The sequence below is a fragment of the Terrapene carolina genome, unplaced genomic scaffold (assembly GCF_002925995.2).
Source record: "Terrapene carolina triunguis isolate 2854851 unplaced genomic scaffold, T_m_triunguis-2.0 Scaffold58, whole genome shotgun sequence".
Classification (NCBI taxonomy): domain Eukaryota; kingdom Metazoa; phylum Chordata; order Testudines; family Emydidae; genus Terrapene; species Terrapene triunguis.
The window spans coordinates 46,467,851-46,539,939 of record NW_020664409.1 but is presented as its reverse complement, the minus strand read 5'-3'; the positions used below and the strand labels follow the sequence as shown (position 1 = coordinate 46,539,939).

General features: G+C 40.9%; 1 protein-coding gene across 1 annotated transcript; it reads left to right on the top strand.

The window, feature by feature from the left end:
• The first annotated feature begins 17,086 nt into the window (after nucleotides 1-17,086).
• Nucleotides 17,087-58,213, top strand: ALKAL1 (ALK and LTK ligand 1). Its single transcript, XM_024206168.1, has 5 exons — nucleotides 17,087-17,432; nucleotides 50,064-50,117; nucleotides 52,920-53,000; nucleotides 54,657-54,733; nucleotides 58,138-58,213. The coding sequence occupies exons 1-4, from the start codon at nucleotides 17,087-17,089 to the stop codon at nucleotides 54,719-54,721; spliced, it is 546 nt and encodes a 181-aa protein (XP_024061936.1). The 3' UTR covers nucleotides 54,722-54,733; nucleotides 58,138-58,213.
• The last annotated feature ends 13,876 nt before the right edge of the window (nucleotides 58,214-72,089 follow it).

Sequence of the window (72,089 nt, the reverse complement as noted above, 5' to 3'; positions counted from 1 at the left end):
TCCACTTATCTGCATTGTGCCTTCCCATATCATCCCCTACGTTGCATCAGTTTCCCGGTACCTCCCCTTCACCCCTGCAAACCCACATGCTTGGAATAAATAAAGAGTATTTCATTCTTAAAACATTGACTTTTATTGCACAAACATAGAGACTGAAAGAACAGGAAAATAATTTAACTTTGGGCAAACGGTGTGATAAAACTGGGAGGGGAGAAACCAAGTCAGCTTGTCTGTGAAAGCACAGAAGTCTTGCCCATCAAAAGTCTTCAAATGGCTGCCTTTTGTCCTAATAATGGCCTTTGTTGGTGGGGAGGAGTTAAACGTTCTCTCTCAATTTTGACCAGAAATTCAATCCTGGACCTGAAAAGCCTTCCCAGTGAATGTTGTGTTAAAAATTACACATTTCTGCAAAAAGTTCTGGTTTTGACAAATTGGCATTTCCTGACCCCAAATAATAATAATAATAATTAATAATTTATTAACAAATTCCCAAACAACTCTACTGAAGAGAGGAAATCTAAGAGTGAAAACAAAATCTATCAAAATAAGGAGTCTGGATAATTGAGGTAATGGAACAGTAAATAGAGAGACAACAGGCTTCAGAGATTTTTAGTTTGCTTGTTTGTTTAAGATAAGGGAGGTGGCATGGCCAAGTGGATAGGGCACTGGCGTGGGGATCAAGAGACCTTACTTTTCTGTGTAACCTTGGGTAAATCATAAAATCTCTCTGTGCCTCTGTTTACCTTCCCACTTTTTGGCTGTATTTCCTGCTTATACTGAAAGCTCTTCAGAGCAGGAAATGATGTGTGTTTGTTAGAGCTGGCTAGAAAAAGAATTTTCCTTCCTGTGAAATTTTTTTGTTTTTGAGAAATGTTTTGTCTCGAATCAGGAAGTCAAAAACTTGTCGTTTTTTGTGGGAATGAAAATCCAAAAAAAATCTGTTTTGGCAGAATTTAGATGGAACTTTTCAGTTTGCTGAGCTGCCTGGTTTCCCAGTCAGCTCCACAGTTCCCCAGCTGCTCAGCTGGCTGAAAGGCCAGTTAATAAGCCAGACAGCAGGCAATCAAGGGCACAAGGTTTAAAGGTCTCTTGAAGTACATTTTGAAGAGACAATTTAAAAATGAGTGGTGGAGGTATTGTGTTGGTGGTACTAGTGACTTCTGTACTCTTTTTTTCTCTCTCCCTCTTTTACAGAAATAATTCAAAGTTTGTGTTCCATTAATAGATTATCAACCCTCAAAATTCTAACACATTGAATAATCAAAATTTTATTTTATGTTTAAAATAAAATCCTTATGAAGGTTTTGATGGAATCCTTGAGGTTGGCCATGTGGCACTTAGGGAATGCCTACACTTCAAGCCAGGAGTATAAATTCCACTGATTGAGACAGCACACTAAAATTAGAATGTAGCCACAGTGGTGGGAGGAGCTAACTTCCCCTAGCCCATACATAGGGTTCCAGTCAGGGCTGTATTGTGGGCTGCTGTAGCTACAATCTATTTTTAGCATGCTAGTTCCATCAGAGCTAGCACAGGTATGTCTCCTCAAGCTGGGAATGACATGCCCAGCTTGAAGTGTAGCCATATCCATATGATACAATTATTACTTTTGTGCTTTACAGAAAGACTGAAGAGGACACTACGATAATCTTATCTCACTTGGTTGATTTTTTTTTTAAGTTAAATTACTCTCCAACTGTCTAGAAAGGCTTAGGCTCAAATTAGTTAAACCTGATCAAGTTAGATTTAATAAAACGCCATATGGTGCAGGCAATCTGAGGCTCTTAATGAATGTTCTTTGCTTGACACTGTCAAAGGCTAGCCCTACTCTTATTTTTTCTCTTAAAATAGATAAATTCTTTTGTCTGGGATGAGAACATCTAGTTATCCCAGACCCATGAGCTTTGGTAATGGATTTTTCACTGGTTCTTATAGCACTTCTAAAGCAGCCTTAGTGGTTCATGGAATCTCCCTCCTTTTAGCTGGTGTGAGGGGTCCTATTACAGTTTTGTCCCCTGTTTCTTAAATCTCTGAGTAAAGCTGCTGGTCTGTACAATTATCAATAGTCAATAATCAAACATTGTAATCAAAGAATGTATGTTAGTCAAACTAAGAGAGTAAAAAAAAGCAGGGTCACAATGTATGTGCACATTACTTTCTGATCTATGACCAACCCTTCTATCTTTTAGAGCTCTCCTAGAATGCCATGGCTCTGATCTGGGTTTAAGGTTGACGTGACATTGCTGTGTGCTTGGCATTAGAACAGGTGCAGAGTGGCTTCCAAATAGTGCACAGAAATGTGCACTTGCTCAGCAATGTGAGCAAATTTCCTTGTCCATGATGAAAAGAGCATTGTTGAGGAGGATACCTGGTCATGAAACAGGAGAGGCATAAAAAGAGCATTGGTGTTGTAAATGCAGCCTGTGAGTGCAATAATGGGACCAGTCCTCCTTCCATCCAGTCAGTAGGAATTTTACCATTGACTTTAGCGAGAGGAGGATAGGGCCTGGCATGCAAAGCAGCCATTTTTAGAGATTTCCGGTTACTCCTCTTGCCAGCCAGGCTTACTCAAGTTTGCTTAGGAACTGCATTTTAAGGAAGAAAGGAAAAGCAAGGGCAGTCATGAACATAGACACTGCCTCTGTGCCCTGGAGCACCCATGGAAAAAAAATAGTGGGTGCTCAGCAGGGCGGGGCCTCGGGGCAGAGTGGGGATGGAGGACCCCTAGGAAAAACTAAAAGTCAGTGCCTGTGGTCATGAGTCCCAGTTGTGATTAGAAATGCTTCTGAAGGTTCACATGAAACATTGTCTCACAGCCCAGCACTTCAAACACATACTCAGCACAGTGATCTTATCAGCACAGCTCTCCCCTCAAATTACTTCACTGTATTACATTGCAGGTAACAAATCACCATTCTTATTGCTGCTCTCTGAAACCTTCATCCACAACCCATAGCATAAAAGTACACAGCTAAGCCTGAAACACTCCCTACAATGGAAATACCCCTGGGAAGTAATCTGTATGGAGGAAAATTCTGCAACGATGCCCTTGAGCAGCAGTTATTGACCCTCTGGACCATATAATCATAGGACTGGAAGGGACCTCAAGAGGTCATTTAGTCCAGTCCCCTGCACTCAAGGCAGGACTAAGTATTATCTAGACCATCCCTGACAGGTGTTTATCTAACCTACTCTTAAAAATCTCCAATGATGGAGATTCCACAACCTCCCTAGACAATTTATTCCAGTGCTCAACCACCCTGACAGTTAGGAAGTTTTTCCTAATGTCCAACCTTAACCTCCCTTGCTGCAATTTAAGCCCATTGCTTCTTGTCCTATTCTCAGAGGCTAAGAAAAACAATTTTTCTCCCTCCTCCTTATAACAACCTTTTATGTAATTGAAAACTGTTATCATGTTCAGTCTTCTCTTTTCCAGACTAAACAAACTGAATTTTTTCAATCTTCCCTCATAGGTCATGTTTTCTAGATAGTTAATCATTTTTGTCGCTCTTCTCTGGATTCTCTTCAAATTGTCCACATCCTTCCTGAAATGTCGTGCCCAGAACTGGACACAATTCTCCAGTTAAGGCCTAATCAGCGCAGAGTAGAGCAGAAGAATTACTTCTCGTGTCTTGCTTACAACACTCCTGCTAATACATCCCAGAATGATGTTTGCTTTTCTTGCAACAGCGTTACACTGTTGACTCATACTTAGCTTGTGGTCCACTATGACTCCCATATCCCTTTCCACTGTACTCCTTCTTAAGCAGTCATTTCCCATTTTGTATACGTGCAACTGATTGTTCCTTCTTAAGTGGAGTACTTTGCATTTGTCCTTATTGAATTTCATCCTATTTACTTCAGACCATTTCTCCAGTTTGTCCAGATCATTTTGCATTTTAATCCTATCCTCCAAAACACTTGCAACCCTCCCAGCTTGGTATCATCCGCAAACTTTATGAGTGTACTCTCTATGCCGTTATCTAAATCATTGATGAAGATATTGAACAGAACTGGACCCAGAATTGATTCCTGCGGGACCCCACTCGTTATGTCCTTCCAGCATGACTGTGAATCACTGACAACTACTCTCTGGGAACGGTTTTCCAACCAGTTTTGCACCCACCTTATAGTAGCTCCAACTAGGTTGCATTTCCCCAGTTTGTTTATCAGAAGGTCATGCGAGATAGTATCAAAAGCTTTACTAAAGTTAAGATCTACCACATTGACTGTTGGGATGTGAGCAATCTAGGTTCAGATCCCTACTCTGAACCAGGCAGAGCAGGGAGATAAACCTCAGTCTCCGACAGCTCAGGTGAGCACCCTAACACTGGGCCATTGGCTATTCTGGGTGAGTGGTGTCTTTCTCTTGTGTGATTTTTACACACACACACAAATTCAAAAGGTCTCAGTTTTATTCTGAAGTGGAATAAAAGCAAATTTTGAAACCTCAAAATTTTTCTTCTTTTCTGGCCAGCCCTACTTTTCAGCTCTGAAACATGGTAGAGTGACTCATGAGAAAACTCCCCTACTGCAGTCAGCCAAGTTTTTTCCTATTCATGACAAGAAAGCAAAATGATGAACATACTCAGAGAGTAGAAAATCTCCTCAGTTTAAGGTTCAGTTCTGGTCTATGACTCCTGGCTGTGGAACCTGAAAACACTCTTTCCACCTGTTTTCCAAGCACCCTTACCTGACACCTGTGCTGAGCTCAAGTTACCCACCTGTCACCAGGGACAAGATAGCATCCTGAGTCCTGTCATAGCCTCCAATCTGATGTTTGCTCCCCTTCATCACATAAAAACCACTCTTACTAATTAACATCACCAATGTCCACCTCCTAACTAATTTCAACAACTTCTCTGTCCTAACTCCTCTTCCCTTTCTGTGACCTTTGAGAAGTTAGTTAGTCCTTTCTACTTCACTGTCTCCTTGCTTTGGGCTTCCAAAATTTACTACTCTCTTGGTTATCTTCTTACCTTTCTGACTGCACCTTCATTGTCTCTTTCAGAGACTTCACAGCCTCTTCCATCTGCCTTTCTGTGCTAGTCCCTCAGAACTCTCCTAGGTCCTCTTCTGATCTCACTTAAACAAGTATTTATGTCTCACTGGAATGCTTAAAGATAAGCACGAGCTTAAGTAATTTGCTGAATCAGGGCCTGTAAGAGGCCAGGCTTTCCAGCAATCTGATGGGCAATGAACTTATGCTTTATGATTTCCTATGAAGACATATTTCATGCTGACATTAGCAACATTTCAGCTGATTGTTTCATGTGTTAGGTTACCAAAGAACTTGTAAAGTGCATTATTAAGATTTTTTCAAGTAAACAGAAAGGGAACGATGAGAAAATATGACAGTTTGTTGACTTTTTTGGAATAATTTCTAAAACATTATTTATTATATCTCACTGGATTAAAGAATATTTTCTGAAACAAGGAATGAGCCCAAACTAAACTAAGCAATATCACATTTCTTTTTATAGTGTTAGTGAAATGCTTCTTCTTTTTAACAACACCAAATCTAATGTTTCAAGTATAGAAATAATATAATAGGGACTGAGACCTTCAGAAGAAATAGAGTTTTCAGAGTGGTAGCCGTGTTAGTCTGTATCAACAAAAAGAACAAGGAGTACTTGTGGCACCTTGTTAGTCTCTAAGGTGCCACAAGTACTCCTAGAATAAATACAGTTATTAATGCCAAAATTATCTACTTAACATTAGCAGGACACAAAACCTACCATTCTAGAGGTTTTTCTAATAATAAATAAAAGAATAATCCTTTTGGATAAAAAGGTTACAATTTCATTAAAATATTCTTTTACAACAATAGAAACAGTTTTAACCTTGACAGACATTATGCAAATAATTGCTCACCAATGGGAGTAAGGAGTTCACTATCTAACCCATAATAAGAGGACACCAAACCAGGTGCTGTACAAAACCAAATGATTCTACACCACTCTCAGCCTCCTACATGCTCATATACACACAATGATCCATTCATTTTCCTAGAGTGACATCTCAGTGGACATGGTATGGATCCCATCCTGCAAACCTTATTTAAGCAAGTAGCCCTTAACAACACAAATATTCCCTTTGATTTCAGTGGATCTATTCTCCCAGAATCCTTATTTAACCACTGCATCAGCATGCTCCAGTGCTGGAAGCTTAGAGGTAAAATCCTGGCCCTATTGAAGTCAATAGCAAAACTCTCCTGATTTCAGTAGGGCAAGGTTTTCATCCTAGGTCCTGATTTCCATGTGACAGGGTCATAAATACCTAGCCCTGTTCCACAGCCAGTGTACATTAACAGTCATTGAGTCTTGAAAAATAATAAAAGATCATAATATCTGATATGCCCCAAATATGTGGAAATAGTAGGAAGGGCAGCCAGCACATCCCTCAGTCTGCGCCGCTTCCCGCAGCCCCCATTGGCCTGGAGAGGCGAACTGAGGCCAGTGGGAGCTGCAATCGGCCGAACCTGTGGACTTGGCAGGTAAACAAACCAGCCCAGCCCGCCAGGGGCTTTCCCTGAACAAGCAGCGGACTGGCTTTGAGAACCACTGGTCTAGATGTTTGCAAATTGATTGCTTAATTATTTGCTCCGTTATTTTTCTGGGTACAGAAGTTAAGCTGCCTGGACTGTAATTCCCTGGGTTGTCCTTATTTCTCTTTACATAAATTGGCACTATATATGCCCTTTTCCAGTCTTCTGGGATCTCTCCAGTCTTCCATGATAATCGCTAATGATATCTCCTCAGTCAGCTCCTTGAATATTCTAGGATGCATTTCATCAGGCCCTGGTGACTTGAAGACATCTAATTTGTCTACGTAATTTTTAACTTGTTCTTTCCCTAAAAACTTCTGCCATTTCCACATTTTCTGTTATTATTCCCCCTTCCCCTAACCCCCTACCCCCATTGAGTAATGAGCCTACCCTGTCCTTGGTTTTCCTCTTGCTTCTCATGTATTTGTAGAATGTTTTCTTGTTACCCTTTATGTCTCTAGCTAGTTTCATCTCGTTTTGTGACTTCGCCTTTCTAATTTTGTCCCTACATGATTGTGTTAGTTGTTTATACAGTATTCATCCTTTGTAATTTGACCTAATTTCCACTTTTTGTAGGATTCTTTTTTGATTTTTAGATCATTGAAGATCTCCTGGTTAAGCCAGGGTGGTCTCTTCCCATACTTCCTATCTTTCCTACGCAGTGGGATAGTTTGCTCTTGTGCCCTTAATAATGTCTCTTTGAAGAAGTGCCAACTGTCTTCAGTTGTTTTTCCCCTTAGACTTGCTTCCCATGGGATCTTACCTACCAACTCCCTGAGTTTGCTAAAGTCTGCCTTCTTGAAATCCATTGTCTTTATTTTGCTGTTCTTCCTCCGACCATTCCTTAGAATCATGAACTCTATCATTTCATGATCACTTTCACCCAAGCTGCCTTCCACTTTCAAATTCTCAAACAGTTCCTCCCTATTTGTCAAAATCAAATCTAGAACAGCTTCTCCCTTAGTAGCTTTCTTCACCTTCTGAAATAAAAAATGGTCTCCAATACATTCCAAGAAATTGTTGGATAATCTGTGCCTTGCTGTGTTATTTTCCCAACAGATGTCTGAGTAGTTGAAGTCCCCCATCACCACCAACTCCTGTGCTTTGGATGATTTTATTAGTTGTTTAAAAAAAGCCTCATCCACCTCTTCTTCCTGGCTAGGTAGTCTGTAGTAGACCCCACCATGACATCACCCTTGTTTTTTACCCTTTTATCCTTACCCAGAGACTTTCAACAAGTCTGTCTCCTTTTTCCATCTCGACCTCAGTCCAAGTGTATACACTGGTAATATATAAGGCATAACCTCCTTCCTTTTCCCCCTGCCTGAGCAAGCTGTACCCTTCTATATCAATATTCCAGTGATGCATATTATCCCACCAGGTCTCTGTAATGCCAACTATGTCATAGTTGTGTTTATTTACTAGCATTTCACGTTCTTCCTGCTTATTTCCCATACTTATTGCATTAGTATACAGACATCTAAGATATTGATTTGATCTTGGGGAACCAAGAGAAGGCTGGGACTATTCATGGGGAAGGCCTGGTGTGTCTATGCTGGGTTTGGAGTCTTTCACTCCGGGTCCGTGTAGCTCCTTTGGAGACCTTAGCTGCCCACAGAACCCTCTTAAAAAGGAATTCACAACCAGACTCCACCCAAATGCAGTACAGTCGGGCTTCATGTTATATTTTGTATTGATTCCCTCAGGCTTGAGGGGGAATGACATACATTCTTTTCAGTTCCACTCTGCCCTTTATGCACCTGGCCAGTCTTCTCCCCATGTGCAGGTCTATGTTTTCAGTGTAGAGCTCTCCATGAGGTACCAGAAAAAGGAAGACGTTGATGCAGAGATAGTTGTATGACCCATTATTCCATGTGGATGGTACTCTTCAAGTGTGCATCCCAAGGGTTTTATTGGGCCCCAATTAGATATGCACTTGTTAATTTTTGTACATGGCAAATACCTGTAGAGAAAGGAGATGAACAGGTGTGGAATGAGAAATGTACAACTCAGCATAAATTAACCTCCATTTCAGTTAAACTGAGAAAAAGCCTACAACAGAAGAGCTTATAACTCATTCACAGTGATCACTTCCTGATTTTCTCTTACAATTTTTCTTCTTTTCTCCCCTTAAAAATACCCATGGAACTAACAAAAATGATAGTGTAACATTATAGTTGCAGGACCATTAAAAGTTAGGGAATTAAAAATGTTAAGGTTGCCCCAACAATAACTTGGGCACAACTCAGATACCACAGTGAAGAGCATGATATGACTGATAGATTGCACATATTCAGCATTTTCTCATGTTAAATGTACATCTTAAAATATTGCTGTCTGTTATTAAAATATATGGGATGTACAACATTGAAGCCTTTACTCTTGGAATTTCCCAGTGTTTGATCTTGCAACTGTAGAGAGAGAGAGTGTGTGTGTGTGTGTTTCTAAATTAAAAGGAACTATAAGGGATGAGAGATTTTTCTGTGTGTGGGTGGATACATGGATGGATGGAAGGGATAGGTAAGGGAGGACTGAGCAATGGCAGAAAGGACTTAAAGGGAGGAAATAGGGGCACCTAGAGGAGAGGCAGAGAGACCATTGCAGAGGATACCATGACAGAAGGCAGGAAGCAGAGGATGGGAAAAGAGGAAAAAGGGCCAGAAAGGTAACAAAACTAGGAAAAATTAGTGTTTTCATTATATTTAAGCTTTTGAAGATAGGTGTGTCGATGCATCCAATATCATAATACATGAAAGGGGAAATTAACTGAAAGTGAAATACTTTTTTTTAAAATTGATAAGAAAAACCCACACTACTAAATAATGCATAATTTGCCTCTGAAACTCTTCACAATAAAATACACTTGGGGCCAAGAGATTATGTGATTCCAAAAAGGATATGAAAATTTAATGGGCAGCAGGTTTAAAAAAAATAAAAGGAAGTTAATGGGCAGCAGGGTTAAAACAAATAAAAGGAAGTTAATGGGCAGCAAGTTTAAAGCAAATAAAAGGAAGTTCTTCTTCATACAGTGCAGTCAACTTGTGGAACTCCTTGCCTGAGGAGGTTGTGAAGGCTAGGACTATAACAGCATTTAAAAGAGAACTGGATAAATTCATGGAGGTTAAGTCTGTTAATGGCTTTTAGCAAGGGTGGGTAAGGAGCCTCTGTTTGTCAGAGTGTGGAAATGGATGGCAGGAAAGAGATCACTTGATCATTATCTGTTGGGTTCACTCCCTCTGGGGCACCTGGCATTGGCCACTGTTGGTAGACAGGATACTGGGCTAGATGCACCTTTGGTCTGATCCAGTACGGCCATTCTTATGTTGTTATGTTGTTATGTTCTTAATTTATATGGATAATAAGAACATCCACATTTCATAGTGTCATGGATTATAGAACCAAAAGGGATCACTGTGATAATCTAATCTGACCTCCAGTATAACACAGGCCATAGAACTTCCTTGAATTAATTCCTGTTTGAACTGAATCACATCTTTTAGTGGAAGACATCCAGTCTTGATTTATAGATTTCCAGTGCTGGAGAAACCACAACAGACTTGGTAAATTATTCCAATGGTTAATTATCCTCCCTGTTAAAAATTTGCATTGTATTTCTAATCTACATTTTTCTAACTTCATCTTCAGTGATTGGGTCTTGTTATACTTTGTCTGCTAGACTGAAGAGCACTCTATTATCACATTTCTGTTCCTTTGTAGATACTTATAGATTGTGATCAGGTCACCTCATAACCTTCTCTTTGATAAACTAAATAGATTGAGCTCCTTGACCCTTCCACTATAAGGCATGTTTTCTAATCCTTGAAACATTCTTGTGTGTCTTCTCTAACCCCTCTTCAATTTATTAAAATCCTTCTTGAATTGTGGACATCAGAACTGGACACAGTATTCCAGTAGTGGTCAAACCAGTGCCAAATGAAGTGGTACTATTACCTTTGTACTCCGACTTGTATTGTTTATACTTCCAAAGATAACTTCAGCCCTTTTGGCCACAGCCAGTTATGTAATTCTTCAAGTATGTGTCAGTGTGTAGCCCACTGCAGATGAGCATGTGCCTCGTGTGTGAGACTATAGTTTTTTTGGAGGGTTGTTAATAGCAGTGTATGTCATGACTGTTCATAGGCCCTGTGACTCCTCATGCTCCTGTATAAAGGACAAAGGGTGGGGTGGCCACAACCTTCTCTCAGTTCCCTCTTACTGCCCATGGCCATGAGACAGAATCTGGAGACTGTCTGATCCACTAGTTCTTAGTTCAGGTTAATCTTCAAAATCTTCAGAACCACTTCTGATCTCCTGTTTCCCTCACCATGATCTGATTCCAACCATCTGGACCAAACTTTTCTAGTCAGACCATTCCCCCCACCTCCCAACCCATACCAGGGTTCTTCAGAATGGCAGACTCAAACCTGCACACTTCCAATTCTGTCCATCCTGTGATAGACTAATTCTACTAAAGGGCAGGCAGAGTAGATTTCTCTTTTGCCTGGGTCAATCACCTTCTGAGCTGATGCTTGGTATTCTTATCCAGTCTTGATATGAGAGGCAGAGACTCCACCCTCTGGAACAGTCCAGGCAGATCTCATCGGACCCTGTGGAAACAAGCTCCAGAATCCTACTGGTGGACAAGCCAGCATCTTCAAGCATACTATCAAGCAGGGGGGTGACATCTAAGACCACCATGGAGAAGACAGCACTGAGGAAAGATCTGGTATAGATATTGGCACTGGCACTAAAGTCAGCTTAAACGTTGAAGCCTACAGCAACACCTCCAGCATCAAAGTAGAGCACCAAAAGGAGTTTCTCCAAGCACCAAGGCAGAAGTTCAAGAAAGAGCTCAGTGTCCTCCCATGAGGACAGTCACAGCAAAGCCTCTGGAGAGAAATCCTACAAACTTTGCATGACATTAATGCAACAGACTCTGACAATGTTCCTCTCTGCATCGATCCCATTGGGGCATGAGACTCAGACTGAACAAGGTCCTTCATTGGTGCTGAAAAATCTACCAACATCAGTACTGACTCCGATACTGGGAGCACTTTAAACACAGGTGCTGCCTGTTTAGAAATACGTTCTCCCCATCATTGAACAAAGAACCTTCTCCTCTAAGGTCTGCAATCAGTGACACGAAGAGATATACAGACTTCTCCTATAGGACCCAGCTGCCACTGGTTAGTCAAGAGTCACATTTGTTTAGCCAACAACCAGCAAACCTTCCATATGCACAAGGTATGCTACCGGGGCCCTACTGAGGATCTCTCCAAGCTCAAGACTGGTGTGAAGCTCTTCATTCGCAGGATGTTTACTTCCATATCACTATCCACCTGTGTCACAAGAAGTATCTAAGATTCACAGTGGGGCCTATTATTAATACAGGGTTCTACCCTTCTGATTCTCCATGGCACCAAGAGTGTTCACCAAGTGCCTGGAAGTAGTGGCAACACATTTATGAAAACAGGAAATCCACATTTACCCATACTGGCTGATCAGCAGCAGGTCCCTGCAGGAGCTTGAGACAACCTTAAATTGTGTCCTGTCTCTGTTCTCTCAACTAGGATTTCTTGTGAACTACAGTAAATTGTCTCTCATACCATCACACACAGTAGAGTTAATAGGAGCTTTAGTCAGCTCCAGAGCAGCAAGTGGTTACCTGACAACAGAAAGGTTATGATCTCTTCAGTCTGTCATAAACAATTCACAGATGAAATAGACTATGACAGTCCCTATGTGTCTGGAGCTCTTAGGCTACATGTCGGTGTGCACCTTGCCAAACTTCACCTTTGGTCCTTACAACTTTGGCCTCCACATCCAGATGGCTCATGAACACGGTCCTGCCTCAAGTCTGGGGAGTGGTTATTTGGTGGCTAGACCCCTTGAATGTGTGGAAAGGGGGAAATGTTTTCAGTCACTTCCCTGATGATGGCTTTTATCATGGATGCTTCTGGAACAGGCTGGGGCACCCACCTCAACCACCTGCAAATGTACTGAGTAACATAAAACTGATGATTATAAGTTAAAATTCCCATTGACTTCAATAGGAGCAGGATTTCACCTTCTGGGTTTTCTTGTGTAGCCGGGTTGATATGAAAGACATACTAACAGATTCACTTTGACTCAGTCAGGCACCTATCCTTTGAATCTTCACTTTATCTGCTTTCAGTTATATGGATAATTTGAGGGTAAACTTGGGTAGTTTGTGTATTTTAGTACCTAGAAACCTCATCACTAAAGCAACACTTGCAAGCAGGTCACCCACTTGCAATTGAGCTATGTTGATTGAGGATAAGGTGAAAATTCAAAAGAGTGTCTCACTGAGCCGAAATGATTTTGTCAGTATGACTTTAATTTCAGCCCAGCTGAACACACACTTGTTACTGAGGGATGTCAGAGAAGAAAAAAAAAGTACCACTAATCAATGCAGTAACTAAACCAGTGGTTTATAGTTCGGATAGCAAGTAAATATCTCAAACAATTTATGGCTATTGTGGTCATGTTCTTTACATATGTCCTAAATAAGGGGCCGTGTCAACTCTAAATCCTTTAGAATTAAGAATTACTCTCTTTGCTGTCTTCCAAGTACTTTTGCTATAAAAATCACACTGGGATTCTTTCCAAGAATACTGATGTGGGGGCTCTTCATGGCCACTGCTAGATAGCCCTGCTGGAGTCCTGGCCTGAGAATAGGTTTTCAACCTATCAAAATTGCCTGGGATTAGTAAAGCAGTCTTCTCCCTCTAGTTGCTGCCCATGTCTCCTTCTTTGAAATACTTTCTGAAGAATGCACATTCCCAAACAACATAAACAGAGGTAAGGCTTTGCGCAATAATAGAAAATAAATCTTAAAAAAAAAAATCATAGTTTCTGAGGTTCTTGGTTTTGTTTTTAACAAAATAGGAAAAGTTACTTAAAAGTAGAGATTCAGGAAGCATGTTACCCTAATTAGTTCTTGTAATTATTTTAGGGCTTGATCCAACTCCCATTGCAGTCAATGAGAATCTTTGCAGTGACTTTAATGGAAGCTAGATCAGCCCTATTATCTGTTATGCTTACTCTCTTACTCACTTGGTTTCTTGTTTATTCTCTTGAAAACAGGAGGAATACATTTAAAAAAATGTAAAAGATGGGATAGTGCATTGGGCTTTCACCTTTGGCAACCTGAGTTGTTCTTTTTATATTTATTTATTTAATTGAAAGTGTTTATTGTTTTTTAGGTGGGAATACCAGTATATTGTTAATCCAAAAAAGTTAGGGCACAGGTCATTGGAAAGAGAGAATAAAGGTAGAGAAAGGTAGCAGGAATAAAAGAGAAAGGAAGAAGTTGGGTGGTCCAGAAGGTATTCAACGAATGGCAATCAAATAAAATGAAAGTGTGATACAGAGCTTTGCAGTATATAACCATAGATTATTGACCATACGTGTCAAGGAATAGGTTATCGCTACCTACAACCAAATTTGCTGGGTTTATACTAATTCCTAGCAGACATCCGCTTCCCCGAACCACCACAGAATTTGGATGGCAAGAATAGTAGTTTTTGCTCAAGAGATGCTCAGGCGTCCAGATCAGGATCCCCAAGATGTTACTGATCAAGATTCAGCTGCATTTGCAGAGCTGACTAGGAAGCTTGCAAAATGCCTGCTCATTACTAGGGTTTTGAGACCTGAGATTGGGAAGATTACTTTAGGATTGTAGTGATTGCCATACCAGGTCACTCCATGTAGCACAGCATGCTGTCTGACAAGGACCAGTCCCCAATACTTCTAAGGATGATACAAAAACCCTGAGATAGCCAATTATGGGATAATCTGACCAAGGGAAAGTTTCTTCCTAGCTCCCCTATTAGTTAAAGTTTGGTTTATATGTCTAAGCATGAAGATTTATAGCTCCTCCAAAACTCTTGCTTAAAAAAAAAAAACCCCTTACTCTTACAACTTTGGTTACTCCATATAAATGTCCAATTCTTTTTTTAATCCTGCTAAACTTTGTCCTGAGGCGACTTGTGGCAAAGGGCTTCATAGGCTAATTCTGTGCTGTTGTGAAGTATTTCCGCTTATCATTTTTAAATGCGCTGCTTTTCAATTTACTGCAGTACCTTATGTGCCTGACTGTTCTTCCAGTGCAGAGGTCCAATTTTCAATGATTTCAAAGCTTCCTTTCCATCTTTATGAATCTTCAAGGCAAATGTACATACATTTTGGAATTAATGATTTTGCTAAGGCAGTGATAACTATTTTGCCATTTTATTTTTTGTCTCCCATGTTCTGAAATTATTTTTTAAAGAAATGTATTAACTTTTAATGTGCTTTACTTTATTGGTTCATTAAAAACTCTCTCTCCCTACCTGTCCTCAAACCATGACAAACCTGGGTATGTGCAATTTATACACACTGTTCCTTTCTGATAGCTTCTTTTTCCTCTCCATTCAACAGTATGAGAAATTAATTTTACTTTCTCCCAATGTGTTAATAGCTGTACAAGGGAATTCCAGACTACGTTCAAAAGTATTCTCCTCTCTTGTACGTGTAGGTTTATTAGCAAGCATTTCCTAATCTTCAGAGAAATCTAATTTCACAAATAGATCCGAGCCACTTCAATTGATGGCTTTCAATTGCTATCCACCGGGGGACGAAAACGGAGGAGGAAGTTTGTCAGAAACACTTTCGCTGAGGCGAAGAATGATTACCAAAGATGTCTTCATTGACTGCCACCCACCTACAGTCGATAGTACTCAAATGAATACGCCCGAAAGTGAACTATATAAGACAGGCGAATGGCTGCTAAAGGCGCATCCTGCTGTTTTGGGTTTAGAACCGATCGCTCCCCATTCACTCTCTAACCAAAGAAGTAAGTCTTCACTGGGAGGAAGAGGAAGGAAAGTCTCTTAGCTCAGAAATACCAGAGTTGAGCAAAAGTTGACTCTACTTCAAGGTAAGCGCTCCCTCTTGTCCTCTGTTTAGAGAGAGAGACATTTTGCCAGGCTGCTGCAATTCTCTTTGTAGTCAAGATATGGTGGCTGGGGTTTAGCGATTTCTTTAATTATTCCATGGGTAGTGTCACCATTTAGAATAATCAGGATCCGCTCGCCGCATCAATGAATGAAAGGCTAAATCCGTTCCTAATTCATTCCTAGAGCTAGTCATATGCAATAGCTGCCGGCGGAGAGTTGGAAACCTCGAACCATTTTTGGGGCAGTTCGAGATCTTTTTAGCTCTTTTGACAAAAGGGAGTTGCAAGCGATGCAAACATAAATCGGTTTGTAAATAACTGAATTATTCCCCCCTTTCGTAATCCTAATTATTTGCTATATTTAGAATAGCTTACTTAGATGTATTAAGTTCTCTGCTAGGAGTCTCAGCCCGTCATTATTGTGTTTGCCTTTTAAACCGCCTTTCATATTTGTCTCCGCTCCAAAATAATGAAACACCCCAGCCTCCGTTTTCCTAAGATACTTATAGAAGTATCTTGGCTGTAGTGTCTCCACGTGTGTAATGTGCTCGCGTGGATGTAGGAGGGCTTTGAGCTCTCACGCTGATATAGTAAAACATACTAAAGGTTTGGACTTTTAAAATGTATTCGTATCAGAACACGGGCTACATCGAAAAATAAAGCGCCTAAATTCTCTTACCAGTCACCTAGCATAATCACTAACCCCTCCCAGAAAGCCAGGAGTTCGATCAATGAATGTGCCCAGTAGATTCACAGAGATGAAAGGCAAGCCCTTAACAAGAACTGGGGGAAATTGTCATTCTAAGTGGAGAGACAGCGAGAGTGTATTTTATATAATGTATATCAGTATGAGAATCTAGGGCAATGCCAGAGTAGTGTGGGGATTTCTAGTTCTATGGTTTAAAAGTCCTGGGAAGATTTCTCCTTCCTTCCCCATTTTAAAAAAAAAGTCTGTCTCGGTTATTTGTGTCCAGCTGAAAGTTAAAACTGGTCGTGATTCCGCTGAATGACTAAAGCTTCAAGGGTGATCACACTGGGAGAAGAAAGCCAGGCAAATCCCCCAATAAAGCCCTGGATTGTAATGTGTGCTGCTTGGTTAATACCCTTGTCCTAATCCGTATCTATAAATGTGTCCTAAAGGGATCTGAGATGAAACTGCAGCGCTTGCCGCGGTGGGCGGGGAAGTGTGGTGGGGCCAGGCAATCCGGAGAGCCCTCCTTCTCCCCCCGCCGCCCCCCACCCCAGCGCAGCGGGGCTAGCACTAGCACGGTCCCCAGCCCGGCAGCGCGCACTGTAGACGCGGGAGAGGAGAGGGGTGTGCTGAGCCCAGCGCCCTTGCGCCCACCCGGCTCCCTGCGCGTCCAACAACACGCGCCTCCGCTGCGCTCCAGCCAGTCTGGTCCCAGCAGCGCTCTTCTTCCCCAGCGCCCTGCAGCCGGCCTCAGTCAGCCCCCATTGGCTTCGCTCGCTTTCCCCACCCAGTGGGACAGGAGCCGGCCCCAGCATGAGGAGAGGGCTGGGTGCGGGCATGGCCAGGAGCTAACCGTGCTCTGCTCTATCTTCTCTCAGGAGCCAGAGAGATGCGAGGGGCAAAGAGATGTCACGCTCTGCCTGCCATCTTCTTCCTGCTGCTCACTTCAGCCCCTGCGCCGCCGGGGGTCGAGGGCAGCAGCAGGGACCTGGAGGCGCCAGGAGGGGACAGGAGGACTCTGCTCGATCTCCTCTTGCAAGCTATCGGGGACAGCCAGAGCCACCAGCCCCACCCACCCCGAAGGGGGGACAGGGTGATCTCCAGGCGCTACAGCGGCAGCGCCCTCTACTCCGCAGCTGTGGACCAAGACCCCCGGGTGACTTCCTCCTCCTCCGCCTCCAGGGAACGAGCAGCGGGGCAGGTGCCCCGGCTGTTCACCAGCTCCAGGCACGTAGGTAAGAGTAGCGTCCCTCCCCCCCTCCTTTCCCCTCCGCACCCCCGATCCCAGCAGGCTGGGGACGGGTTTCAGTCACTAACCGCTCAGCCTCTCTCCCCATCCCCGGCCTGGCAGAGGAAACTTGTCCTCAGCAGCCGCGGTACTTGTCAGACCTAGGTTGGGAGGAAGGGCGCGTCTCCCCAGCTCCCCCGAGGGCAATCACGCGTGTTTTGCCGTGCTCCGTGGGGATCTGTGTTTCGACCCTGCCCTTCTATCTGCGGGAGCGGGACGTGTTGATGGCTTTAGAGCCAGCAGGAGCCAAGCTGTCCGTCGTCCTGGCTCGTCTGAGATCTGCCGCTTTCACGTGGATCCCTGCCGCGCAGAGAAGCTGGCCTCAGCCTTGTAGAAACACAGAAGCAGAGAGCGAGCTTCCAGAAATCTGCTTCTCCGCTTCCTTCCCCCTCTGCCCTGGTATCCTCGTCGCTGCTGCTCGCCTCCCGTGGCAGCCACTGCAGCGCGCAAGCTGCAAACTTTCCGTGCAGGCAGGAGCAGCGCGCGGATGTTTTGACTGGAGCAGAGCGCGTGGCCCGATGCCCGGGATTGGATGCTGCTGCCTGTGTGAACTGCAGAACTTTCCCCACCTTGTCCTTAAAGTTTCTACCTAAGCGATTCCCATTCACTTTCAGGTCCTCGGGTGCCTTGTTAGCCTTTAAGTGCTGCAGGTCTCCCGAGGCTAAGACGAGCCTGAGTTTACCCCGTGAGCTGCTGGCCCTCTCCCTTCCACACCCGCAGGCGGGGCGCGGGAGGTCGGATGATGGGCTGGGGCAGAGGAAAGCCCAGCGCTGGGTAGGGAGAGCCGCTGGGGGCGGGGGTGAGCCGCGGCAGCACGCGAGCCTCTTACAGAACAGGGGCCGGGGGCTGCTCCAGGAGAGCTTTTCTTCTTTATCACTTCGCCGTCGTTTCCAGGCAGCTCTCGGCAGCTCCTGGGTTTGTTTCTGCCTTTGCGTCCCTCCCGGGGCAGGCGGGAGACTCAGCGCATCGAGACCCGGTGGTTCTCCTTCCCCTTCCGCCCGCTGCACCCTGAAGGGGACTCCTCTCGGACCCGTACTTTTTAAACAACTAGCAAACAAATATAGGAAGCGATTTATTATCCTGCCGCCTCCGCTTTGGCTCCATTCCCCAAACTAGGAGTTCAGCTTGTCTCGGGTTCCTCGGGGTGTGTGTGTGTGTGTGTAGGGGGGAGGTAAAGTCACACCAAATTTACCAAGTTATGCGGTCCTTATCTGAAGGAGTGAGAGGGGGAATCGAGTTTACCTGTGTCATGTGATTGTCACTTTGGCTGCAAAAGTCGAGCTTCATATTTTTTGGAAAAACAAAACTACTGAGTAGTGGTTTTAAACCAAGCCCCTCGCGTTTCATATTTACATTGACTTGTTCTCTCCTTGGGTCAGCACAGAAACAATTCTCAGGAAAACGAATTCCTACCCACAGTCTGCGCTGGCAGATCTCTTCTTCCTAGAATTAAGCACAGAGAAAATAACTGATGTTACATTTAGCTCTGGATTTATTAATTCAAGATGTCTTGTTTTATTGATCATGACAGCACCGTTTGGTCCATATATTAATTAAATGTTAGCCACTTTCATGAGTCTGCGTGGGGGAAATGCAGTTTACCTTTTCTTCTTTTTGTGTGAAGAAGGTCAGAGTAGGTCAGAAACGTTGGTACCATTAAGCAATAAAGTATGGCAGGGGAATGAATTGTGGGTTTGGGCACAAAAGTCAATTGTGATCAACATAATTGTGCACAGCACAGATCAGGTACTAAGGTCTTATTGTGATAATAACATCTTGTATCCAGTAATGATGCCAATACACTGAGTTACAGTGATTAGTTATTAGCAGAATTCTTTAGTAGATAAGTGTATAGATAAGACACACAGTCTTTTGTCTATGTGGTTAGGCTATATACATTCTACATAACTGGTATTTTTGCATGAAAGTAGCAATATAAGATTTACAAACAGGAGATTAAAGCGTGAATATATCCTGGCTGTAGCCCACTGGTGTTTTCCATCAGGCTCACTGCCATTTCCTCCGGATGATGCTGGGCAATGAGGAAAAGACACATTAGAAAAGTTGACATGGCAAAAACAAATAAAGTTTGGCCCTTCAGTATTGTACTTATGCCTCTTCTATACACAGTCCTTGACCCCTACATTTCAAAGGGGCAGGAAGATGCAATTAGTGAATACAGTCCCAGGAAGGAGAGTGTCTTTAATGAACCTTCCAACATTTCCCCCAGTGTTTAGACCACCAGTTTACTGAAAAGAGAGGTGCCCATGATGCAGATCTATCACTATCCTGGCTTGGACTACATGTGAGACAACTGCAAATATGTCTGATTTTTCACGGGTCCCCTTTTCAAGGCAACATGCAGGATGCTTGACCAAGTTCCACCATAAGTAATTTATTCTCATGACTGGATGGTAGAAGGACAGAATAATTGCACTCCCTGGTCTATGTATAGAAATCCTCAGGCTAGGGAGTGCTATTTTTTTTAAAAAGCATGATAGATGCAAAAGAAGCATAAACCTCTTAGTGTTGAGAGCAGCCAGACTAACTCTGGGAGTTATAAAAAAGTCTATTAGAAAACATGTTCAGATAATATCCCCACAGATTCATGTGCTGACAAGAAGGGTGATAGCAGGGAACATAGGTATTGACATACCAGAAAAGACTAGTGGGCCATCAAATCCTGTATCCTGTCACTAACAGTTGCTAATATCAGATGCTTTAAAGGAAGGCATAATTATACAATACCTACCATAGAGGCAGTTTCTTATGCACTGAAATATAAAAGTTATAGGCATATAAAATATTTATATCGTATCTAATGTAACAGTGACGCTTCATTACCCATATAAATGTCTATTTTTTAGAATCTTTTCTGATGGACAGAGAAATACTTTTGAGTGCAGTTCACACAGCATGGTTTCTTTCTCTTTAAATACTTAGTTTTAGAGAATGTAGTGCTTGTGAAGAATGCAGGACTGATAACCTTGGAAACTGCAGACCTTCAGTTATCCATAGAACAGGTACAACATGGTTAACCACCGAGCAAGCTTCCTCCCTGACCTAGAGAGATCTTCTCTAGAGTTTAGAAATTGTCATGCTTATTCAGCTTCTGGATTTACTGACACAATAGACAGCGAGGGTGCCAATTACACCTATTTTCATGGCTGAGGTTTTTGAGGTGGCCACCCATCCACTTGAAACTGGACTTAGTTAATCAACTCTTTTCATTTATGTCAATGGCATGGTGACAACTTTTGTTTCAGATGGTCACAAAGTGTCTATTGAACTGGATTGATAAAGAGATCTCTCAGTCAGAAGGCTGGTTCACTCAGATCAGGATGCAGATAGAGCTCCTTATTTGGATCATCACTTATGTTCATTTTTGAAAATGATCATTTTGTGTCAAATGACAATTCAGTACCCCCTTTTGTTTCTTCTTTCAAAAACAAAAGGTACATGGAGCTATGGCACAGTAGGAGAAACACCTATTTTATGTGTCCTTCCTTTCCCTCTTCTCCTAGGAGCCATTCAATAGATTTGGAGAAAGAGGTCTTAGATTATACTAATCATCTCATATTGTGCATGGAGACCCTTATTTCCAGATCCAGTGAAGATGACAGCTTCATCATCACTTTCTCTCTCTCCACTCAGAACCCAAGTCACAGGAACCTCCATTGCCCAGATCCTTCCAAGTTACATCCGACGAAGTGGGCATTCACCCACGAAAGCTTATGCTTCAATACATCTGTTAGTTTTAAAGGTGCCACAGGACTCTCTGTTGCTTTTTACAGATCCAGACTAACATGGCTACCCCTCTGAAAGATTAACTAAGGAAGTCAAATAAAAATGTTTGACTTCTTAACTTAATAAAATAGAATTACTTATAAAGTGGCTCCATCTGTTACTTTAGCTGATCTTTAGGGGTTGGTCTGTCTGGTGGACATGTTATTCTGAAGAATGGAAAGTTTTGATTACTGTTATTTCCTTTTCTCCCAATATCCAGAAATCTTTACTTTCACACTATAAGTAGGAAAAAGTTATTTGAATATTGAAAATAAATAATAATAATAATTAATTGGAGAAAGCATAGGCACTGCCTGGAATATCCCATGTGCATCATGACAGAACATTTTAATTTCCTATTATTTTTATAATAATTAGCAAGTTTCTATTCTTCATTAGCCTCAATTCTGTTCTCCATTACATCATTTAAAATCTGAAGTTGTCTGTTGAATTTACACTGGTGTAATTGAGAACAGAACCCGGCTTTGTGGCCTAAAATCCTGGAAAAAAATCAACTGATATCTTTTAAAATAATATCCTCTCATAGCAAAGGCAAAATTTGAGCCACATAGCTGTTGTGAATTTAGATGACTCTTTCCTCTACAAAAAGAGAGAATAGTGAATATATACGGTCTTTTAATTTTTCGGACTACTTTAGCATGTAGGCTACACCAAAGCTGTTCCTGTTTTGCAGAAAGTATTTGGATAAAAGGCAGCTAAGAAAATCTCATGAAATTAATGAAATATTCATGTTTACCCAAACATTCAATTAGAAGATAATCTGAGGACCACCGTATCTTTGTGGGAAATACAGCTTTAATTTTCAGATGAAAAGGCAGAATTGAAAACTCATGTACTCAGAGTAATGATGATTAGGAAGCCACAGTTACATATAGGGAATAGGGAGAAAATTTCAATCATGGTTCAAAAAGGAGGGACCCATAACAACTTTTCAAAGCAAAAAATATGCTTCTTAATATGACAAGTTCTCAGACTTATAGAGGCTCAAAGTATGGATGTTGTAGTAGCAAATTTAACTCCATTAGGGATAACACACTATTCAAAGGAACAACGTGTATTTTTAGTCACATTCTAGAAGACATCCTAGCAGAAGATTGTCTTTTGGTTGCTAGATATTACTTTGTCTGAATACCTCTCTGGGGAATAGATGCTCACTTTCGTTAATCAAAATGGCCAAACAGAGCCAGTGGAGAATCCCCTCTGTGCAGGGGAACTCACCACTGATGGAAACCTGGCAGATGCTGATCAGCCACCTCCTGTAACAGCTGCCCTACCCACTCCCACTGTAGAAGAGGATGAAGGGGGTGGCTGGGTGGAGAGGGACTGTGGTAGAATAGCACTTTACTAAGCCTGATAACTCTCTGGCATAAGGACCCCAAATGTGTAAGTTAGAGCTTTTTCCCACAGCTGGAAGTTGAGCTGGGTCTGTGTAGGTGAGGCTCAAAGAGCTGTAAATGGCGCTGTATCAGCAATCCCCCTCACTGTCGCTGTGCAGAGTTTGGATACAGTCAAGAATCTGTTTCACTATCCATGCCCTGAAGAACCTACAGTCTAATTCAATGTAAGACCTAAGTAAAGGGAGACAAATAAAAACACCTTCCCAGCATGATTTGTTTAACCATAAACATGTGATCTGTAATCAATTCACAGTGAACTGGAATCATAGGTTCACACAACATGGATCCACCATAAAATATGTTACTTTTAACTGTAAACTAATCAACCATGTTGTCTTCTGATCAGGTTATATTTTAAATTTGTAAAAATATATTTAAAAAATTGCTCACTACAGTATTTTTACCATATGCAAATTTAGAATCAGCATAATAAATATATACATATATAATATTCATGTATACAAATTCATGCAATTTGTATACAACTTAATGCTTTAAATGTTCAAGTTTTGAGAGGCGAGTAACTTTAAAAAAAATCTTATTAATATTAGTAGGGGCCAGACCCAGTAAGGTGCTCAGCACCAGTGCCCATTGGGGGCCCTAAGCAGCAATATTTTTGGAGGCCCTCACACACAACACATACTAATCATTAGTTGGGGACCCCCTTGAGCTGCTCAGGGCTATAAGCAATTGCTTAGTCATCTTATGCCTAGTGCAGGCTCTGCTCAGCACTTCGGGCCTGGATACACAAAAGGACTTAGGCATTGTGACTCTGAGAGTCACAGCACCTAACTTTTAGATGCCTGGAAAATCACAGGAGCACATTACAATTCACCATGCCGAATTAGGTGCCTAGGCTCCCTGTAGAATGAACGAGAAGAAAGAGATGCCGGACTGTGATTCACAAAAGTCAGCGTGCTAGTCAGGAAGCTGCCAAAGCTAGCTAATGGGAGTTGCCAACCAGAGGGGTATATGCTAATTTCCACCCCTCTCTCAGTGATAAACACTTAAGTCTGGGCTGCAGGGAGGCCCCTGCCTCTGCTAGCGATTTACAGCCAGGAACCCTCTTTGGATGCTGGGTATTAGAAAAGTTAAAAATAAAAATCTGTGATGTATCCATTACTAAACAAGGGAAAATCTTCTGATGCTTTCTGGAATCCTGTTTGTATTGTATAACTATATTTAGCATGACAAATGAGCCCCAATAAATAATGGGTTAAATTTTGGCTCCATTGAAATCAATGCCAAAATTCCCATGGACTTTAATAGGGCCAAGGTTTTACCCAATACAGAAGGAAGCAAATAACAGGTAAAATAAATTAGCTTCAAAATAATCTGTGGCAAGGACTGGATGGTTCATAGGATCAATAATGGGATGTGAATTTTTACCTCTATGCCAGTAATGTGACTCAGCCTAGCTTGGTAGTGAGTCTATGACCAAACTGTTGAATGACATAAATCAATAAGCTATTTATTTTATTCTGTATTATTATCCAATTACTTGTTAACCCAGCAGGGGCATAGCAATGAGCCAAAGGTGGTGGGTGATGGTCTGGATGAACAAGAGTCACAATAGGGTAAGACTATGGGATATGTTTATTGTTACATAGGCATCTATTCAACGGCATATAGTGTACATGTAGCTATAGACAGCAGCGTGGATGCTGTGAAAGGCTCTGGCAGAAGCAAGGAAGTGGGAAAAGGCTTCAGCAGCTCCCTGCTGCTGGAGTCATTCACTGGGGCGAGAAAAGGCTCTGGTGGGGGATAGGTTGCACAGTAAGGCTGATCCTTTCCCTGCTGGTCAAGTCTTCCCCTGAAGTGAGGGAAAGGCTCCTGCAGTGGGGAGCTACTGGAATCTTTCCCTGCCGCAGTGGGGAGCTGCTGGAGTTTTGCCTCAGCTGCTGACAGAGCCTTTCCCCATTGCTGGACTCTGTTACTGTGGTCGGTAAGGGCTCCAGCAGCGGTGAGCAGCCCCCCTGCCCCACCAGAGCCTTTCACCAATGCCTGAGTCTTTTCCAGGGAAAGGCTCCAGCAATGGGGATCCAGCTGGACACTACACTGCTAAAACAGAATTGTAGCTGGGGAGACACAGTTTGGGCAAGTAGAGCATCATGCAGGATATGTACTTCAATACACATCCACTCTCTTCAGGCATGTCTTTACTTGTCTAAGCCATCCCTCACTGTTTACACTGCTATTTATTCCCATACTAGAGCAGCAGTATGAGTAAGTACAGTACACACCACCAAACGAAGTGTGCAGTTTAGAAACCCCCATAGATTTTTTAAGGCAAGAAGGGACTACTGTGAGCATCTTGTCTGACCTCCTGCATAACACAGGCCACAAGACTTGCCTCTATTAATTCTGGCTTCAAGTCTAACAGCTGTGCTTTGAACTGGAACATATAATTTAGAAAAACATCCAAGCTTGATTTAAAATTTTCCTTTGATGGAGAATCCAACACAACCTTTGATAAATTGTTCCCAGTGCCAGATTAAAGGATATTTGGGCTATGCACTATGGAAATCATTCAGATTAGGCCTGGCTGCCCCCTCATCATGCCTGAGGGGTAGCCAGGCCAAACCTGAGCGGCACTGAGTCCCTGTGTTCCAGGTCACAGCACCACCCACCCAAATCCTGTGCAAGTGCACTAAACAGACATTGGTTAATCCAGGCATGGTTGTTCCAATGGTTAACTACCTTCATTGTTAAAAATTTGCACCTTTATTTCTAGTCTGAATTTGTCTAGCTTCAACTTCCTGCCTTGGATAGTGTTATATCTTTCTCTGCTACACTGAAGAGTGCATTATCAAATATTTGTTCCCTGTGTTGGTACTTATAGACTAGGACCAAATCAACCCTTAACCTTCTGTAGTGGGGCGGCTGCCCCACTCCCTGAATTTGGGCTGCAGCAGGCCAGTGGATCTGCGCAGACAGGGAGCCAATCAGGGAAGACCTTATAGGGAGCCAATCAGGGCCCAGATTGGAGGGAGCCAATCAGGGCCAGGCTCAGCCCTATAAGAAGGCTGCTCAGGACAGGAGCAGGCAGTCTGTCCTAGGCCTTTGACAGGGGAAGGTCTGTCTCCAGGCTGGGAGACTAGCACCCGGGACAACGCAGTGCTGGGCAGGCCCGGGGGAGCAGAGGGTAACTCCAGCCCGGTGTCTGCCAGGCTGCAGGCCCTGAAGGGAAGGGCCTAGCTGGTGCGAGGGGCCGAAGGGGAAGCGGCCCAGGGACGTGGACAGACGGAGGGAGAGAAGGAGGGCAGGATGGCTGCCACTAGAGGGTCCCTGGGTTGGGACCCAGAGTAGTGGGTGGGCCTGGGTCCTCCCCTTTCCCCCTTGCCAAGCGGCCATCTAGAGCTGCACCAACCCCCTGCCAAGAGGGGAGTGACTTTGAGGGTGCAGTTGGCCACATCGGCCAGGACGCAGAGAGGCAGCTGATTGATCTCCCCCCGGAAAGGGGCGAGGATGGACTAAGGGGCACTGCTGGAGGGCAGTGGCTCGAAGAGGACACCGCAAGCTTGGAAGCAACATGGGTCCAGACACGCCAACCGAGAGCGAGATGATGGATGGGACACCACCAGGAGGGAGCGCTCCACTGGACAGAGCTAATTCCCGAGACAACCAGTAGGAGGTGCCAGGTGGTGAGTCCCAACCCCATCACACCTTCTCTTTGATAAAATGAATAGATTGAGCTCTTTGAATATTTCACTATAAGGCATATTTTCCAATCCTTTAATCATCCTTGTGGCTCTTCTCTGAACCCTCTCTAATTTATCAACATGCTTCTTGAATTGTGGATACCAGAATGAACACAGATTTCCAGCAGTGGTTGTACCAGTGCCAGATACAGAGGAAACATACTCTTTCTACCCCTAGTTGATATTCCCCTGCTTATATATCCAAGGATCACATTAGCTCTTTTGGCCACAGAATCACACTTGGAGCTCATTTTCAGCTGATTATCCACCATGACCTTCAAGGTTTTTTTTCAGAGCACTGCTTCCCAGGATAGAGTCCTCCATCCTGTCTTTATGGCCAGCATTCTTTGTATGAAAAAGTGTTACTTTACCATACTGAAACACATACTGTTTTCTTGCAGTCAGCTTACCCAAGATATCCAGATTGCTATGTATCAGTGACCTGTCCATTTCAATATTTACCAGGTCCCCCTGAATCTTTGCATTATCTGAAAATTGTATCCGTGATTATTTTATGTTTTTTCCCCTCCAAATCATTGATAAAGATGCCAGGAACATATCCTCCTGAGACCCCTTTAAAAACACAGCCCATTGACAATGAATACCTTATTATAATTACATTTTGAGACCTATCATTTCACTAATTTTTAATTCATTTAATGTATGCCATGTTAAATTTGTATCATTCTAGTTTATTAATCAAGATGTTGGGTGGTACTAAGTCAAATGCCTTTACAGAAGTCTAAGTATATTATATCAGCACTATAACCTTTATTAGCCAAACTTGTAATCTCATCAAAAATTGATATGAAATTAGTTTGACAAGATCTATTTTCCAGAAACTTATATTGATTGGCATTATTATGTTACTCTCCTTTAATTCTTTATTAATCAAGTCCCTTATCAGCCATTACATGATTTTTCCTGGAATCGATGTCAGGCTACCAGGCTTGTAGTTACCTGGGTCATCCAATATTTTAAAAGGTAAATGGGAACATCATTAACTTTCTTTCAGTTCTCTGGAACTTCCCCTTTACTACAAAACTTACTGAAAATCAGTATTAACAGTCCAGCGAGATCCTTGATCAGATCTTATAAGCTCTTGGATGCAAGTTATCTAGATCTGCTAATTAAAAATGTTTAACTTTAGTAGATGCTGTTTAATATCATCCTTAGTTTCTGTTGGAATGGAAAGTATTTCATCATCATCATATGATATGAATACAGTTTTTTCTCCAAATATAGAATTCTACATATCCATCTAGTAATGGACTCATTGCCATTGTTAGGATTCCTTTCATTCTTGATATACGTAAAAAAAAAATCTATCTGTGGACCTAAACTATTATTATTATTATTATTCTTTGGATTTAGTTTTAAATTAATTTTAAATGTTTGGAACTATGTCTGGAATGAGGGTCATGGTGGAGGACAATGGGGAAAGCTTTCTGAAAGAAGTGGGTTTTCTGGAGGGTTTTTCAGGCAGAGAATGAAGTTGTGTGATATCATGGTTTTGGAATACTACGGTAATAATTGCATTAGAAATACTGTGTGGGATTCTCAAAAGTGCGTAAGTGGCAGAACATAGGGCACATGAAGCAGAGTAGAAAAGAAATGATATATAGGCAGGGTGCAAAAGGTGAGGATAAGGAGTTTGAATATGATATTGGGGTAAACTGGAAGCCAGTGCAAATGTTCAGGAAGGCTGACATGTTCAAAAGCACCAGACAAAGAAGATGCAGATAAGTTTGAAGGGTATACTGTGAAATTTGGGGAGGCCAGTGAGAGGAGGTTTCAGGAGTCAACAGGACCAGAGTAGTAGGAATGGAGAGGAAGGGATGAATTTTAGAGAAACTCTAAGTGGAGAACAGATAGGATTTAACAATGGCCTTTAATGAGCAAGCAAATTAATGTGCTTTGACCTAGTCCTTTTTGAAAGGGGACAAGTCAAAGTGCATTAACAAACTGCTAATGCAGCAGAGTTCACGTGGACAATTAATATGAGGTGCTAGTCCAGGGTAGATTCACACTCCAGTTTGCCACAAACTAATTGTTCATGTAGACAAGCCCTAGATGTGATGGAGGCAAGGAAAAAGGGTGTCCTTAGATTACTCTATGGCTGTGAACTTTGGTGTCATTAGAGATGGTGAAGTTGTTGACAGTGACCGAGAAGGAGAGAGGATTTTTTTATTTATTTTTTTGAGCGAGGAAAAATAAAGAGTTCCTTTTCACTTTGAGTTTAAGTCAATGACTGGACATTTGAGAGATATTTCCCAGTTAAAGAAACAGGGCCAGATAGAATGAGAGAGGTCAGAATTGCTGAGGTGGATTTGGGTATCATCAGCTTAGGGGTGATAACTGAATTAGTGCGAGTTGGTGGGATCACCCATGTATACCACAAAAAAGTGAGAAGAGGAGGGAGGTAGTTAAGGGGCCCTGAGAGACACTGGATGAGAGTGGGAAGTATGTAAGATGAAAATGAGGGGCCACCTAGCAATACAGTGACTGGGGAGGTAGGATAGAAACTGATTCAGTTTGCCATAGTCCAGTTTCTATCAGAAAAGTGTCCACATCACAGTTAGCAGTTTTTGGAAGCCTTGTTGCCAGTTTCAGCAGAGGCCAGAGGTTGATTTTTTATTTTTACAGATGTTCTTTCCAAGTGAGAGTGGAAGGAGTTTGCCAGGGTAAAAGTATGCCTGTGCTGCATCTGTATTGTAGAGGATTTAATCTCCAGCACTGCTTATCTAGCACTTTTCACAAATAAATTTACTAAAATAACAACATTTTTGCTTTTCCTAAACAGTGCCATTTAAAATATGTTTTAAAACATTTTCTCAATATATCCTTATTTCAAAGAATTACACTTATATAAACATATCACAAGTGCTTTCTTCTGTAGAAGAAGTACTTGATTGAGATTGTACTGAAAGCTATAATTCCCTGAGTAATATTTTGATGTTTGTGCTTTGAGTAGGTTTGCTTTTGGTTATGAGGTAGGAATTGACCATGGGTTGTTAGAAAAGGGTAAGGTGTCTATGGACATATATACACAGCGGGATAGTATTTTCTATTCAAACATCTTTTCAACTGATTACTTGTGGCTTTTATAATAACGTAAGTTTTTAAGCAATAGTATAAATTCCATATGCATGAAAATAATTCCTCCAATTACTCTGGAGGAAAATCAGCAATGTCTAACTATACTTTACCAAATCTCTAAAAATGACTAATGTGTACTAGGAGAGAAATACCTAGCTGGACACTCTGTGGAAGAACTTCCATTGACCTCAGTGGGCTTTGTGCCTAGCCCACTTACAAAATCTGTCTGATACGTGACACAGAACTGCCTGGAAGTGAGTTTTACTTTCTAAAGTGACCATTACAATAGCTAATAAGTTGACAGTCTGATTTCTTTCAGAATACATACTTTTATTAGTCATCATTATTACATTAGGGCTGGTGATGATTTTGGAAATTTGTCTGCACACAACTTATGAATTCAGGCTGATGTTATGAAATTGATGCCTCATGGAATGTCTCAGTGCATAGTGACTCAGCCATAAATTGACTGGAGTTTGTCAGACGAGGTACAGTGTTTAGTTCTAATACCTTAATGATCCACTTAGGATAGTGGGATGGCTGAAGCCTTGGGAAAACAGTTTGACCCAGTCTGTCTACAGGGAGGGGGTCTGGAGAGTGGAAGATCCCCAGATGCGGAACAAAGAAATCAAAGTGTTGATGCTAGCCTTTAAAAACCACAGAGACTAGGTGAATCAGAGGAGACTCACAGAAACACACAGGAAGCTTTGGGCAGGAAAGAGGAAGAGATAGGAAGAGGCATCAGCTGTCAGGGATGCTATACTTGGTCCTTCTTCAGCATAGGGGAACGATCTAGGTGACCTCTTGAGGTCCTCTCCAACCACACATTTCTATTCTATGCTTTTGTAGTGTGTGGGGGGAGTCCTGTTTAATTGCGTGAGCAGCTGTGGAAGAAGGAAGCTAGCTGACCTAGAGAGAGAGGATCATGGACACCCCAGAGGACTCAGTACTAATTCCAGAAAATGCTCCAGAGTGGTGAGGAAACTGAGGCAGGGAAATGAGTATTAGTATTTGTCATTTTTCTAGATCTGTGTTTCCCTTGTGCTATCTAAGTAAAGAGTATTTGCCTTTAGAATCCCGTGCAAATCTACCTGTGTGTCTATCTGTGGTTCAATGAAGAGCTAAACTGTAAACCCAGAGTGCCCAGATGGTTGGAGTTCCAGGAAAAGGTGTGATTAAGCTATGGGGAAATCTGGAGGGTCAGTACTGGTCCTGGTGGCCATGGGTAGCAGAACTGCCCATTTCTGTGAAGGGATAACAGAGAGAACACTTGGTTGAAAATGTCACAGAGGCCACAGACACTGCTGGAGCCTGCTCAGCTAAAGGGAAGCTTAAAGCACATGGGTCCAGTGGATTAGGACTCAGAATCGCAGCCTGATGCCAGAGAGATCTTGATTATGGTTGTGTGTGACACAGGTTATTACTGGTTGTTGCTTCAATGACCTTTTTATAGGCTATTTATTCATGTTTATGACATGTTTAATATCAGTTGGTTGAAACATGGTTGTTCTAGTGAAAATATTGTTTTGCTATTGTGTGATTGTTCATTGGTACAGTACGCACAAAACTGATAAGAACTGAATCAGACATTAAGAATACAACCATTTGCCAGGCTACTGACATTTTTTATATCCTTTTATGCCTACTATATTTTATTATACCTAATGGGTAAAATTCAGTGCTGTGCAAGTGGGTTTAACCCTGCTGATTTCCGTAATCTTGTGCTTACTCTTACAAAAGGTGAATTGTCTCAGCTAAAGAAGAAAAGTGTGTTTAATGCAAACATTAGAGCTGATTGAAAATGAGACCCTATTATGAAAAAAATGAAAATCTGAATTTTTTTGTTTTGAAGTGTTAGAAATCAATCCTTTTTATTTTTGAAATATGTGATTTTTTTGTCTTAAATTTTTGTTTTTGAAAATGTTAATAAAATGGTTAAGCTCAATAATTTTTTCAATGCTTTTAAAAATAATGGGGGGAAATGGCACAATTTGTCTTACAAATGAAACATTTAAACAATGTCAACAATTGTTTGTGGAACATTTCATTTTAGAAAAAAGCCAGTTTTTGTTCCAAAATTGAAATCAGCTGTAACAATTGTAGTCTTAGTTCTTTTCTTGGTGTGTTCAGCTATGGTAGTTAAGTTTCATTTTAGCAAATATTCCATTATGACACAGTTTGGAACCTAAGTGTTTGGAAAAAAAAAAAAAGTTAAACTGCACCACCACTTACTGCAGCTATTGTCAGCTTTAAGATTTACTACAAGATTAGGGATACTATGACACAAGCACAATGATAGATTTGCCTTATAAAGTACAGTGCCCCTTCAAAATAAAAATAACTAATAAAAGGCTACTGAAATGTGGCTCACAACCCTGTTAAATCCTTAACTACACAGTTTCTCACCCCTTCACTATTTATGGACCAAGGTTAGGTATTTCAGTGGAAGATACCTTTAAAGAAATAGTGTTAGTAAGCAGTGCATACTTAACAGTGCATGTGGCAACAGCAATGGATAAATGTGGCAGCACTAGATAAGTACAGTAGATCGACAAACCTATTAAATCCTGTGGGATTAAAATAGCCAAAGAGTTAGCAGTGAGGTTGTTAGAATAGCTTTGATAAAGCAGTTACTCCTTCTTTGTCTGTTAATGACATATTATAACTAATGTACAGGCAGTGTATCATAGTGGATAGAGTACTGGATAGTTACTCAGAAGACCTGGGCTCTATTACTGGTCTGCTGGGTGACCTTGGGCAAGTTATGTTGCTGCTCTGTGCCTCAGTTTCCCCATCTATAAAATAGAGATAATGATATTGATCTCCCTGGTAAAGTGCTATGAGATCTACTGCTGAAAAGTATTATTTACAACAATAGACACCTAGTTTGTCAAACAAGTTTTAATAATTTCCTAGGGATTTTTGTCTTGTATATAGTATGGTTTGTTTATATCCATTTACATCTTCTTAAAGTTATTTGATATGGCTTCAACTACATCACCAGATTGTAATAACCATGAAACCATAGAATATTCTTTCTTGCATGTAATGCTGGTGAAAGGTTTCAGAAAAATGGGCTGTGGTCCTTTTTCCACCATACCCCGTCCAGTATAACCAATGTAATTTATAATCCTTACCTGCTTTGACAAGATGTTAGTAAGTCCTTTGTGACAATAACAGCATGATACTTTTTCAATGCAGTGAAACCCCTAACCACCCTACTGCTAATCATTCACTGAACTTTGTATGACTAGAAAACTGATGTGGGTATGAGCTTATGTTGGTTTCCAACTGGTTTCCTGTCATCAGTGACTATTCCACAACCCCCATAGAAGGATTACTTGGTGGCTTAGAAATGTAATTATCTACTTGAGCCTCCAGCTGCTTGTGCCACAATCAAGCAAATTAAATCATTACAAATCCAATATATCTTACTATACTGATTCTAGTAAATTGCGGAGAACCTACATCAGGCATTGTACAATCTTGTCCTCATCTTAAGTGGCCCCTCAGTATTCCCTGGACAAATTGCAATAGATTTCATTGTAGCAACAACTCTCTTCACTATTATTACTAAATTCAATGCCTTTGTGCTCATGGGATCTAAGGTGTTTAGCTTTCAGATAGCTGTGGCTATTTCTGCACTGAATAATGTAATTTAGGAGACCAGAAAAAGACACAGTTCAATGTTCGGTAGAAAAAAAAATTGCTGTGAAAACTCCTTCCTGCGGATTCAGAAGCAAAGCATAAATCCTTCATTTGGTAATGCTTCAAAGTACCATTTCCAAATGAACACCATGATTAGTCTTGTCAAGCTTTTTATAGTAAGCAATAGATCTGAGTATTCAGGGCCAAATATTGGAAAACCCATAGCAGAATTCGGATACTCTTCAAATTAAATCTTGCAGTTACTTTCACATCACGCCATGGAGAGGTGAGCTTTATAGATAGCCGTACTAACATGAGGATGTCCTGAGATCTGCAGGGAAAGCTCATGGATCACAGGAGAATCTGCAGAAGGTTGGCACATCTACATTGAGACCCAGGGACTCTGTTGCTCACTAACTTCACCCTAACCTTGTTCCCACTGGCTCCTCACTTCTGCCTAAACAGCTCTTCATTCCTTTAGGGGCAGAGAGTGGTGTCATGAACAGTACTGAGCATAAGATAGTACTACCAAGGTCAGCATTATCTTGCCTAGAAAAATCCTCCTGGGTTTTGTGGGTAATGATATCATTGCTGGCCCAGCTCCCTTTCTCCCCAGCTATGTACGTACACACACACACGTTAAATTACAGAATTACAGTGGTGATAGGCATGGCATAAAAAAACCAAACATGGAAACAACAGGGGCATAGCATATGGAGATTATTTGTAGGGGATTAGATGGGCTCTGTTTAAGGTCAACACTCTTTGCCTCCCAAACTTTGGCCCATTTAAATGTGAGGTTTTCACATTTTTCCCTTTGGTTTATCTTTCCTAGATTCATATATGGTTCCCATTACCATAGTGTATGAACACCTCATAATCTTTAATGTATTTATCCTCACAGCACCCCCACAAGTTAGGGAAGATTATCCCCATTTTGCACATAGGGATACAAGGCAAAGACAGAAAGTGACTTGCCAGGATCACAGAGAAGTTGTGGAATAGAGTAGGGAATAGAACTATGGTTTTCTTATGTCCCAGACTAGACCTTAACCACTGAAAAATCATGACCACCACCATTTGTAAAACAAATGTTTTCAATAATTACTATTTTAAAAAGTGTAATATCTTTCAATGGAAAACCTACAAGGCCAGGGGAAAGCATTTGAAAACCATTTTGCTCTCAGGGGAGAGGTCTACAGCCTCACGGTACAGCCCCCAAATGCCACAGTCCATGGGAAACTGGACTTCAACCTTGTAGATTATGGAGGTTTGCACCTTTTTGGGTTGCTCCCCTACCTGGCCTTAATAGCAACACCCCCAGAGAAGCCATGCAGTAATTAGTTCTGTCTTCCTAGATCCCCAAAGCTTGGAGGAGGAGTTTAATGCTGATGGGAGTAGCATTAACTCCCACATGGATTTGTCTGCAAATCCAATATTTATTTATCATGTTTGGAGGGGAACATGCTATACAGAGCTGCTGCTCCTAAACCTAATCCTCACTCCAGCATGCCACCTTTCTCCCTACAATGCAATTTTGGCACTTTAACTATGTGGTGTTTGTGTAGAGGGATGAATTTCTAGTCAAATGCCTCATTCCATGAAGCCATAGTTCTCTATTTCTTTACCTTTAAAATATATTGAACTGAAGCTTTAAAACACACTATTAATAAAATCATTTAATAATAATATTTAATAATAATCATTTTATTCAAAGCATCTGATGTTGGAAGTTACAGTGTGCGCCTAACGCCTCGCACCTTGAGGTGAGATTAATGGTCCTGATCTTTAATTCGGGCCAAGAACTGCATAGTGCAGCTGGTACTATGCTAGCCGCCTGCTGGAATGTTGCTTGTGTACTCTGACTGCCAAAGGCTCTAAAGGGGTGATTGAACAGCCAGGATCAAAAAAGTTTAAGGAATCCCTGGCCCTGCTGCCTTTTCTCAGCCATGCCCCTACTCCAGTAGCATAGGTTATGGGTGGCATTTGATCTACTGGGGTGATCCATCTATGGCTGACCCTGCAGACTTTAGGGCTGTTGCCCAGTGATCCGGGGAAAAGTGACTGAACCAGAAGCAGGATCTGGACCATTTTTATTGGTCGAGTACAATCAAGTAGATAATAGTCATGGCTGTTACTAATTCTTTTGGACTTAACACACTGGATAAGCAAATACTTTGAGTCTAATTATTATTTTATACAAATCTGGCAGTGTAAAGTGTCCTTAATATGGGTGCAAATGTAATTTGTGTTCACTTTTAGGCTAACAGAGCAGTCTAAAGGTGTAAATGAGAATCTGGCCCTAAGCCTTAAGTGTAAGGATTCCTTATAGACTGGTATGTCCTTTATTTAGATATTCAGTCTGGATTACTAATTACTCTATCTGCACCATTACTGTTCTAATTCAAAGAAGAAATAGAAACATTTCTAAAATAAGCATAGGAAATGTCAAGTACACTAAAACATTACCACCTACACTGCAAGTAAACTGGAGCCTAATATGTCTCATTACTTTAAATAACTTGTCCTTTTAAAGCTTTATAAGCAGTTAATGTTTATAGTAAATCAGGGTTTGTTCAAAATGTAATAAATAATTTTTGTTCCACCGTCAGGTATGCCTGCTACTTTTTCTCATAAACAGCTAGGGTATCCTATCCTCTCTTTTTACTGAAATCTCTCACTAATGCTCTCAGATTAATATAGCATCTAATAGATTAACATAACATAATGCTTTCACTCAACTTAATTTGTGTGTTGTATATATAATTGTCTCAATGCCTTTTTTAAATGTAAAAAACGGGCATATACTTGATAAGAGGGCTTTTTAAGCACATATCTGCATTTGTAACTCTGACACAGGAGAAAGAGGAATAGTTTACTAGGGAGCTTTAGACTGGCATCCAAATGATGCTTAAATTCAAATTCATTGTTTGGTATAAGTAGACTCATGATAAAAATTATGGTCACTAAAATATTTTTTTCTTCATTTTGTTTAATATAAAACCTACAAAACTGCATACATCTAAATTTACTTCCATTGGAATATTTTTAAACAGCTTGCTGGGAAGGCCAATCTAATATAAAGTGGGGAAAAAGTGTGTGTGTATGTGTGTGTGTATGTGTGTGTGTGTGTGTGTATATATATATATATATATAAATAAAAGTTTGGTTTATTTCATTCTCCTGCAAAACTGATGGATTGAAGCAGAAGCTTACAGTGGAAAAGAAAGAGAAGTCATGTTTCTTAATGGTCTTTTGTTAAGTGAAACCTCAAAATTTCTACAGGCTAGGGTTAACTCACACAAATATGCTTTATGAGAGAGACCATAGAAGAATCACTAATAAGCATTGCTATAGCTGTTTTTTGTGCTCAAAGACAATTAGCCTTGTAAATGTATCCTGATTAATTTCATTGTTTGTTGAGGCTGAAGAAGAAGCTGACATTTCAGACTCTCTAAGTCAAGTATTAATGAATGATTAGAAAGCAGCTGATTAGAAAGCATTGGCTTAGAAGAGACCATTGTATTTTGAACATTATTCTTTAATGATTTTTATTTATCTGATAAGTTAACTCATTCACTGGCAAAGGAATCAAAATCCCTTGGCAAGTGAGGGATAATGGCCCATGTAGTTATGAGCTTCATTTGCTGGGCCACTACATGGAGCAGCAGTGCATGCCCCAGAGAATAGAATTGGTTGGTATATATAGAAATAAACACAAAAATTAAATCAGCCTGAGGTGGACCATGATCCCTCCTCTGTAATGATGGACATGGACTCCCATCCTCCTTTGTGATCCCCAAGTATGGGGCAAAGTAGGCAGTCACAAGTGGCTAGGTAAAGGTGGTGGCCAAGTAAAGGACCCAGGATCAGGTTCTCCTGCCTTCAGAAGGTCATTAAAGGCTAGGTGAAACTCACTATCCCCTCCTTGCTCCACCATTCTGTTTGTCTGACTAGTGTTTTTGGTGTCATTCCCCCCCTCAGATATTTGACTGGGGCCTGGTTTCTTTCAGTTGTGTCTGAACTGAATAGCTCTTGAATTATTAAGAAAACAAAAAAGACTGATTCTCTTTTTTAAGTGACTGGTGCTTAGCACAGTTCACATGCTTTCAGAAGCATAATAAGTGAGTTTCTCTGCAAATTTCCAAATTTCATTCCATGCTCTACACTAGCATTTCACAACAGGGATACTCAAGTCTACATGTCATTTCTCAAAGCTAAAATAAAAAAAAGGCATCAATGGAGCAGATTGTGAGCCCCTTTTGTTTCCTTTAAACCACCCTCTTTGTAGATCTTTCTGTTAGGGTGGCTCCCAAACTGATGTATGGAGAACAGTAGTTAACCACAAGACGTGCCCCAAGGCATGCTCAGGGAGTAATCATTTGGATCCATTTGAATGTTCTGTGATATGCCAGTGCTATTGAATTGTGGATTTTCTTCAAATCTGAGGGATTAGGATCTTGATTGGCAAGTATAAAATCTACCTTCAGGCTCCTCTCAATGCACCCGAATGAGTGATCTCTTGGGAGGTTGTTTATTTGGGGTTACAAGTGTCATGACATAGTCTTTCAACATGGTGGTTGGTATCTTGAGCAGCCTCTGAAAAATTCAGCTCCTTCTTAGAATGGGTGCTAAAAAGTAGAAGCGTAGATACCTTTGGTTGCACACTTATTGGATACCTTCTTATTTGTTAGGCATGGGGATATGCAGATATAATTTTTAGATTCTCAGTTGCACCTCGTATCTTGCTGGGCAGAGCTGCGGGGTTGCACCAAAACAGCCAGTTGCAGTTCCCTCATCCTATCTGGCCTCATCTTAGTTTAAAACAGTCTCAAGGCTACTCTAAAGCCTCAAGAGATCAGTACACAAGCTGAGAATAACTAGAGTACAGTGGTGCGCTAGTCATGCCCCTTTCTATGTCAAGGACTGAAGGGGCCAGAGGGAGGGAATATAACATAGAAGATGACTATACAAACCTGGAAACTCACTCATTCTGGGGGAATCTCCAACTGGGAAAATCTACTGGTATTATGTCCTTTGTGCCACCAGAGCAGAGAAAAAAAGGCTGGACTGAAGAAGAGAATCTGGCTCAACGAACTTAAAATAAATATCAGCTGTTAGAGCTCTGACTTAATTGTTTTGCTAAGTAGATCATTTGAATTACACACAGATTAGGGACCCGTTCTTGTTTCCACTGCAGTCAAAGGGAGCAGGATCAATCCCTAAATCTGCTACTACAGTAATGTCTTTCAGCAGCCACAACTGTATCACATGTGAATATTACATCTTTAGGAAATATATCTATCAGGCACCCCACACAACTGCAACTGATGCTTTGCAGTTTATTGCTCTAGACATAAGTCAGTTATCTAAAACAGTGTATTTTTTTGTCCGTCATTGTTTGGTTGTAATTTTATACAAAGCCTTTTTATAGTTTGATGATACGAGATTTCTAATAATGACATGAATGATTCTAAGTATCATAATATGAACATCAATTTCAATTTCCAGTTTTATGATCATAGATAATCAATAATATTTAGAAGGTATTGTGATATTAGCAACATTTTCCTTTTCTCAACACATTCTTATTTTAAAACTCTGATGGAATAAAAATGACACTTGTGTCCTGAATGAAAGCATTTAGTGTTTTATAGATAACTTGAGTAATTCTCTTGATCTGTTTTTCTTTGATTACATTTCAGTAAAAATGTTTGATGTTTTCCCCTGAACATATTCATCAGAAATGGTTATTTTCTCTTGAAAACAAAAGATTTAAAGCAAATTTCCTTTTATAAAATTAGCCACCGATGTTACGTGTTTCTTTTGGCATTTTAATATAGAGTATCAGGGTTGGAAGGGACCTCAGGAGGTAATTAGTCCAACCCCCTGCTCAAAGCAGGACCAATCCCCAGACAGATTTTTGCCCCAAATCCCTAAATGGCCCCCTCAAGGATTGAACTCACAACCCTGGGTTTAGCAGGCCAATACTCAAATCAACATCTTATATTAAATAAAAACATTTAATCATGGAGTTTCTGCTGCAATAAGTTAACCATCAGGAGAAAGAGAGCAGTAACTGGAAACTTGAAAAGATCATTTAGGCATAACTAGAATTAAATTTACTCTAGATTTGTTTGATAGTCTTGCATTAAGGAGGGAGAGAGAGTGGGTGAAGCTGTCACATGTGCAATTGAAAATATTTTTCTGCTGCCTAGCTAACAGCCTAGACAAGGCATTACTGACTCAGAGTGAAATACAAGCTGACAGATGACAGGAGGAAAGTATTTGAGAAGATCTACAGTCAATTTATAGATTAACATGTATTGGTATAAATTCTGACTGGAAGGTAAATGAATATAGATATTGTATGTAATTGTTCATAATGTAAATGAGCTGAATATCTAGAAATGACTTAATACAGTGGCAAGTTTCTAGAGGTGTTTGGAAACCAGTGGGGGGAAATGTCCGAAATAGTTAGAGAAATTCATAAGTGCTGTCTTCAGACAGCTTTTATTTTCCTTTGTACTGTTCGTTAGTATAATAGGAGAGCTGGCCCTTAAATGAAATCAGGCTCAGTGCTTTTGTTCTAGTCCAGGTGCACCCTACTTTCGTGTAATGAGGAGGGTGGGTTGCCCCTGGGAATTATAAATGAGAGTTCAGAAAGGTGAGAGGGGAGGCTAGAATCAGGGCCGCCCAGAGGATTCAGGAGGCCTGGGGCAAAGCAATTTCGGGGGCCCCTTCCATAAAAAAAAGTTGCAATACTATATTCTCGTGGGGGCCCCTGCGGGGCCCGGGGCAAATTGCCCCACTTGCCCCCCCAACCCCTCTGGGCGGCCCTGGCTGGAATCCTGAGAATGTTTAGAGGGTGAGTTTAAAACCCAGAGGCTAGGAAGGGAAAGAGTCCAGTGTCCTGAGGGTAAAGAGCTCAAAGAAGAGCAGAGTGGGGCTGGACTGAGAGCTTGAGCATGGGGATGCCCCTGAAGAAAGGAAAGGTGAGAGTTTTCTGGCTGAGCAGAGGAGCCAGATCAGGCTAGTGAAAGTGGAAGGCAGTCAGGGGTTCACCTACAGACTTTTCCAGGCCATAGAGCCATGACCTGAGAAGGCTGAGGAATGATGGATACCAAGGGGGACCTTGGTCTGTAAAGACTTCAGGTCTCCCCTTTCTCCTTAGGGCAAGAATTCCACCAGCCATATCCTAGTGTCCATTTACCTCAGAGAGCTGGTCCTTTTAGTCTTTATGCACACTGGACACCAGCCACAAGTTGCAACAAACTAAACATTCCTTTATTACCTCCTAACATTTGAATTCCTACCCTTATTCCTTTTTACCTAAAGTGGGCCTCCATAATGATGCCAGGAAGGGAAAAAACCCTCCAGATGCTTACCATTTTGGGCCAACAAGTGTAAATTCCTTCCTGATCCCGCAAAAAAGAAGTGATTGATCAGATCTGCAACATCCTGGAAGCACAGCTCCAGTATACTTCAACTATAGGGAGGGAGATCAGGCCAGCAACAGTGTTAAGATGGCCACCAGACACATAGCAGGGGTTTCAATGGAGGGAGGGGGTGCATGAGAACCAATAAGCTTCCCTCAACACCCCCTGACTAACCAAAGGCAGAGAATCCCCTTCTCCCAGGCACATCCCCAGGTGTAATTTAAGGCACAAATTGCTCTCCTGTCCCCTTCCCAGGAGTTGGCCATCCCACCTCTGGTACAACCAAAATTTCTTCTTGCTGAGAAAGAGGGAGGGACATTTTGTTTGTCTCATCATTTCTGAAGAATTCATCTAGAGATTATTGAAGTGCTACTGTAGACTTTATTCAACCTTGCCTTTCACCTTATGTAGTTATTTACACTGGTGTAAAGTGAGTGTAGAATTCTACCATTCTGATTTGAAATGAGTAACTGTGAAACACAAAATAAAATGCAGTCAAAAAAGTACGCACAGGCATGCTTAAGTAACTTCTCAGATCAGATTCACTTTAGTGCTGTGCACATCTGCTGGTCTCACAGAGTGACATAATGGGTCAAATTCATCTCTGGTGCAACTCCGTTGATTTCAGCAGATTTACCTCAGGGATGAATCTGGTGTATTATTTTGCGACTAAGTGTACCCACTCGATATAATACGTTGTCCTACAATTAAATCTCTACACTTGTAATGTTAACCTCTTTAGAATTCCTGATTTTTTTTTCAGCTGAACAGTGAGTGAAATGCTATATGAGATAGCCACACTAGTGTACTTATTTGTACATTATGCTTATTTTAAAAGCACTTCAATCTGGGGGAAATACTTTTACATTTATTTTGATATTACATTCATTTGTTTGGTTTTGGCTTTTTTTGTAATTTAGCATATGACTATTGCTAATAACCAATAACATTTTTGTTTAAAGAAAAGTTTATCATACAAACATCCTATGTTATTTTTGTTGGCTGATTCCTCAGGGAAGTTATACGTGCTGAAATTTGGACAGCACTAGCCGTTATCATGTCACAAAGACAGGATTACAACTTTGCTTCATGGACACCAAGTCAGAAAGCTGGGTTATAAATTATCCACGGAGGTAGCAGTAATAGAAAATGGAAAAGAGAAATGCAGGTAAAGTCAGTTTGCATTTTCCTTGTCTGTTCTCTTCTAGTTTTTCTGACTGTGAAAGCCACTGTTGAGGGACTAATTTCTCTACAAATGTCAACAGACCTTGTGTGTCCCCTGCTTGCATGAGAGAGGGGAGCCAAACATCGGAAATCTGGGCTTGGGAAGGCACAGAAATAGCGAGAGCATTGGTAGGCAGCAGACCTTAAGTATGCTCTTAAAGGGAACTGATTCAAGAATAGCAGTGCAGAGGTAAGGGGCCTCCTAATGGAAGCAAGTTAAAGGGACTGAAGTCCCTGCCTCTTGGACAGGAGGGGAAATCCAACTTTCCCACACACCCCTCCAACAGAAGAACAAAGAGGAAACTCCGCAAATCAAAACTCTAGGATTTGGAACTCCACTATGCGGGAACAACTGGCATAGTAGAATATGGGGCACCATGTTAAGTGTAATATCTCACGCAAATGAGATATTACACTGTAAAAGCAGCACTCATGTGATCCTCTCCTCTTGTGGGAGACTGAAGAAAGTCTTCTTCAACAAACTTATTTAATGTTAGAGAGGGAAGAATTCTATGTGCCTGGGGCCAATGGCTTGGTATGTTAATAACTATCAATCATTTAGAGTTGTAAAACATATCCACAAAGAACATCATAAAAGACAGATGATTTAGCAGGGTGCTATTTATGAAACAAACACGGGCTATGGCACATTGGGAGGAAGTGTTATTTGGGGCATTGCAAGTTTAATCTCATGTGATTATTGTGCAGCTCTAGTCAACTATTTTTTTTTATTGCATTCTAACACATTAGCAACAAATAACACTGATTAATTCAGAAACTATCCCTAGTTAGGTAACTGAAAAAAGGATAAGTAACTCTTTTAAGAACAATGGGTATAGTGTCCCCTTCTGCATAAAGATCGTGGGAGGAAGAAATTAATTCTATAAACCCAGAACTAGTTCCCTGTGTGAAGATTCTAAGGCATCAAACCCTGTAGGGGAAGAATTTGGGGCTGTACAATAGGAACCAGGATCTGGCCTCATGTCCAAGAGGAAACTGGAGATATCCCTGCAGAGAGACTGGCCCTCTGTGCTTTATCCCATCTCGATCCTCTCTAGACAGCATCGCTTGTCCACTAGTAGCTTTGCTCCTTGTGGGGCTCCTGCTAATTAAGAGCGAATGCTGCTCTGAATGGCAATAACATTTAGTGGGAAATTTGCTGGCAGTAGTGTGAATTTCTCAGCAGATCAGGATATGCCTCATCTGAACCCTCCTCTCCTTCCCTCCACATCCAGAACCTTGCAGAACCCTCATTTTACCACCTAGTATTCAGGTGGAAAGGGGAAAAAAGGAAAAACTGTGACAATACCTCCACTTCTTCCCTCTGCTATTTTTGGGGCCTTTGCAGAACCTGGCATTGGTACAAATGGCTGGAACCCTGTACGTAATGGAAGTGCAGGTGATGGAAGTTAAGGATGAAGATTGAAGAAACTGGTGCTCCCTCTGCGTCCTCTTGCACTGCCTCTAAAAAATATACAAGGATGGTATTTATATATAAATAGAGTGACCAGATGTCCCAATTTTATAGGGACAGTCCTGGTTTTTGGGTCTTTTTCTTATATAGGCTCCTATTACTCTTCACCCTCTGTCCCGATTTTTCACATTTGCTGTCTGGTCACCCTATATATAAATGTAGTGCTCATGTCAGCGAGTGACTGATATTACTAGCATGAATCATCCATAGTGCAGGAAAGCATTGCCAGGCTTTGCATACGCAATTACACTCCAATCCTGACTCACATCATGCCCCTATTGTTCTAGTCTTTGGCTTTTTAATGACTCATTACTGAATAAAGACATTCTGGTACTATATATATGCATGTGTGTGTGTGCACATGTGTGTGTTCATGTAATAGCACTCCTAACTAGAGCTGGGAGAATAGTGAATAAAATGTCCTTCCTTCAACATTATTAGAATTTTCTTGGCCATGTTTATACCCCCTTTGATGCTCACTTTCTATGAACATCAGAAAATTTTACTCAGAAAAAAATCACAAAAAGTGATACACTAGCTTGAGTATATACAGAAGCAAAATTTAAAATGTGGATAAACAAATAGGCAGGACGTAAATGCATTCATCTAATAAGGAAACAACAACAACAATGCCATGTGGCTTGGCTGACAAATCACAACCAACTATCACAGTTTACATTTTGAATATTCTCTATGCCTAGAGTAAATATACTGAATACAGATTTGTTATACAGCAAATAAACCCACCAGGCTGGTGCTGTGTTTAAAGATATTGCGTAAGTAGAAAAGGAAAATAAATTAGTCAAATGCTTCATTGTGAATTAGTCACTACACTTGACTCACAGCTTTCATCCCCCCAAACAGACTTTTATTTGGAGAGCTATAGGAGTGGCAGTGGTATATAAGTTCATGATATTCTATTGAGCAGACAGTGGTTTTTTGTTTTGTTTTATTATTGATTTATTCTGAGTCATGTACTAAGATGAAACCAGCCAATCCATTTTCACTTGTGGTGTCACCAGTAATAGACCACACTTAGAAAATGATAAAACATTAGTTAACTTCCTTAAATCTTCATTACACTACAATCCAGTGCATTGTCATTTTGAATTTCAAACAGATTTGTATTACTCATGGGAAGGAGATCTTCTCTGGGTATAACATTATCCCTGCTGAGTGTCAAATCATTTCCCATTTATCCCCCATAAAACATAATACACATACCAAACCCTTCAGTCAATGAGAGTTGTGCATGTTTCTTAACACAAGATATATACAGTGCCTCCTCTTAAACAAAAATAGATATTTCACTTAGGCTGATGGAATCAATGATGTATATACTAGGTGTGTGGGGGAGGGGTAGGGGGGCAGGAAATCTACCAAGTTAACTATGCATTTATTAGTTGCACCAAGGTTTTAGATTGTGAGTATCTGGAGAAAGAAAGAGAGAAGCTCAAAAATAGAACAAAGACTGAAATAGATCTGGGAGGTAACATGAATGGATTGATTGACAAGTATTGAACTAGTCAGTTGAGATGACTATTTCCTCATTTAGCAGCCATCATATTTCAGGGAGTTCTATGCCTTCATGTACACTTGCTTCAGGAAGAGGATTTCAGGCCATTTACAAATGTGGGACCCTGGGCAACATGATTCCCCAGAGTGAACTAGAGCCAGAAACTATCATTAAGGAAAGTGTACACTGTGATATTGTACAATGAGAGCACAGTGCACCTAGTATGTAAATATAATTTCTCAGTAACAAACTCAAAATACAATCCTAGCAACAGTCTGCAAGGAATGCAAGAATGTGCAAAGAGGTGTATCCTAGAGTTGCAAGAAACCAATACTGCCCGAATAAGCTATGCATTAATCTGTGAGGCAAACTAAGAACCTCCATAGCCATTGTGTCAGGAACTGAAAAGGTGACGGTTCCCACAATGTATGATATCCTGCCAGAACTTTCCAGGCTAAATATGATGTCGGAACTGGGTTTTGGCACATAGGGCTGAATAGAGTCCAGCTAGGACTGGACTATGCATTTCCCTTTGGTCACCACCTGAGAGAGTCTGCAGGATTTCCAAAATAATGGATGAGGAAATATTCCTCTAAATTGTCACAGTGATTTGACTAATTAACTGGCATTGGCAATATTTTGTTATTGCTTTTAGCACTGTAACACTTTCTATTTACATAAATTTGTTTAAACTTGGTGTAGCAAGATCTAGACAATCTTACAATAACTTTGTTTCATCTTGGCATTGTAATATTATCTTAATTGGCTATCCATGGGCTCTCTAGACATCATGGGATGGTTTTGCTGAAGAAAAGCCCCATACAAATGAATGGGGAATTTCTGTTGTGACAAAGAATGCTACTGAATTTTACTATCGAGGGTGTTCTAGTATGTTTAAAATCAGAATATCTTCTTGGCCATTTTAAAGTTTTATTCCTAAGCCAACAAACAAGCTCAGTCCACATTAAGGATAAGAGCTTTGCAAAATCTTTTTTTACACCCCCCCCCCCTTTATAGTTAAACAATAACAACAACAACAACAAATACAACATAATAAACCGTATCATGAATTGAAATAACCTTTTGGAGAAAATGTTGCTTGGATTTATGGCATACCTGCCAAAATGTGATTTGAGATGACTGAGCATCAAGGTTTATAGTGGAAGAGACCGATTCTCATTTTCTAGCTGCAATACTGGTGCCAGGAAAATACACAAAAAAGAGCTTACATAGAGCTTAAAATACCATAGTCGTAAAAGACTTTGAAGTCCAAATATGTGGAAATAAGTCCAGAGCGTGTAAACATTTGGTTCTTTTTTAAGGCACATATTCTTAAATTTATATTTTTGTAAGATTACCATTCACAGAGTAGTAAGCAGAGACAATGCTAAATATTTCAATGGAGGGATTCAAAGATAGAAGTGATGATTCTAGGATTTTGTGTAAAATCCATAAAAAGTATGTTCCTATAAGCAAGGTAGGTGTATCCATTGGGCTCATGACAAGTTGTCATTGCCTCAGTCAGTTACCCGAAGTCTAGGTGCCTCTAAACTAGATTAATAGAAAAAATACTACTGAAACACTAGTGCAGGATCTGTTCCAAACTATTCCTTAGTAATGGAATTCATTTGGCTTCAATAGAACCACAAAATAAAAACCACCTTCTCAGGCATTTCTCCTGAGAAATAGGATGAAACAAAACAGCTTTACATGTTTGGTCATATAACCAGAGTGAAATACCCCTTGCTTTCTGTTTGAATAATAATTTATTTAAGACTACTTACACAATATTTACAAAAGTAAATGCTGTACAGTAATGATCACTAGAGGCTTGCACAATGTAACGTTCTATAATCCAGACCTTGGAATGCAGAAAGTGAACATGGAGTCACTTGTTTTGTTGTAGGAAGAGAATAATGGAGTACAGTATAATACAAAATGAAAAATATGTGCTGGAAAGCTTAAAGAATCTTGTGTCCTACTGTAGATATTCTGAAATATTGGAGGTTCTTACACTTTGGATATAATTCCAAACTTAAAGAAACTAAGTGCTGAATATAGTTAAGATGGCAAAACCATTTCCATTCTAAGCTCCTGTTTAATATGCTTATATATTTCTGGGGATTCAGCCACCGTGCAGTAATTTTCCTTGCATATAGAAGGTGGATTTTTTTTCATTGGCTTTTTTTTTTTTTAAGTTTGAGGAAAATCCCTTCATTTGGTTACTAATGTGGCTCATTGTTGTAGTAGGTATCTGGGTACCTCAAAAACATTAAACAATTTATTCTCACAAAAGGAAAGTACCTGTGTTAATTTTACAGATGGGAAACGGAGGCACAGGAAGATTAAATAACTTGTCCAAGTCACACAGGAAGTCTGTAGTAGAGCTGGGAATTGGACTCTAATGTCTGGAATCTTAGTTCAATTCCATAACCACAGTTATTACTTTATTTATTATCTATATTCAAGTAGCACGGAGAGGCCCAACCAAGGCCCAGGGCCCCATTATGCTAAGTACAGTTCAAATGGAGTAGAAAACAGTTCATGACCTCCTGAGCTCACAGTGTATCTAGACAAGACAAAAAATGAGAAGGGAGACAGAGGCAAAGTCATGCACAAAATCTGTGGGGTAGAGCCGAGGAAAAGCCTAGCTCTCAATTCCCATCTGGTACTTTAACCACAAAACCATCATTCCTGCCTCAGGCATCAGAGCAATTGTAGAACAGTTCTAGCACCACTACTCCAGCCTTAGTAATTTTCATGACCATCACCACCTGTGGAGGGGGAAAGGAGGGGCAGGATTTGCCCCCGTTGTGCTTAATTATCTAAAGGAGACTAGACATCCAAGATGAGAGATCCCACTGGAACCAAGAAAGAAATCCCTAAGTAAAGAAGATTTCTTATGATTATTAATTGGGATTATACTAGGGATGGAACTCTTGTTTATATTATACAAGTACATGTCATTATAATTCACTTGTAACTTTGCCTATCAATATAAAGGAGAAATGCAAGATTATAAATCTATGCACAAGATGTTGCATCATGTCTGTTCTATATCAGAACATAAATGGCTTAGTATCCTATACCCATATATTTGTGATGGTTAAATAGTACTTTGATTATATTTGACCTCCCTATGCCACATTCTCTTCATGTTCAAAGAGTAAAATATATATGCTGCTTACCCATATAAAAATTTCATTTGTATCTTCCACACATAGGATACTATTCTGCTGTATTTATGCCCAGTGCAGCTCCATAGTAAGCATAATTTAAAAAAAACTTTGCAAATACAGATCATTTCTACTACACAATGCTGTTTCCCCTTCATGAAATGAATATGCATCTAAGGAATTTACCTTGCTACATAAGCAGCCTTTAAAAGGTGATGCATACCATGTGAAATGTTACTAAAACTGTTAAAAAGAGCTGGTTGCAAGCCTGGCTAAACTAGCACAGAGCTCTTGTCTTGGAAATTTTACACCAACTTTTGAAAGCTTACTCCTTGTCAAGATTCTGCTTCTGCCTTCTGTTGTTGGGTCCATTGTATACAACTATCAAGCAAGGGCTTAATTTCATTTAATTTAAAATCCTTCGGGAATATGGCTTTATTTTTTTGGGGGGGGAGGGGGGGGAGAAGTCCTTTAAATCCTGGTGGAATTTGTTGATCTTTGGTGTTGGGAATTTTGAAAACATGCCTGCTTTTAAAACTGAGAAGACTTGACTAAAAAGATGGGAATTAACTCTCTTAACAATAGTACCATCATGCTGACTCTCATTGTTAGCCTCATAGTCTGGCCATGCTGCCTTAAAATTGAGAACTGCTGCAGAGTAAAAGTTACTGTTGCTCCTCTAGTGCTACCAGTTAGTTTCAGGTAGAGTTGCTGATGTTAGCAGGTGCAGTTGGGAAAATGCTACCAAAAAAACTGAGACTATTCACATTTTTAATACAAATTAATTTCAGCTGTGTTTGTGGCTTGTGCGTGTGTGGTCACTTTCTGTGAATATTCTAGTGAAATGAAAGTAAAGGCCTTTTTCACATTTCACTGAGAGTAATTTTAACCCCCTGAAATTTCATGAAAATAAGCTCAGTGTGCTGGGGGAGAAATGAATTGGCCAACCAATGAAATCCATGTCAGATCAGGCTGGGATTTTCCAAGGCACCTATGGCAGTTAGATGCCTAAATCTCATTGAAATTCTGTAGGATTAGGGGACATAAATGCCTTTGAAAATCACAACCTAAAAATACAGTCCCTTCCCACCTCTGCCCCCCTTCAGCCAAAAAAGCCCCCAAACCAAAATCCCTGCCCAGAGTCACTAACAATTTATTTTGGCAGATTGCTGCTGCCTTCCAATCAATGAAAGGGAACTTGCTTTCTGTCATTAGTTGAATGGGAGTTAATTCAGACCAGATCTGGATTCATTGCTGATAATATAACAAAACTTAGGTAGAGCCATTTCCTATTGTTTGTCTGTGGGAACTGGGTAGAGAGCAGCCTAAGAATACAGAGACTTTAACACTATATAAACAAGAAGGAAACTGCTTATAGCACCTAGACATGTTTGGTGACAAGTCCATAATGTTAACTCCTAATTTGTCTACTTATTAGCATGCATTTTGTGATCCAAGTATTTACTATCTGATACAATGATATTTAAAGTGTAAATTGAGTGATGCAGAGGTATAAGGAATGCATGATGGAGAAGGGGAAAGATCTAACCCCTACTGACATCAGGTGAAAAGTTCCATTTACTTTAATGGGAATTTAATCATGTTCTAGGTGCATTATGGAGTGTTTTCCCCTTCCTCCAAAGCCACAAGTTCTGGGTATCTTAAGAACAAGATACTGTATTTGGCTTGTATCTATCTAGTTTTTTATATGGCCCCAGTCACTGTGGTACCTGAGTACTTACGGTGTAGCACAGCATTCCTGTGTTTAGATTGTGGTCTTTCTAAAAAAGTATGGTTTAACTCTACCAAAAGATATGGATTTAATTAATACAGGAATTACTGGGTGAAATTATATGGCCTGTTTTATGCAGGAGGTCATACTAGAAGATTGTAATGGTCCCTTCTGGCATTAATCTATTGACCTATGAATTATTTGGAAAAAATATTGAAGCTAATTTAATGAACTATATCATATCTATGAAACTGAGAATGCTTACTAATATGGGAGGTTATTGTGTGCATGTACAGCATATTTGTGTACACATTATTCTCAGTTTATTGTAATAAAAGTATCATCTATATACTTTTTTTCTTCAGAAATATTTCCAAGAGATTCCAATTTAAAAGACAAGTTCATAAAACACTTTACAGGTAAGGACAACTCTTTGCTTTAATTCGTGAACATGAGTATATTCTAAACAGGCATGAAAAACTAGTTACATAGCTAATATCATTCTTAATGTCTGGTTCTGAATTTAACACTTGTGAAATTAAATGGAGGCTGGAATTTTCAAAAGAGACTAGGAGAGTTCAGTCCCTATATCTCACTGGATTTAAATGAACAGCTTGCCAGTGCTGTTGATGACCAGAATATATCCATATACTGCAAAATGTATATATCAAATTGCCATTTGCAATCTGATATGAGAGAAACGAGGTATACATGAATGTAAATCATATCTGCTTTCTCCTGATAATATTTTGAAAAGTCACCTTGAGTTCATCTCTAATTTTACACTATTCTGTCCTTGACCATAAAGTTATGTCAGAGCTACCTTACTGTTCTTATTTTCAACTTCATTAGTATTATGGCTGTTTCTGGGCTCTGTTTATTATTGATAGGTATGCTCAGAAAGCTTACTAACATTTAATCAATAACAAATTAAACATCAATTTCACTATACACACAAACCGATGACAAAATATTTCCATCGATGATAATTGAATTGCAAATAGGCAAAGTAGGGAAAATGCTACCTGAGAACTTATTAGAGTAAAAATGCAGTGATTTAGACTTTTGAATTAGGTTTATTACAAAAGAACTAGCAAATGAGTACTAAAACAGGTATGATTTGTTGATTTAAAGATTTGTGTGTGTAAATGTTGACATGTGATGTTGACAATTTGTTTTTACAGATTATAAAGCTTAAATGTTTTGAATTTCAGTGTCTACTGTCATTAAATAATTGTGACTACACCATAATTTTATGTAACTGAACATTTAATCAATACAAATCTAAAAAAAATGCTTAAAAATAAACATCAATATTATCTGTCAAAATTAAAAAAAAAAATTGAATTCTGCCAAGCTTATTTATACGCAATTCTATGTCACTTATCAGCCTAAAAGTGAAGTGCCTCTTATCTCTGTTCTTATCATGTTCAATCACACACAGGACCATGATTGATGTGTAAATATCAAAGTTTATTTCAAAGTGCAAAAATCAGTACTATAGAATGCAATTTCTTTTGCAACTGTAACCTCAGTGGAAGATACTGTACCCTCTGAATATAAACAATAAGAACTGCCTAATAACAACATGTTTCTGTCCCCTTCATTCCTGTTTCCCATTTCCCTCTTCTCTCCCACCCCTGCAAATGTTCAGGAATTAAGGGGTAGGAGAATATCAGATGAGTGGTGATGGTGAGAGACCTGTAGAGGAGTGCTCCTGATGGGGGCAGGGACAGCTCAGTGGTTTGAGCATTGGCCTGCTAAACCCAGGGTTGTGAGTTCAATCCTTGAGGGGGCCACTTAGGGATCTGGGGCAAAATCAGTACATGGTCCTGCTAGTAAAAGGCAGGGGGCTGGACTCGATGACCTTTCAAGGTCCCTTCCAGTTCTAGGAGATAGGATATCTCCATTTAAAAAAAAAAAGGGAATCCAGCTGTTCTATTCTACACATCAAATATGACAGGAGATTATGCTCATTTTAAATGTTGAATAAGTACTGTAAGTAAGATTCTTGGACAATAAACACATTAAACAAAGTAAGGGTTTAATTTAAAACCCCAGATGTTCCCTAATATAACAATCCATTTTAAAGATTTTGTTTCATCCTACTACCTTCATCTGACTTCCTGGCCTATTAGCTACTTTTGGGCTATTTTGATTCACTTTCTCTAACTCTTGAGCCAAGTTCTGAAGTCCTCCTCAGTTTCAGCATATTTGTGCCATGCAAACAGAAGACACTGACCGTATGCCCAGACTGGGAATCACAGCTAGGACGATGTCATGGATCCAAAATAGCAGAGGCAAACCAGTTACTTTCTTTTGGGCCTAACTCTGAAGCATAGTGGGTGGTTGAGGATGCATAATACTTTGCAAGAGGCACTTAGGGGCCAATCCTGCAAGTTGCTATCCTATTAAAACAGTTTAATAAAACAAATCTTTAAATAAAATCAAAAAGTCTCCATGCAGCATCTAGAGCAAATTGAAGTTGTAGACTAATTACTTTAGCTTTGCTGGACTTGGGAACTTTATTTGTTTAAAATGCTGCTTCTTTAGAGATAAAAATTATAGCAGCCAAACAATAAACTATATCATATTTATTCCTTTTGGGTTAGACTACTGTATATTGAGCTAAGTGGGCACTGTGGTAGCTACACAATTTGATTTTTTACTTCATTGGAAATTTTACTCCTGGCTTTGGACTTATTTCTGGGACTTCAAGACAAAAAGCTGTTTCACTTTCAAAGGACTGTATTCCTGACACATAGACCATGATCATATCAGTGAAAGAACATATTATAGCACTTCATTACAGTGACTAAATAGGAAAAAAAAAAGGAAATAAGGGAAAATTTAATGATAAAAATATATTGACTTTGGAATTTAACATTTCCCACCACCTCCACACCAATTTATATGTAGCTCCCTTTCTGTTATCTTGTGGCTTCATAATCAGATTACAATGTAATTGTTTAAATTGTATTAACTGATTAAGCATAATTATATTAAGGCTGTAAAACATTAGCAGTTGTGGGATAGCTCAGACTTGCTTTTTTCAACCTGTAATGTCTCAAGCATACACAGACCTGTTTCTGAAGATTGTGTTTCATCCAGAAGAATGTTGGAGCAGGGGGGATTTATATACACGTGAACCAGTTATCAAACAGGCTTTGAAATACTCAAACATTTTCTTTTGTTGCTAACTGCTGTTTGTTATCAAACAGGGCCGGTATCATTCTCAGCTGAGTGTAGCAAGCATTTCCATCGACTCTATCACAACACAAGGGACTGTTCAACACCAGCATGTAAGTAACAGATGAAATGATTTTTAGCTCTAACACCAGTGTTTTTCTATTTATAAACATGTTTGTTTTGCCTTCTAAGGGTATGTCTTCACTATGTAGACTATGCCAGCATATCTCTGTAGTGTAGATGCAGCTGACACCAACAGAAACGTGTGTTCTGTTGGTGCAGGAATACCACCTCCCCAAATGAAGTTAGCTGTATTGATGGAAGGCCTCTTCTGTTAATATAGTTGTGTCTACCCTGGGGGTTATGTTGGCATAGCTACATTAGTTGGGATGTGGTTTTTTCAACTCCCTGACCAATGTAGCTATACAGATATAACTGATATAGCCAGGCCTAAATGTGTGCCATTCTAGGCCTGATCATGACCTTTGCTTATACGCAGTCCTCACTCCATGGAAAATACACTGGGTCTGATTTGTCTCTCACTTTCATCGGTTTTACACTAGTGTAATTCCATTAACTTCAGTGGAGATGCTCCTAAATAAGACTAATGTAAGTGAGAAGAGAACCAGGTCTCTGGAGAATGGCTACATTGTAGCAATAAAATGCCAATTTTTTTAGAATAATTTTCTGTAATTACATACACACCTTAAAGAATGAAAGCCAATGAACTCCCAATTTTCAATTGGTTTTTGCAAATAAAAATAATTCCAGCAAGAAGAGAACCATTGCTTTTACTATTGACAGATTACAGGCCCAGTCCTACAGTCCTTACAGAGTTTTACCTGAATAAGGACTTTAAAGCCAACTGCTAAATCTGTCCGAAAGCTTTGTTTAAGAAATTTTTTTATATAAATAATGTACTAAAAGGGGGAGGGGGGGATGGAACTCCTAACAAAGAAATTGTTCTAGTGCAACTGAAAGGAAAAAAGAAGCTGACTGGCAATCAACAGCACTGTTTGTCTACAACATTTAAATCTATTAGTCATGCAAAACCTCACACTTCCAGACATATGACATCATTCTGCAAAGTAGAGAATACTTCTTGTGAGGTGTTGACAGCTCAAGTCCCATCGAACATTAGCACCTCACAGAATCTGGCCTTCAAACAGGACAGAGCAGCCAAGTCCCAACTTGATTGAGTAATACTAGGCCCAAGTTCTCCAGTCCTTATGCTGAGTAGAAGTGGGAACGTAGAAATCCAGGCCCGATCCTGTAAAGAATAAATAATAAGTTTGTTTGTTGTAATAGAATTACTTGCTCTTTCCTGTAGTGTATAGGAATTGAATAATATCCCTTTAATTGGTTTGTGACCTCTCTATCTTCTGTCTCATAAGACACCAAAACCCTGCCAGAACAGGAGTTTATATATGGCCGTGCACGTTATGTATATTTACTAAATACAATTATTTGGATTCACAGAGCCATGTGATCCTTCATATTATATAGATTTTGTAAGGCGCAAAAGACAAAATTTACCCTCTGCTTTAATACAATCATGTATCATAGGTGTGTGATGAAAAGCAAAATTGTAATAAGCTACTGGTATCATTTTGCAACCAGTACAAATCATTTCATGTATTTCTAACAGAAAATTTTTCATTGTGCAGTTTGCATAAACCTGGTTCCCTCTCTGAATATTAATGTTGTTCACCCAGAATACATAGTAATTCCAATTATTTATTGTTATTGTGAATGATTTTATTTTATAGATTACAAAAGGTGTGCAAGATTACTAACAAGATTGGCAATGAGCCCTTTGTGTACACAACCCTAGAAAATTTGCTGTGTAAGTATCCTTTTTCTTCATCTGATCCTTGTTTACTTTATGACCTAGTAATTTGCCTGATAGCTTTTACCTGTTATCTAGAAAACAAACAGAAATGTGGTATTGTTTATAACCTGCTGCTTTGGTATTAATGTGCTCTATTTTTGTGCCACAGTTTGAATTTTGCACCTACTGGTGTATCATGGAGGTAGCACATTAATGTACAGACATCTGTTATCCATGCTCCGATGTAGTATTCTTACATTAGCTCATGGCTCCATATGATGTTTCTGGCACTAAATAATTATGGCTGAGATGATCCACTTCCATAAACATTTCTGAAAAGGAAACTGGAAAGGTGGGGGAGGGCAGGGAATCTGTGAAGCTCCCTCATAGTATTTCCTCCAGATTCTTTCTTCAATGTGGCAGGGTTTGCTCCTCCAAGGGAAAAACCCCCCAGAAAGTCTGGTTTCCAACTCACAATTGCCCTGATATCTGTGAGGATCCCAGGTGGGATAGAATCCCTTAAAGGAACAGTGCAAAATGTCCTGTGCCTTTGCACCAGATCCAGGGCCCTTTGTAACTCCAAAATCTGCCCCTGGGAACAGGCATGAAGGAGGTGGAATTCATGGAAGTGGAGGTGTTAGGGGAGTATAGAAAACATAATACAGTCTCAGGCTTTATTAACTCTTAGGCAGCACTCTTTCTGGATACCAATCCCTTGCCTGTGGTTAAATTATGGGGCACAGTATCACAAATAGGAAGAAAACAATGCACATCTTTGAAAGAATGTCACTCAATCACATAGACTCTCAGAAGGATGTTTAGAATACCCCCAATCAGGGATATTGCAGATTATGTATTCCTCATGCCACCTTATCTTAAACCAAACTTTGCACCCTCTATAATCTGTATGTTATTCCCTGATAACTAGAAACTTCTATGCTCAAACTCTGTTCACTATTTTTTTTAACATCATCTTAATAAAATTTTTAAATCTGTTCAAACTTTTCATGCTGATTGTTAAAAACACTCTAGAGTTACCATAGCTAATAAATATCAAAAACTGGGATATTTGTTTATTTAAATATCTTCTGCTGGTGTTAACTTCTTACTACACCCAAATAATGCTTGCAGAGAAATTACCACGGGGTAGCATGATTTCCAAAAACATTTCCCCTTAAAAATGTAGTGATAGCCTTAAGATTTAAGAAGCTGTGTCTTTTTTTGATATCAAGACGTCAGTTCAAATTGAAAGGGAACAAGGAAAGAAGAGCAGGATAAAAAGTAGCTGCCTTTGCTGATTTGATTCCCAAGTGAAGATGGGAAGATCCCAGGTGCCCGAGGGCGAGGGGGGGAAGCTTAGAAAAATATGGCAATATTCTAGTGCCAGAAGAAATGAGACAACTCTTTCTTTTATCCCTGTATTTTTTATTTTCCTTGTTTAAACCAAAGTCATCACTATCTCGAGATGCTTTGCACCATTGCCACAGCACATCACTGATTCTAGCCCATTGTCTCCTCACTGTGACTCGAAGCAGGTGTCTTTCCTAACATCTCTCTTCTGTGTATCTCTATTTTTTATTTTCTTCCTGTGTGTTTCTACAATATTTATCTTCCCCTCTACGCAATTCTATTTTTCTTTTGTTTCCTGCTCCTTGTCTCACTCTTACACTATGTCTCACTGGTCTGTTTTCCTTCCTCTCTTCTTCCTCTTCTCTGCCTCATCTTCCCTCTAGCTCACTCTGCAGGATTCCCACAGACAGTTCTATGTTCCCATTTTTTCTCTTCACATGCTCTTCCAACTGGAAGAGCTGAAGACGTTTGCTGTAGCCTCAGTGCAATCCTATTCCCCAGAAAGTTTACTGCCTTCTGCTTTATCCTAAAAATCAGGGTAAAGAGATCAGAAATGGCTCCTGATTTATGGACCCAGCTGTTCTAATTCACTTGCCAAATGAATAGAAAATGAAGAGCTGATTTGGAGGTTGGAAGGGCAGGCAATGTGAGCAGCTTCCCACTCACCATGTTCTCTTTAACATGCATTTGGGCTTTCTTTAAAAAAAAGACAAAGTAAAGGTTAGAGGAAAAAAGTAATACAGGAAGGCAGTAGAAACATGGTCCGAGTCTTCCTTGCCTCCCTCTCCTCTCCCATGTTCTATCCTCCTGCAGGGGAGATCAGAGCCTGAGTGCCTGCTTTTTCAACCCTAGTATCTCACAGCAGCTGAGGCTTTTCTCTTGGGGGGGGGGGGCGCAAGAGGTATGTTTGACCCACCTTCCTCTACCCTACCTGCTACCCATCATGCAATGGGGAGAGTCTTTGTTTGCTCCCTCGCCATCTGTCTTGGCAGCAGTGGGCAGGACTGGTGCTTCTCCTTACCCCATTAGTTGAGGATTTAATTGGTATGATTGATTCTTCCCCTCCTGCTGGCTCAATAAGGTCAGAGGTAGTGCTCCCTGCAGCAGGTGACAGAGAACCAAAATTGTTGTTGTTCCTGTCTCCCTTGTAGGACCGGCTCCTTGTGTTACATCCGAGAGAGCCCTTTTGAGTTCCTTCATGGCACCAACAGCAGGACCCAGAGGGTCCTAACCTCACCTCAGATATTTAAGTACCTTTCCGCCTCCTAATATAAAAAATAAGCCCATCTTAGGATGTAAGTGTCCTTGATAATTTTGTTTAACCAAAAACAGCAACTGCAATACAGGGGAGCACAAGCTTGTTCTTCCCCCTTGTTTACATGCCCCGGGAGAAAAGGGTGGAGTGGTATTTGTACATTATGGTTCAAGTTTTCCTTTGGAAATCCCAAGCTTTCTTTCCAAAGGTGTATTACACCAACTCTTCCAGGAAGGGATGTACAAAGGTTTCCTCTGCTTCCATTTCAGGACCATGGAGAAGTCTACTGATGTGATACAATATGTGTAGATTGCCTGCTAGGTGACCTGCTAGCTTGGTTAGAAAAATGACAACACTGTAAGGCATTTAGGAACATAGTTTGTATGAAGGATGCTCACGTGGTTGCAATTACAATCTTTATAGTTTTGTCTAATTAAAGTTACTGTGGTTTGTTGCAGAATAGGTAATACACAATGGTACTTGGGAATGGCAATAATGAAGATTTTAATGGCAGCCAATGTATAGAAATGCATTTGTACTGTATGCATGGGAAACTTTCTGGAAAGGTCCAGCATTCACCACTAACTTTTAAACCTCCTCACACCATTAGTCAGGATCTGCAGATGCAAAACTCATTAGTGCTCACAGCAGGGGGGCAAGACCCACCGGCACCACAGAGTTAATCTAAAGGTTTCTTCAAATCTAGAGGTTTCTTTAGTTCACACAAAATTGTAATTTGTAAACAGATTTGGATTAAGCGGACTGCATCAGTGTTGCACAGCTCTAAAACTAGGTATGCTTGTTCTTCTTGCAGTCCTTTCTACTACAAGAGAACTCTGATTTGCCGAGAAAGTGCCTTGAAATCTTCCCCAAGAAAATAGAAAAGACATCTTGTATCTTTTTGATTTACAGCATTGTTTTGTTACTAGATGCATTTTATTTTCATATGTTGGACATTCCATATTTGTGTGAAGGAAACATTATTTTATTTTAATTTGTAAATTTGTTGCCTATAGCTCAAATAAGCCAATTATTTAAATATATTGTATATAAAGAATAATAATATACTAATTAAATGTTATCATATGCAGAGAGTTGGCTAGTTTTTGCCGTTGATTATCTTGTTCTATTGTATTTACACCATTTTGCTCAGGCTCTTACTTTCATTATTTGCACTAACTTGAAATGCAAAAGTCTATGTAACTGAAATCTGAATAAGCTGTAAGTGGGATGTTCTACTTTCAATGGAAGATATTGTATATTCTGAAGCTTTGTTAATATATATACATTATATATTGCGCATAAGAAAATAATTCCCAGAAATGCACCTTGCTTTCAGGAACATTTGTATAGCTATTCTGGATGATCATCAGTTACATTTGTACTGGCACTTATGGAAAGAGTTGCAAATAATGTAAATACTATAAAAGACTGGAAGACTGCAATGCAGTTTTGGTGGAATAAAGAATATAAAAATAACCTATTTCTTAGTTGTTTTTATTGACACCTTGGATGGAGTTGGAACTTACATCTAAAGTATTATGTTATCTCTATAGTAACAGAACACTAATGTAATGCTGGAAAACTTGAAATAACATTCTGTTAAGAGATCTAACCCTTGATTTTACATAGCATAGGACTTTCACAAAGTTTGCTTCCAAAGAGCTACATTTTGCCCACGCATTCAGTCTGCAGCTGATTAAAAATGTGAATGCGAGTACAGAATGCATCTATAGTGCACAGTGAACACGGCACCTAGTAGAGGGCTAAAGATACAGCCCACAACAGTAGAAACATTTTCACAAAAGTAATGTCAGAGATCAATATGCATGTGCTACAAGGGGCATGCTTAGAAGGTACTAACCCAGCTGGCAGCCACCCAAAACAAGTGCAGTGCACCACAGCAAGCTGCAGTAAGGACAGTGCACTAGGCCAGTTCAATACGCCATCCTGCCCTAGAAAAGCAAGATTTGTATTACACAGGGTATACCACACTGCATATATATGTTTCTGCTGCTGCTCTGAAGCCTATTGGACATAGTGTAAGAACTTGGACAATAATATGATAAGTTCAGAGATTTTTTCTAAAATATTTGAACTATTACACCTCTACCCTGATATAACGCAACCTGATATAACACGAATTTGGATACAACATGGTAAAGCAGTGCTCCAGGGGGGCGGGGCTGCACACTTTGGCGGATCAAAGCAAGTTCGATATAATGCGGTTTCACCTATAACGCGGTAAGATTTTTTGGCTCCCGAGGACAGCGTTATATCGGGGTAGAGGTGTACATCTTTCTTTGATGATTGAACAGCTCCAGCAATTAAGGTAACATTTGTTCTTCCTTTATAAATTCATGTTATTGTTGTTTCTCAAACTTTTTACCATCACATCCCACTTTTCTCAAAGTGAAGAAGAGCTGAGGCCCTGACCTGTTGTATAATGGAGATAATATTCTTATTAATGAAGTACTGAACTATGAAATTCTAGGAGTTTTTCCCTGAGACATTTCAGTGAGACAGATGAGCTTACTTCTGTGCACATACGTTCTCTAGTAGTAGAAAGACTGCCCCAGACTGAAATTGGACCATGGTCTCCTAGTTTTCCAAGGAGCAATGAGGCAGGATGGGAGGGAAACTGGGTGATCCCAGGAGTTCTGGGGTCAAAGAATAGGGGAAGATCAGAGGCTCATGGGGGATACCTTTCCCCACTCCAGTCAGTTCTCTGAGAGCTTCTATGCATCCATACTGTTCTGTTTACCTCCCTACCAGCAAGGCCCATAGGTTGCCTCTTTCTCCTTTTCAGTGGCTCCATATGGCTGAAAGCCATGAGAGCAAAAGAGAAAAGACACGAGTTTCTGCATCATAGGCATGGATAGGAAGAGTCACTGCAGGAAAACCTTGCCCAAGCCCTGCTGGATGCATAATATCCAAGGTCATTTCAAACACATAGACACAGACACAATTTAAAAGAAAATCCCATGCAGTTTCTTATTTTCAGACTGAAGAAGCCTGACCTAGGCTATTTAATGTCATTCTTGGCTAACCTATAATAATATAGTAATTTGAAGGTCTGTAACTAAATCATAAGCTTTGTCTCCTCATGATAGGAGGTAAAGACCCTGGTCCTTGACTGTCAGGGAAATGGTTAATTGCCTTTCCGTAGGAAAGGACACAGCTATCTTCTCTCAGTGCAGGGATAGCCAAGAGAGGATGGAAACATGTGGAGAAGGGAAGTCCCTCCTTCTCACCCTCAGATGCTGGGGTTGAGAGAAAAAGGATGTGAGTGAACTGAATGAGGGAAGAAACATAAGTTTGTGAGCCCTCAGGACTGAGATCAGGAAGAAACTAAACCTAAGAATCAGCCTTTCAGCTTTCTTCTGGTGCCTTGGCTGAGGTAAGTCATGTTTTGCTGGGAATCTTGGGTGGGGAGAGGTTTACTTTTTCTGGTTAGCCCTTGAAGGGCCAGGATTCTTAGAGGCTGCTATATTGTGATGAGCTGGAGTTAAAACCAGCCTTTCCCAGGCTGTGAATCACACACCTACTGTTTGACTTCCCCATGTGGCCACCTTCTTACCACATTCCTTCAACCCAATTGTCAAATACAAACCTAAACAGATCAGAGTAGAAATATGAACGCATATTCTACTACATGAAAGGCACACCAGAAGTATTTAGATGCAGCATTTTTCAATCTTGATGATGGTAAAATTTGTTCCTGGGCCACACTTTCAAGACCACAGGAGTCTCGGTTGTGCCTGCATATACAAACAACTAACCGCATGCATATACTTTATAGATACTATTTAGACACCATTCCTTTTTAAGTTTGGCCCTTAATTGCTACAGTCTTTCTGGGATTCACATGGTTCCATCAACTACCTGGAGTTGGGACTTTCAACAGTGGGGCATCCAGGCATTGGCCCCCCTTTTTGCTTCAGTCTCTTGTGTGGAGGCTCCCTCTATGGCTTGGAGCTTGATACCACCCACTTTTAATCCCTGACTTGAGTGTATCGAGTAGCCAACATTTGGTGGAGCAGTCAGCTTTCATGGTGATGGCACAGGTAACTGTTATGAGGCACAGCGAGCAAGCAAAAATTACCAGGGGCTGAAATGGAGATCAGGCATTTATTTGCCAAGAGAACTGCTGAAACAAAGCACTGGATTGCTTTTGCCCAGGCGCTAGTATGTAGATGAAGAAATCAACCTTCATGATGAAGTATTAAGGGAAGATCAAAGCAGCTGCCAATAATGACAGGGAGGTATGACGCGCCACAAGGAAAAAAAGGTAATGCTGTGCAAGGCACTAGAGCACAGAGACAGAAAGAGGGCATAGAAAGACTACAAGAATATAATAGAGCAGCTGAAGGCAAAGGCTATACAATGTGGGCAATGGGGCTATCTAGTAGGTAGGAACACATGGAGATCATATAGAAAAGCTAACGCAGTGCAGATGCATAGCCACAGGGAGCTCTTTCCCCAAGCATGGCCAGGAAGGATCTCAGTGGAATGTTCAGAGGACAGCATTTGTACCCTGCAGGGGACAGTACCAATAGCCATTAGTGGGCACGGCTAATGCTCTTTCTCCACTACCATGGCCCCAGAGGGCAACAGTCTATAAAAGCAGTAGGGGGAGTTCTGCTAATCTCATGCTAGGGAGCTAAGGCCCAGGAATGAGCATCTTGGCAGATGGTACCAATAGAGATTTTTTTTTTGTCCTTTTAACTTTCTTGTTCCTTTAGAATGCAGAAAGAAAAGCTTGTAGTTCAAGTATGGATGGAACTATAACCCAGAGGTTATAGTAATGTGTGTTGGCTGCTTAATAAGTATATATATTCACTTCACGCCAGGGGCCATCTTGACCTTAATGAATGCCAGTGGTATATGAATTACAAAGATATCAAATAATATGGCAAAGTAATGGTGAGGCTATAACAGTCTAAAAAGGCAAGGGAATTCTGAAAAAAATCTTGCCACAATGCTCTCCTGACAACCCCTTGTGTTTAATGATTATATCCTATGTTGGGAAAACAACTAGATAGATAACATGGTTGAAATGCATGTATTGTAAGTATATAGCTACTGTATTTTTGTACCTTATTACAATCTATGGGTCTCATTTTATGACCCATTATTCACATAAGACCCACTTCACATAAGCGATCAATTAATCTTTTTGCACAAGTAAGTGTTGCCATGACTCATCCTGACTCCTGAAGAAACATACAGAATACAGGCAAAACAAAAATTAATGGTGCTGTAAATCTGGGAGTCTAGGGAAATGTTCCTTCTTTCCAATTACATGAAGTCCACCTTACAACAGAAATAGCTTTGGTTTTTTTATATTCACTCCAATATGCCACACAAAGACTAAGCCCCATGTAAAACCTATTTAAGGGCTACTCACAACTTTGAAGCAGATCTTAATAGGTGAATAGGGCCTTTTAGAGGGTGCTCTAGATTGGGTGAATCTCACTCTCAGAGCAGCTTAAACACTTTAAATCTGAAAACAGCTTAAACTGCTAAGCCACTCCTACAGCAGATTAGCAAAAGCTATAGTTTAGATCATTGCTATAACTTCAACGTGTATTGGTATTTAAAAGTTCTAAAAGTTTAAAGTTGGAAACTCCTTAATGTGCCATGAAAATACAATAAAATTGACAGAAAATGTCTAATGGATGATTGCCACTGCTAAGTCTATTGAAAAATAATTGGTTGCACTTGCTTAGATCCTTTCATTTAAGAATCAAAAAGTGATTAAAACTCCTTGATCCAAAAGGAATTCAAGAAGTAAAGCAGTAAAAACTGACACAGAATGAAAAAAATATGAAGCATAAAAGAAATATTTAATATTTAATGTAGCATACAATGTTGAAAAAGACTGGAATTTGTGGTTCTGCCTCTTGCAAGTACTGCAGTCATCATGAACTTAAAACAATAAAAACTTCATAGAAAGTCACACACGGCCGGAGTTTCTGTTGTATACATGAGTTGTGAATTACAGCTAAGTATATATGTTTCCCCCTCACCCCCCAAAAAATCAAAATTTGGTGCACAAAAAGTTAAAGGGACAGAACCAGGAAATGGGGAGAGTGGCTGTAGGTCCTTAGCACCCTACAAGGAGCAGGTCAGTGGGGCCAGGCTGCTGGAGCAGGAGTAGAGGATTTGTTGTCATTCCCGAGCATGGGGCACAGACAGTGGCAAAGTTCCTTCGCTTCCTTGCAGGGGGTAAAACCAATGGGAGCAACAGCAACTTCAGACCCCTGGCAAACATTGTTCTTGCATGGCTCAAATGCTATCTTTGTGAAAAGGTCTGGAGTGTAGTGTTGGGCAATTGCTTTCCTGCCCCAAGTGCATTCTCAGACACTATGGCGGTATCTGTTCTGTTAACTCTCCTGTTGCACATGTATATGAGGCCGTTGACTGAGTTAACCAGGTGATAAAAGCTGCCGTGTATTCATCATGCTGGAAGCCCCCCACTCCACACTTCCATTGCATATGTCCCAGCTAAAGCATTAGAATAAATAATTCAATGTCTACATGAGATTGGGGCATAGATAAAGACACCATCCAAACAAGTCTGTGGAGTCTGGATTGAGATAATGAATGGAAGTATGGGCAATCTAGGATGAGGCTGGCCACACGGGAGGTCTTAAACTTGACAGAGTTGTTCATTACTAGTGTCTCTGCCAGATTCATGCCTTGAGTGAGATTAATTCTTGCCACTTGCTCATGAATTTTGCAGCTGTTTTTGCACACCAAATACACTCACTCTTCTAGGTGGCAAAGATATAGGGTGGGCTTTAAAGGCACAATTTTTTAACAGGAAGGATGATTAATCATTGTCGGAAACTACCAAGAGAAGTGGTGGATTCTCCATCTTTTCATGTCTTCAAACCAGACTGGATGTCTTTCACAGTTCAGGACACTGCATGTGTATTCCCCATCTGTGGACCCTCAAGGACACCCACTTGCTGTACTTGGCTCCTTTATCAATACCTCTCTTGGACAGAGATCTATGTCTCTCTGATTGCTGAAAGGGTTTTTCCTAGGCTACACAGTTCCCTGCCTATACTGTGATATCCCCAGCAAGCCAGACTGCTTAAATGAGCCAGCATCTGCACTTTGGTTTCTCTTTGAAGGCTATGAACACCTGTAATTGCCAGCAGTCACAAGTCAGCACACAGCTCTTTCTAAGCAAGCACATTTATTCTTCAGGTGAAAGCATTACAGAGAAAATAAAAGTTACTATATGTATGCCAGAAGCTTACCAGAGGTCACCCATCAGCCTTATGGGGTTTAAGTAGGCCAAGAAAGGTTGGAGCCCCCCTTGGATATAAGGTCCTGAGTCAGTCTAAACTCAGGCTATTTATCCAAAAGTCCATTCCTTGTCTGTTGAACTAGTATATGCAAGTCTCTCCAAGTGGTGATACTTCTCTGAAGGGGTTACAACCTGAGATAATTTACCCAATCTCCCCCCACACACACACACACCCTTAGTTTCTGAAGATCTGTGGTCACCCTGATCCATGGAATTACATGCAATCCCTGGCCCACAATGATATATAAACTTAATAGAGTAAAATCTCCCAAAGATATTTCAAGAAACTGCCATTTCTGTCACAGATTGTGTTTACCTAAACACAATCTCATGGGCTCAATACAGGAGTACTGGATGAAATCCTATGCCCTCTGTTACACAGGAGATCTGTCTAGATAATACAGTGGTCCCTTCTGGCCTTAAAGCTTATGATTCTGACTGATTATCCAGGTGACACAGTTTGCCTAGTCACCAAGTCCGGCTAGTCTGCACTAGGGTGACCAAATGTCCCAATTTTATAGGGTCAGACCTGATATTCCAGGCTTTGTATTATATAGATGCCTATTTCCCTCCACTCTCTGGCCTGATTTTTCACACTTGCTATCTGGTCACCCTGGTCTACACTCTTGTTACACTGGTGTTGGGGGAGATCAAACAAATCTGCAGTGATGGAGAGGGTCAGGAAGGCTGTGAATTGAAGAGTTTCATGTGGTCACTTAGCAGTAAAACATCACATGCTACTCCCAGCTTTTTTCATCTCAGTGATGTGCACCTCTTTGACATTGGTTCCAATCTATACATTTTTAAAATGCAGTATTGAATTGGCTGGATGGGTGACTGGAATCTATAGTTAACTTGACAGTAAAGTTTTGAGGGTTGTGACATACTGCAATTTTTTATTATAACTCATTATTTGAATTAAGTATTGCGTAAAGGCTGGGACAGGGCCCCATTATGTTAATCACAGTACAAACATACAGTAAAAGACACAATGAGTTTACTATCTTGTTTGCAAGAGACATAACAGTAGCTTATGCAGGACTGCTAGGCTGTCTGAACTAGTACTGAACTGGTTCTGGCCAAGAGAGACTGCAGACCATAGAGTGGAATAAAATAAGAAGTGTTTTGCAGGAAGGGAAAACTGAAGTTAAAAATATCTTTTAGTATTTAAAAAAATATATATTTAGAGAAAAAGAAATGAAGTCCAGGCTGGCTCTGGTTTTTAAGCAGAGCACTGACTATTCCTAGAATTCTTTAAAATTTAATTATTTACTTTTAGATTCATAAAGGAAGATGAAATGCAGATTCCAGAGGGGGAAAATGTATTTCAAAAAAGGGAGGGATGGGGAAAACCTGAAGACAATCCCATTCTTACCAGAAGAGGGGAACAAGGGAACTGAATATCTGAAGACTAGCCAGACATTAGGTTCAGATGGAATCCATCCTAGAACTCTGCAGGGAATGCCGACAACGACTGGAAAACATTAACAAAACTATTTTAAATTAAAGGTAGGAGCCAATGGCCCAGATGGAACCTGATGTCATGGTTAATAGATCCAGGAAAGGGCCCAAGAAAAGTGCAGCTCTATAAGATCTGTTAAAGGGATAAAATATGTAGAATGTAATTTTTTCTCCCAGAAAATGAAGGCTAGTCAACACATGAGCTGTGAGAAACCCTCTTGGCCCAGCAATTGACTGCTGTATCTTGGCTTTTTGACAATTCTATTTTGGCCAAGAAAAAAAAAAAGTCTGCTTTTTCTTTGTAATTCAAGACGGTTTTCTTCCTTTTTCACCTTTGAACTTAATGTTGCCCAGCAGGAAACAAAAAAGCATTAATATCATCATCATTTATTTGTTTAGCACCAAAAATGTCCTTCTGGCCCACAGTGACAGGGAATAACAACAACAAAAAATGACAAAAAACACTCCACTTCTTCAGGGGGAAGAGAAGAATAGAATGCTTTTCAGTAGGCCCCTTATTCCTTTGTGGATTAGTGGGTGCATACATCAAGGCATCAGTCCAGCTGGTGCTCTGCTCAGGCTCGGAAACACTGCAATACTTTACCACAACATGGCATTCACAAATGTTTGTTTAAGTTTATTGAAGCTGCAGGCTCTAAAGTTTACTGGGAATTTTTACTATAGCTGGGTGCAACATCCTCTCATTGTCCCACATCCTTTCCTCCATGTACACCTGGAATCCTATTGTTGATTCCTGCTTCCGCAGGGCGATCTCTATCTTCCCAGAGGCATTGTACATGCAAATTTATTAGTATTCTTGCCGCTTTAAGGATGCAGAAGCCTTTTTTCCACTGGTCAGAATGCCGGAATATTTTACGTGATGCTTGTGACAAAGTCTACAATATACATTAGGATGACTTAATAATTACATTATAATTACAAATTTGTATGACTGTAGTGTCTAGGAGTCCTAGTCATGGACCATGACCCCGCTGCCACTCGGGAGCTTGTTCATGAATTAAGATCAGAATATACCCCTATGAACATTACAGTGATGTACATAGTCAAAACTACATTGCTCCTTACAAGAAAATAGGCTGGTCATACTTCTTATATTACTTTACACTATATTTGCATAAACTGCAAATACTTAAGACAATTGATGGCATATTCATGTTATCTAAGTCTTTTTACATACTGTACTGATGAATACATTTCAGCATCTCAAGAATACTATTGTATTAAACATGCAATAAAACAAAGTCACAAAGGACAATACACCTCTAGCCCAATATAACACAACCCGATATAACAGGAATTCGGATATAACGCAGTAAAGCAGCACTCCGGGGGGGTGGGGCTGTGCGCTCCAGCAGATCAAAGCAAGTTCGATATAACGCGGTTTCACCTATAACGCGGTAAGATGTTTTGGCTCCCGAGGACAGCGTTATATCGGGGTACAGGTGTACTTCACGTGTGTGTGAGAGCAGGGCCGGCTCCAGGCACCAGCCAAGCAAGCACGTGCTTGGGGCAGCACCTTCTAAGGGGTGGCTAATATTGGGGTGGTGGGGCAGCGCTCCGGTTTTTTTGTTTTGTTTTGTTTCAGCGGGGCAGCGCTCGGGGGTTTTTTTTTTTTTTTTGGTTCGGGGGGCGGGGGCGCGGGGGTTTTTGTTTTTGTTTCGGCGGGGCGGCGCTCGTTTTTTGGTTTTGTTTTTTTTTGCTTGGGGCGGCAAAAAAGTTAGAGCCGGCCCTGTGTGAGAGACAGAGATGCAACTTATTAAACTGGTATATTTTCACTGATGCCACGGACATCCTTTTAATAGATCATTTAAAAGATAGATCTTTACAATACATAAAGAATTATCTGCACTTTAAAAGATTTCTAACCCCTAGAAACATTTTACACAAGTTTATTAAAGTAACTGCTTTCTTTGTTTTAGGAAAGCTAGAATAATCTTCAATTTGAAGGATTAAGTTTCTTCATCTCTACGGTTTAACCCTGTTTATGCTCAGATTATTTCTTTCTGAAATTAGGTGTCACAATCAGGAATTCAGGATGAATCCATCTGAAAAAAAATGGTTACCACTATTTTTAATTGAGCACCACTGACGTACAAAACATAGAAAGACGCAATCTTGGTTTCAAGAAGCTTAAATTCCAAATTGTCCAGACAAAACAGTTCTTTCTCACACACACAAGCAAACTGGACGATGAGATAAAGTCACAGAACAGTGCAGATAACTCCACACTTTCCACTGTACCTTTTTTCTAGTCTACAATACATTTTTGTTTTGATGTTTTATTGCTGAAAGCTTTCATATTCCCTGTGTGATTTTTAAGGAAAGAAACGAATTATGCTTCTATATAAGACGCTGTGGCATAAGACCTATTACCTGATCATTTAAAGCAACTGGGCCAAATTCACCCGACTGGTGCTAGCCAGGGCTGGCTCCAGCTTTTCTGCCGTCTCAAGAGGAAAAAAAAAAAGAGCGGCGGCGCTTCAGCGGCGGGTCCTCCGTCTCTTCATCTTCGGCGGCAATTCGGCGGTAGCTCAGAGAGGAAGAGAGGGAATGAGGGACCCGCTGCCAAATTCCTGCCGAAGACCCGGACATGCCGCCCCAATACTGGATGGAGTGCCGCCCCTTTCAATTGGCCGCCCCAAGCACCAGCTTCCTATGCTGGTGCCTGGAGCCGGCCCTGGTGCTAGCTGACGTTAAGAAATGCACCCAGAGGAGGGAAGGTAAGTAGAGCCTCCAGGACAACCCTCCCTCAGGGAATCTGCTTAAAGATGCACTCTGTCACAAGTTCCAGCGAGGCTTCTATAGAATCCCCACCTGCAGTGGCAATACACCGAATCAGCATATGCCCTGGTTGCTATAACAATCCCATTTTTAGACATCACTGATCCCCTGAAGCTGGCAGAGTGAAGGATTCAGCTGCCTTCTGCTTTGGTCCACTAGGATCTACAATGGTGAGCTGGGTTAATTCAGCCAGCTCTGGCTGGAAAAAGATGTAGTATACATCCTTCTCTTTTAATTTAGCATCTCTGAGATTGACTGTTAAAACAATCATTCCTCAAAACATGATGAACAGGGAATGCAGGCCATGCCCACAGAATGAGGAACTATATCCTGGAAAACAGTGACTCTGAGAAGGATTTAGGGGCCATATTGGAAAGCAACTCAAATATGAGCTCCCAGTACAGTGCTGTGGCAAAAAAGGGCTAATGTGATTAATAGCTATATAAAACAGAGGAATAGAAGTAGAAAGGTGATTTTGACTTCAGAATATGGCATTGGTGAGACTGACACTGGAATATTGCATACAATTCTGGTGTCTATGTTTTAAAAAGGATGTTGTAAAATTGGAGCAGATGCAGAAAAAAGCTAGAGAAAAATGTCTTATAGTGAGAGACTTTGAATAAACTAAACAGATTGAGCTGTAAAAGCAGACTGAGAGGTGACTTGATTAGTGTCTAGTTACCTTCAAGGAGAGGAAATACTGGATATTAAAGAGCTCTTTAATCTAGCAGAGAATGGCACAATGAAAACCAGTGACTGGAAGCTGAAACCAGACAAATAAGGCACAACTTTTTTTTTTTAAAGTGAGGGTGATTAACCTTTGGAACCAGCTAACCAGGGAAGTAATGGATTCTCCATCTCTTGATGTCTTCAGATCAAGTCTAGGGCCTGGTCTACACTAGGCTTTTATGTCGAATTTAGCGCCGTTATATCGAATTAACCCTGCACCCGTCCACACCAGGAAGCCATTTAGTTCGACATAGAGCTCTCTTTAAATCGATTTCTGTAATCCTCCCCAACGAGAGGAGTAGCGCTAAATTCGAAATGGCCATATCGAATTAGGCTAGGTGTGGATGGAAATCGACGCTAATAGCTCCGGGAGCTATCCCACAGTGCACCACTCTGTTGACGCTCTGGACAGCAGTCCGAGCTCGGATGCTCTGACCAGCCACACCCCGGGAAAATTTGAATTCCTTTTCCTGTCTGGGCAGTTTGAAGCGCAGTTTCTGTTTGGACACCGTGGCGAGCTCAGCAGCAGTGGCAGCAGTGGCAACGATGCAGAGCTCTCCAGCAGAGATGGCCGTGCAATCCAATAGAAAGAGGGCCCCAGCATGGACGGATCGGGAAGTCTTGGATCTCATCGCTGTGTGGGGAGATGAGTCCGTGCTTTCCGAGCTGTGCTCCAAAAGACGGAATGCAAAGACCTATGAGAAGATCTCTAAAGCCATGGCAGAGAGAGGCTACAGCCGGGATGCAACGCAGTGCCGCGTGAAAATCAAGGAGCTGAGACAAGGCTACCAGAAGACCAAAGAGGCAAACGGACGCTCTGGATCCCAGCCCCACACATCCCGTTTCTACGAGGCACTGCATTCCATCCTAGGTGCGGCCGCCACCACTACCCCACCCCTGACCATGGACTCTGAGGATGGGATATTGTCCGCGGCCGGTTCCTCCGACATGTTAGCGGACGGGGAAGATGAAGAAGGAGATGAGGAGGACGAGGCAGTCGACAGCGCTGGCACCGCTGATTTCCCCGACAGCCAGGAGCTCTTCATCACCCTCACAGAGATCCCCTACCAACCGTCCCCCGCCGTTACCCCAGACACAGATTCAGGGGAAGGATCAAGCAGTAAGTGTTTTAAATATCTAAACATTTATTTACAACATAACTGGCATATTTAAAATATTAACAGTAGCTAAAGTGCTTTAAAACATGTAAACATTTATTTGCAACAAAACAGGAAGATTGAAAATATTAACAGTGGGTAAAGTGCTTCAAAACATGTAAACAGGAAAGTCAAACAAAAGGGGAATCAGTGCAAAGTGTGTCATGATTAGTCTGTCTTTGGGCGCCTCAATATATAGTCCGAACCATTTTCAAAAAATTGCACAATGTCCGCTTCATGATTATAGTGCCCAAAACCCTGCAGTCATTTGTCCCTCCAAGAGCACCTAAGCCAAGAACTGGTCAATGTAACCGGGGATAGAGGCGACATCCTCTGGGGAGAACTCCTCATACACCTCCTGCAGGTGTTTTTCCAGCCTCATCAGCAGGTTCCTGGGCAGGGAGAGCTTATTAGGCCTCCCGTGGTAGGACACGTTTCCCTGCCACAACGCTAGCAGGTACTCCGGGATCATGGCCTTGCAGAGCAGCGCAGCAAATGGCCCCGGTTTCTGCAGGCTGTCACGAAGCATCCGCTCCTTCTGGCTCGCAGAGACCTTCAGGAGGGTGATGTCTGGCATGACTCCCTGCTGTGAATTAGGTAGGGGAAAGTTAGTATTGGGACTGCTTGCCCGTCCCTTTACAGAACTGCAACCGCCGGTTTACAGCCACGCGGTTTACAGCCGCGACGGGGTGGGACAGGGCCAGAGTTCATGCTTGCAGGATTGCTGCCAGCAGAGACTCGCATTGCTTTCTATGTGAAAGGAGGCCAGTGCCACTCTTAAAGTTTTAAGCGGCCACAAGTCTACGGCTTACCATGTTTGCCAGCTAGACAAAGTCCGGTGTCCAGCCCTGCTCCTCAGCTCGCCACAGCAAGACCGCAGGCACGGTAGGCGAGGGCCGAAAATTCGACCTTGTCCTCAGTGCGCGTGTGATAGGTGCTCTGCATGGTCTTGTTCACAGAGAAAGACTATGTTCTCTGTTCACAGATACATTGCTCTGTCTCAGGAATTCACTCCCTTTTTCCAATTCCCACAGCCACATCTGCCCAGAGGCTAGCGCACATTAGGAGGAGGAAGAAGAGGACACGGGAAGACATGTTTGCTGAACTAATGGCATGCTCCCGAGCACAGGCAGCCCAGCAGACACAGTGGAGGGAGAACTTGTCCCAAATGCACCGGGCAAACATTGAACGGGAGGAGAGGTGGCGACAGGAGGACAGGCAGGCTACTCAAACGCTGCTTGGACTAATGAGGGAGCAAACGGACACGCTCCGCCGCCTTGTGGATGTTCTGCA

Excerpts from the sequence above, each read along its gene's own strand:
- ALKAL1 (XM_024206168.1), top strand. The coding sequence starts at position 17,087 with ATGCGAGGGGCAAAGAGATGTCACGCTCTGCCTGCCATCTTCTTCCTG. Across the intron at positions 17,433-50,063 it reads CACCAGCTCCAGGCACGTAG|AAATATTTCCAAGAGATTCC; the intron begins GTAAGAGTAGCG and ends TTTTTTCTTCAG. Across the intron at positions 50,118-52,919 it reads GTTCATAAAACACTTTACAG|GGCCGGTATCATTCTCAGCT; the intron begins GTAAGGACAACT and ends GTTATCAAACAG.